We start from the raw sequence: 72089 nt of genomic DNA on the forward strand, positions 1-72089 counted from the left end.
AAAGGAGCCAATCCCTTTCCATGTTTATTACAGAGGAAATTGACATGTGAGGTCTCACGTGCAGGGGCGTCAGAAACAGGGAGAAGACCCAGGTCTGACCCCTTCCCCACTCAGTGAACAAACACGGGACTTTCAAATCTGGTCTCTCATAATTGTTCCCTGAGCCCTACATCTCCCAGACATCTCTTTACCTATTTTCCACATCAGAGATAACACATGTCTTCTTGTATCTTAAAGTCATCCACCAACAACTATTACCATAAAAAATAAGCAAAGGAACAGGAGAGGTGTTATATGAAAATCTGGTCCTCATCTCTAATCTCTTAAGTTCAGTCCTGATTTCTTTAAGACCTAGAGTCTATAGCAGGGGTGGGCAAACTTTTTGACTCAAGGGCCACAATGGGTTCTTAAACTGGACCGGAGGGCCGGAACAAAAGCATGGATGGAGTGTTTGTGTGAACTAATACATGTTAACACTGCTGCTGGTGAAGGAGCGGAGGGGAGAGCAAGAGAACCCTCCGCTCTTTCGGCTCCACGGGCCGGATAGAACAGCCGATCGGGCCGGATCCGGCCCGCGGGCCGTAGTTTGCCCACAGCTGGTCTATGGGCATGTTTGTCTCCACAGCTGCCACAGACCATGCTGTGGAGTGAGATGTGTGCTTTTAAGGTCAAAAATCCTGGATCTGAAAAGAACAGCAACACATCTTTAAGTGCGAAACATAGGCTGTCTCTGCAGAGCAATAAACAAAGTTGAGAAGCCCACTTGCAAGCAGGATCTGAGCTGGTTGGTGACTGTGCACAGCGGAGAGGAGTCATGGCCATCTTTTGGTGGATTTAATTTATGTTGGCTGCTTTGGCTTCCTCCTTTTGTACATATTAGGGTTAAAGAATGCAAGGAATTTGCTAGCTGAGCAAGTTTGTCCATTCTGTTTTCTAGCCAGGCTCTGTCCACTGAGGTCTGTTTGTAAAAAATTCCCTCCACAGACTTTGCTGCCAGTGCAGCACACAATTCGATAGTTTAAACCTGAAACTGTCCTCTCTGAAAATGCACTGTGACCTGCACAGAAATGGAATCCAGCTGACTTTGAAATAGAGTTATCTAGACTTATACCGAAACTTACAACAAAATCCAGAACTACACCATCCTTCTATGTGCACACATGCACGAGAAGAGGCGGCCAATGGGATAAAGTAGAGCGTTTGCTGAGCACCCACTGTATGCAACAGGATATATTATCCTTGTGTACAGATGAGGAAAACTGACAATTCTGGGAGTATAATAACTTGGCCAAGTTCAAACATTAAATGGCAGAGCAAGAACTTAAAACCAAGTCTCACAATACAAGGATTGTGTTAAGTTGGTGTATTTGCTTTTATCCCAACAAGTTGACCAACTATGTAACTACTAGTAAATGTCACTAAAGTATAAACTATTACATTAGATAAAAACCATTATGCATTTAGAGTTAGAATGACAGATTTAAGAAAAACACATAAATCAAGATCCAGATTAATAAATAACTTATCAAAATTAATGTAATTTTCTGATTTGTAAATAAACCTTGAACACCATATTTTAACATTCTTTGAAGAAAGTTAAATTTGTTAGTGATAACATGTAGACACTCTTGACTTTTCCCTTATTTAATTTTCTCATGTGTACTTTTATCGGAAAAAGATAACATTAGATGCAACCTATGGGTATGAAGTACAAATGATGTTGTCCCATTAAAAGTTAATCTTAGGTAAGAATGGACAAAAGTACAGACTAAGTTAATATGGGTTTTTAGGTAAGAAAGTCCAAGACAAAAAAAAAAAAAAAAAAAAGAGGGAAAGTAAAAATAGAACCACTGCACCATCTAGTGATGAAACTCCTGCTTTGCAAGAAAATCACTTGATGCAATTTTATTTTGCAAAACAGTCTAAGGCTGAATATTCATAAAATTGGGCAAAAAAAATGTATGATGACAAGAAATTCAATGGAAAATTAAGGGGAGATAAATAGGAACAGTGGAATGGGATGGATTCTTCTGTTAAAGTTCCTTTGGAAGCTGGAGGTGAATCCAAATTCTACTCCTCAGAGAATTACCAGAGGTCTGTTTACTTTTCTTTATACCCTAACCAGAGGCCCGGTGCACAAATTTGTGCACTAGTGGGGTCCCTTGGCCTGGCCTGCGGGGTTGGGCAGAAACCGGGTCTCTGACATCCCCCGAGGGGTCCTGGATTGTGAGGGAGCAGGCCAGGCCGAGGGATCCCACCAGTGCACGATTGGGGCCATGGAGGGATGAGGGAGGTTGGTCAGCTGGGGAGGGGCTGCGGGAGGGCTCCAGGGCATGTCCGGCCTGTCTCACTCAGTCACAATTGGCTGGACTCCAGCATCAAGCTAACCCACCAGTTGGAGCGACTGGTCGACTTCTGCCTCCTGGTGGTCAGTGCACATCAAAGCGAGCGGTTGAGTGGCCTTATCATATCATTAGCATATTACACTTTGATTGGTTGAATGGATGACCGGATAACTGGACATTTAGCACATTAGGCTTTTATTATATAGGACTTTAGGTACTATGTTATGAATTAACAATTTAACTTCTAAACAGAGACAAGTACATATTCAGTAAATATGACCAGGACTCATTCTGCATCATAAAGCTCAGTGTGAAACCTGAGCATCTTTCTTCTAGATTACCTTTCATACTGGTCTTGTCTACATAGGTGGCACTAAATCTGGAATCTGATGCATTTTTTCAATGCTCAGTAAATGTCAAAATACCCAGATAGATTACCTATTACAAAAATTTACAAAATATTACTTCAAGGGCCAAAGGTGGTAGAATCAAAATAGAAATTTTTTTTAATCTCAAGATTTATATTTTGTTCAAGAACTTTTTCAGACTCATAGGAAGAAAAATTGTTTAATAATTGTATAATTCTATGGCTGAAACAGTTACCTAGAAAAAAAGGAAATACACTTCAATTTAGTAATTACATAAACTGTCAATGTATATGAAGAAACATTCACTTCCATTTTGCCTGCCCAGTTTTAAAAGTTAAGCTAGTCTTTATTCCAGCAAGGCTGTACCACTTACAGTCAGCACCACCCTTTTCTCAGACAGAACAGCTAAGCTTCGTTGAGTAATTAGTACCATCCCTTAGAAATCCCTAACAAAAATTTAAACTATGCATAAATTTGACAATACAAATCCTGAGTTAATCATTTTCAATCCCCATAATTCCATCTTCTCTTCAATAATGAGACCTTATCTCATTACAGATAAGAGTTCCCAGAATACTCTGTAGAAACCCCTCACATAGCATAGTGGGGGAAAAACACAGGTAAGAGTAAGAAAACCTCAAATAAGCATTATTGCCTATGTGACCTTGAGAAGTTTTCATCTTCTCAGAACCTCAAATTCTTCACCTGTAAAGTAGGGATAAAACACTTAACCTGAAGGATTACAGTAAGTGTCTAATGTAAGCACTTGATAAACAGTAGTCATTTATTATTGAAAGTGATAGTATGCTTTTTAAGTATTTTATATTTTGTTAATCCTCACCTGAGGATATTTTTCCAGTTAATTTTGAGAGTGGGAGGGAGAGAGAGACATCGATGTGAGAGAGACACATCGACTGGTTGCCTCCTACATGCACCTTGACCAGGGCTGGGAACCTGCAACCAAGGTATGTGCCCTTGACGAGAATCAGACCCGGGAACCTTCCACCTGAGGGCTGACACTCTATCCACTGAGCCAAACCGGCTAGGGCGATAGCATGCTGTTTAAAACAGTAACTCTTAGAGGTGGACGCTTATGTGTCCTGTGACTGGTCCCAGGAAAAACTATAAACTAGGCCAAGTTGGTCTTTCAGATTTCATAATTACATTTCAGCACTACCTCCAAAAGCCCTATGCCAAACTGCCCCAGAAAAACTGACAAAAGGGTGAGAGAGAACACTGGAGTTCATAGAGAATTTATAGAGAACCTTGGAGTTCATAGAGAACATATGGAGTTCATAGAGAACCTTGGAGTTCATAGAGAACTGAAAAGATGTTATCAAGAATCACACATCCCATAAAGCTTTTAAAGACAGATTTATTTATATATAAGTGCATGAAATAGAATACAGAAACTTTATTAAAATACTGTATATTACAAATTTTTAATCCAATAAATTCTGTGTTATGACATTTAAGTGCTGGATTCACTTTTAACAGTTGTTTTGTGTGTATCAGTAGAATCACCCTGTATGTTACAAAGAGGAGAAACACACATGGACCTTAGAAATGGTCCTGTGATTAGACAGTGGATGATATTAATTGTGCATCTTTTTTTTAAAGCCATGAATTGGAACCTAGGTCTCGTCTTTGTAGACCAACTGTCTATAATCAAAAAGAACTTGCATATGTTTATTGCTGCCCTTTGAAGAAAATGAGCGGTAAAAATAATTTAAAACAAAAATCAAGATCGCTAAGGCTAACCTGATGCTTACCAGTTAAAATAATACAATTCACCGCAAAATTTGTGTTCTCCAGGAAATTATGCTATATATACAATGAGATTTGTACATGAATTGGGAAATTAAAAAATTGCTTATATAAAATTAAAAATCAATAGTATACAATATTTACAGACTGTTAGGTATTATACATAAACATAGTTTTTTTAAAATAATCCTTCAAAATTAAGCTGTATTATGTAAACATGCAGTACACATACTCATACAGTGTAGTTTATAGTCTTAACAGAAGGGGAAATTGTGTTCACATAACGTAGGGTACTTCATCAGATAGGCCTTTGTTTTTGTGCATTACCCCTCTAGCGCTTATTCCTCCTGTCCTTAAGCTTCACAGTACATTAAGTATTTGGATAGCAAAAATAAATCCCTGATGGTAAACATATTTCTAAAGGTTACATAAAATGTCCGCCCTTGTACTACAATATAAAACTAACACTGTTTATACTAGAATCTCTAGTTTACAACAAAATTAAATTTTAAAATCCCACTTTTGTCTTGACTACATTTTTCCCATTTCAAACTTACTTTTTAAAAAAGAGAGACAAATACCACATCATGAAAATGTAATGAAAGTCGTCATCTGTCATCGTCAATAGCAAAATAACTGATTTTTATTAAACCACAGGTGATTCTATTACACTCTCCTTAATGCTGAATCCCCATTAACAGGTGTACCAATCCTGAATCTCACTAGATTCACTTTGAAAAAGTATCTTAACTTCCAAGGTACTGAGACATCATTTAGCTTTAAAAATGGTACTGTGGTTTACTAAACGATTCATCAGTAGTCTGAGAGTTACAATTTGAAAGAGAGTCTTTTAATACCTATCAGGTAAACTATGTTTTTGATCTTTAAATAAAAACATTTTAGTTGGTTAACTTCAAGATAAAATCGATTCTCTCATCATAAAATGACTAGAGTCAGGAGTTAATACTTTATGGTAGAATCATATGAATTTTACCAAGTTATACGACTAAAATGAAATACTGTGGAACTTCATATTGTTCATCTCAATGTGTAGAGCTTGTGTGTGCGTGTGTGTGTGCAGAACGCCAAAATATACAAAAATTCCTCCATCGTAAATGCATCCAATATCACAAATACTAAGAAAGTGTCAACAATTACACTATCAACTCATTCATTATTCAAAGTAAATCATTTTTATTACTATTCAATCAAGTGCCTCTATTTTGCTTTCTATGGAGAAAACTTTAAAATGTTCCTTCCCAAAGATACTTAGTGATGCTGTGCAAATACACTAATTTAAACACAAAGAAAACTTTTCATCATCAGTAACACTATCAACTTAACATTCATTTATACAAGGCTCTAAAAAATGATGCTTTTTAGAATTTCCCAATATATAACAATTTTGGAGCAAAGGTGTTCCTGTTATGGTAATTATGAGTTAATAGCTCCTCTTTCTATATATTTATATTATACTGCTTTCCAGTTTCAGTTACATTTCTAAATGCATTCCCAAAAAGGGGGCAGTCATGCTACCTCTGAAGGAAAATGCATATAGGTGCACTAAAGAATCTAAAACAATATGTTAAAGGTTCATGCTCTCTTGACTCTCCTTAGTATTTGTCTCATTAGTGTCTAGCACATTCTCTTCAAAACCAGCACTTCTCATTCTATTAACAAACTGTACATATGTTTAAACCCTAACATATGACAGTTATGTGGAGGGAGGAGATTTTTAAGAAATTGCTAAATTGGTTCTCAAATCAAGAAAGGATTATAATAAATAGCTTCAACATATAGGCAATGAATGTAAAGAATGTGAAGATGAGTCCTCTAAATGCAGGAGAGGAGGTGGTTACAGTTCACAGTTCAGTTCACTCAGAAATTTGGGTGTTTCCACTAATTTAATAAAGTATTAACTGATACATCTCCACATTATTGAAAATACTTTATATATTAAGCACTACTTCCTCTAAAACAAATTCAGATACATTTTTAGATAATTTATTCAGCAACCTCAAAAGCACTGTATTCTTACACTGAACAGAGATCCTTAAGTTAGAAGGGCAAACCTACCAGCAAAACACACACAACACACACACACACACACACACACACACACACACCACGCGCGCGCGCGCGCATAATGATTTCAAAGCTTTGTGGAAGTTGTCTCACAGGTAAAGAAACCCCACATTCTGTAAACATGCAGGACACATATGCACACAGTGTAGTTTATATTCTTAACACAAGGGGGAATTGTTCACAGAATACTGAGTATTCATGATATGCCTTTGTTCTGTGTGTCACCCCTCCAATGTGTCTTCCTATCTTTAAACTTCCCTCTGCTACAAAAATGCTACTACATGTTTGAAATTTTTCATCATTTTTAACTAAATAATGTCCCTCTTATCCTGGAGAGTCTACCGCTAAGATGTTACAAAAAGGAATGACCCTTGAGGGAAATTAAAATTGACAAGTAGTCAATTTTAACCACTGAGAGTCTCACTTTGTTTAGGAAAAGAAACAGCAATTTACCCAGTTACCCAAGTATTGCCAAACTTCTCTGCAATCTAGGCCTACTTGGATTTCTTAAATAACTTTCTGCATTCTTCATATCTTAAAAACAAATAACAACTCTTTGAAGAGATTCCAATTAAGATTTTCTGAGAGAGAAAAATTGTAATAGCAAAAGTGAAGTAGTTTGAGAAAATATTCTTAGCATTTTGTTACTTCTTGAATTATAAAATGGACATAAATGTAAAATAACAGTATTTCTTTTTAAGTAAAAGCAAATGAACAGTAGCTGAAGCACCTTGGTCCATGAAGGAAGGACTTGGTAGACACTCTTTTGTTTCTCTATAGAATTTGCACTGTGCTGTGAAGCCAACACCCATGGGGCAGAAGAGGAGACACTTCATCCTTAAACACATGGTAAGTTGCATGTAGTAGAGATTCAATGAATGTTGGTTGAATGAATCCAAGGAAAGTAGCAGGATAAGGTAAAGGAGTAAATATTGGCTACCTCTACCTTTTTCTATCTTAACCAGTGGTAAACACAACCTGTAATTAATCCTGCTTGCTTTGGCCATTTTTACTACCACCAACCCCTAAAAATGCTCCTAGATGAGTATCTGCTGATTTTAAAAAAATAAAGAGGTAAAGAGGAGGTAAAGGAAGCAAGATTATAAGGGTTATGTTAATTTTCCTTCTTAAAATAAATGTAGAGAAAATGTGGAAATGAAAGAAGACAAATGTATTTTACAAAACAACATATTAAATAGCACTGCAAAATATACTTTAAAAAATTCTATGGACTATCATTTATTGTTGAACATTTACTGCTTTGCCATCCATGAACAAAAAGTTGACAAGCAACAGGGCCTGGGTTCACATTTATGTCTCTGGCTTACAGCCTAGTATTCTTATCTCTCTGTCACAGTGATGGTAACTCAGTTACCGAAACTCCATTTTGTAGATAAACTGGGAAAATCAGAATTTGAGGTTGGGGCAGGGGGGGGAGACTTGAACTCTCAACTAGAATCAGGAAGCAAAATGTTGTTCTGGTATTTTTAGGATTTAAAACCATCTTGCTAGCTTTTGGTGAACTCAAGGGCAGGAATCCTATCTTAGTCATCCTTGTACTTCCTATAGAAAATACTCCATACAGCTCTGTACATACATAGTAGGTCCATCAAAAATATTTAAACAATTGAATTAGTTGGTGTAAGTGTCTGCTTGGGCATGTTAACATGTCAGCCCCACTCTCCTCACCTTAATTAAAGTTCTCTAAAGACTTTTCCCAACAATATTCTTTGATTTTAAATTACCCTTGTTCCTTACATCACAAATACATGATATACAGGGCAGCTCATTTCTTTACTTCTCATTTAAAGTACAAATAAGACCCTTACAATTTTTAGGGGAATGGAAATACTAAATGCTGCAAACACTTAGTACATTGGGTTACAAACTATAACACTGTTTGGTAAACACTGAGGTCTACAGTAAGAATAATTAAGCTGCAAGCACTGAATATAGCCATCATTTAGGACTTTCCTTATTCTAGACAACCCATGGAATCATCCCATGGGCAGATTATTTGCACCTCCTTCATTTAAAGGTTTTCAGCGTTATTTATAGTTTAGATGAGGTCCCCTGACTCAACTCTGGCCTATGGGCATTTCTAACCAGGATGTTAAATAATAACTAGTTTGGGCATATAGGAGTCTCTTCTTTGGGGAACTGATTTCATTGTCAGCAATACTTTACTACACATGAAAAAAAATAAAGATGTGTAAACTGCAGATGATTTCCTCTATCCTTCCTGCTTTAATCAAAGAGAATTTACCGCTAAATCACATACACATTTTAAAGAAGTGTAACGCAAATACATCAATAAGAGCTTTTGTCATATCAAAACAAGGGTCTCCAGCACTATTAAACCAAGAAAAATCTCCCCAAATTAAAAAATCTCAAACCCATTTAAAAGATCATTCAGCTGAACAAATTCTCCACTAGAGCATGGATGTGTTCCTGGAACAGCAGCTGTCCAGCTAGACTGCGTTCATACATGGCAGCTTTGTGCGGACATATATAATGATATATAGGTGTATGTGGATATATATCATTACATGTTTCTTGTATCTGTAGGAAAACCACTAACTTTAAAAAAAATCTCAACATAGAAATATCTATTAAGACAATTTCATCAATGCACACCATTCAACTATATTTCAAAACATCAAAAGAGTGACAGTTGCACAAAATCCCAATGGAAAGAGCTGAAAACAGCAAAAACAAAACAAGAATTCCCCTACAAATTAAAAGTACACACACACACACACACACACACACACACACACACACACTTCATAATATAAAGCAACTTGATAATAAGATTAGGACACTCTACAAACTAATTATTATATATCAAATTATACTTCCATTCTAAGAGTAAAAATGGGAGTTTGAATCTCTTTGGTCCATGCATTCACATATTTATGTACCAAGTTATTTCCGGTTAATTTTTGATTCTGAACCATATGTTCCATATTACCTTACCAGGATAACTTTCTTAAATCACAACATAACTATATGTTAAAATTTTTCATTTTGTACATCTTCAATATGTTATTGGTAATTCCTCTCAAAGAATACAAACACTTTAAATTATTGACAGAATAGCCAACATAAAGAAAGAACACTGAATTCAAGACTAACAGAAAAGGATAAATCAAATTGATTTGGAAAACTTATGCCTAAATTTAATTTGGAAAACATCAAAAATATAAAGAACACATGAAATTAATTTCAGGGTTATACATATTTAAAATCAATTTTAAGATTTACTTCAAAGATCTCTAAGTGCATAGATCTAATTGTTATTTTTTTAAAAATTTCCAAGCCACAGAATTAGAAAATTCCCCAAATTGGCTTTCCTACTGGTAAAAGTAGCTTCTCCTCTCCCACCAAATCCTCACTATTTTTTTGGTGAAAGAAAAGTGACCTGTGTAGCAAAGGCCTTAAATTTGAATGGGACCTAATAGGAACCTACTTGTTACCCAACAGTTTCTAAAGCAGCAAGGCTGAAGCACGCCAATGTTTTTCTGGATTGTCCTTCACTTAGCATTCTCTGCAATAGCTCTCCTTTGAGTAAGAACATTTATAATTGTACCTGGTTTTAAAAAATGTCAGGAGGGGATAAGTTCAAGCAGGTTCTGTTTCCCTTACTTCCTGTAGTCTTAAAAACAAGTATATGTTGCCAAAATCTCTTAAAATATTTTATACTAAAGACTTTTTCATTTCTAATAAATGCCATCACATTCTAATAAACTTAGCATAAATCAAGAACTGAACTAAAATGAATCACTCAAATATATTTCAGTACTGTTTTAAACACTGAGATGGACTGCCAGATTTACTAAATTCCTCAATTCTTACTAAGTAAAATTTTGTTACCACATACCCAAAGTAAGATAGTTTATTAATCTCCCTAGATAACTTACTGTTACTTATCTACAAATGAGGCTTTTTGTTTTCACAGCCTAATTTAGGCCACTCTTTAAATATAGTTAATACTCCAGAATTAAAGACTGCTTACACTTTGTCAAAAATCAAGACATAGGCAACAAGTCATAGAACCCCACTGGGGAACAGCTGTGAAGATGTTTTCTCCATGAGACACAGGGCAAAACTTTCTTTAGAGGGTCAAAGAATGCAACATGCATTTCAGACTTGTTTTCTAACAGAATTTATAAGAAAAATTTCAAATAATATTTTTATGACACACAAACTACAATCAATGTGTGTTACCGATAAAGTTTTTTAATTCATATCAATAGAACATTTATGTATGAGGGAAACTATTAAAAGTATTATTTATGTTCATGAAAAGGATGCACCCTATAGATCTACTTTGAGTCCTTAAAAGAGTTTAGCTAGTTTTCCATTAATATTATTTTCCACATAAATTAAATAACAATAATGCCTAACCATATTAAAGCCCTAAATCCCAGAAAAGTTCAACATTAAAAATAAAATAAATTATCTCCTAGTAAACAATTCGGTATTCGGCACTCACACAGGATTTAGTTACAAAGTCTCACTACGTGACCTGAATTCATGTCAAACACTTTCACAGCACTTGTCTCATCTACATTTACACTTGCAAACTGTCACATGACCAATTTATAAAAAAAAAGAAGAGAGTTTGGCACATATATCAATTCTTCAAAATGTCCCTGTAACTTGAACACAACACTGTTAAAAACGATGATTCAACACCAATGTTAACCTGATTGGCAGCTAAACAAGGTGCGTTTTCTTGTAGCTTCTCAGAGTGTAATTCGCCTTGCCTGGGATGGAGGCACGTAAGGTGCAGTGCGGTAGTGCAATCACTTGAACACCAGAGGGCAATCTTTCCACACAGCTCAAGGCCTTATGCTCCGACCTGCTCCTTCCAGGATTCCTGTATAATTTAATTCCCACTTGCTAACAATGCCATTTTCAGAGAATCTGTACATCTGTTTCCTTATGTAAGGTCAGACATTTCCACAGAAACCTCAAAGTGTGGCGAGGATCCTTGAAAAGGAGATGATCAATGTCAGTACAGTCTGTCCAACGCCCCACACCAGGGCTTCCAAAGGGGCCATGTTCTTCCCTGCTACTCGGTAAATGCCTGCTACTGCTGCACCTGGATGAGATAGGAGGGAGAAACAAAAGGGCACAGTCATTCATTTTAGAGAGACTGCATGGCTTTAACTTAAGATCTCTTCATTTCATCAAAACTGAGTTAGTCATAGATCATTCTCTTTTTATAAATTTTTTATAAAGGAATTTCCATGTGATTGGTAAAAGTTACAGTTGATCATACTACATTTACCCACTTAACTTAAAATAGGCTTCTCTATTCAACACAAAATACATATTTATGCTACATGTTGCTTGACACAAAAAAATATGTTCATAAAAATAAATAATTCATTATTGTACATAATCTCTCATCTGGGCATTGACCTGGCCATAATTCATCAGCATTTTATAAACATACATAACAAAACATTGATAATTATAAATGATAATACAAAAACTACACAATTTAATGTAACTTCTAAATTATTCATTTTAATATTAATCATTTTATTTCTTTCAGTAAAATAAATTCTTAAATGTCATATAAAATATCAGGATATTTGACGATTCCATTTTACAATCTAGCATATAAAATTGCTTATTAAGGTTATTTGGAGACCACTATGGTGATATCTAACAAAAACAGAAGATGAACTTGATGTTTGTTTCAGAAAAGATTTTTAGATAATGTGCACTTCCAAGAATGAGAGAATCACCATTACAAGAAGCCTCAGACCCATCTGATTCAACACTTGACCTTATTAACACAGCATATATAATAATGTATCTAAGTGGATGATTTGAAAAGCACATTTGGAAATCATAAAGTAAGAAATATTTACATTATAGAATGCCATCTAATAGATTGAAAGGCCTTAAAACTATTTTTCTAGAAAAAGCTGTCTACATACCCTAGAATGGTCAAATATATAGAAATAAGAACAGAGATAAATTATTTGAGGACACCAAATTTATAATTACTTGACAGAGAAATCTATTCAGAAGAAAAATATAAATCTATATGAATTGACAAAGAAAAAACGTAAAACATACAATTTATACAATAAAGAAAGATAAAACATAAAACGATATATATTCTTTTAATAGTACATATATACATACTAGAGGCCCAATGCACGAAATTCGTGCACGAGTAGGCCTTCCTTCCCCCACCGGCACCGGCTTCCCTCTGGCTGCCTGCAGGCACTAGGGACCTGGGCTGGCTTCCCTCCGGCCACCGGCACGCACCCAGAACCCAAGCTTCCCTCCGGCCCCAGCTTCGTCTGGAAGGATGTCTGGTTTAATTAGCATATTACCCTTATATTTTTATAGATGTATGCATATACATGTAGGCACACATGCACATGTATGTATGTATGTATGCATGCATGTAATGTAGAAGCAAAAATCTGGGGGATATATAACCAAAATAGGATTACATTTGAAAAGAGCACTGGTTTAGGAATACTACTCAAAAGAGACCCCTGACTCATCCATAACGTTTTAAGTTTAATATGATGAAAACAGTTATATGCTATCTATACTAATTAAAGGGTAATATGCTAATTAGACCAGGAGACCTTCCAGAGACCTTCCAGAGGTCCTTCGGGACAAAGCCGGGGACTTGGCCAGCCTGTAAACTGTCCCTAAAGAGCCCTCAGCCCCTCGTCCAGGCCGGCCATGCCCCCCAGCAGGGACCCTCACCCCGATGGGGGCATGGCCAGCCTGCAAACAGCCATCAGCCCCTCACCCAGGCCGGCCCCACCCCCCAAGGCGACCCCCACCCTGATCCAGAACCCTCTTCAAGGCAGACCAGCCGGACCCCACCCATGCACCAGGCCTCTATATATATTAATAAAAGGGTAATATGCTAATTAGACCGGGAGACCTTCCAGACGTCCTTCCGGACAAAGACATGATGGCGGGGCCGGGGCAGAGGCGGTTAGGGGCGATCAAGCCAGGAGGGGAGGGCAGTTGCGGGCAATCAGGCCAGCAGTGAGGGGGCAGTTGGGGGCGATCAGGCCAGCAAGTTGGGGGAGTTGGGGGAAAGCAGGCTGGTGGGGGAGGCAGTTGGGGACAAGCAGGCCGACAGGGGGGTAGTTGGAGGCAAGCAGGCCAGCTGGGGGGGCAGTTGGGGGCGATAAGGCCAGCAAAGGGGGGCAGTTGGGGGAGAGAAGGCCAGCATCCAGAATGGTTAGGGGTGATCAGGCAGGCAGGCAGGTGAGTGGTTAGGAGCTAGTGGTCCCGGTCCTATGGGATCGGGACTAAACCAGCAGTCGGACATCCCCCAAGGGGTCACAGATTGGAGAGGGTGCAGGCCGGGCTGAGGGACACCCCCCCACCACCTGTACAAATTTCATGCACCGGGCCACTAGTATATACATAAGTTCCCTTTATCTACAGTTTCACTTGCTGTGGTTTCAACTACTGCATACACATACATCTGTATGTATGTACAAGTAAAAAATATATATTGTTTTATGTTTTCTCTTTCTTTATTGTGGTCAACTGTGGTCTGAAAATATTAAATGGAAAATTCCAGAAATAAACAATTCATAGGTTTTAAACTGCATGCCCATTTGAGCAGTGTGATGAGATCTCCGTGGAAATCTCCCTTGTCTAGCATCTCTACACTGCAGGTGCTCTCTGGGCATCAGCTACTTAGTGGCCTTCTCAGTTATCAGATCCGCTGTCGTAGTATCATGATGCTTGTGTCCAAGTCACCTTTATTTTACTTAATTATGGCCCCAAAGCACAATGACGAACACTGCTTCTGTGAATATCCTTGCATGTAATACCTGGCACACACATGTAATCACTAGTTTCTCTAGAAAATGCCAAATTATTTTCCAAAGTAGTTGTACCAATTTATATTCCAGTTACAAATCCATACACTTATCTTCTGTTTTTTTAAATTTTGTCAATCTGGTGGGTGGGAAGTGTTATCTCTGTGATTAATTTGCATTTTCCTGATGTGACTGATATTGTTTTCACATTACTGGCGATTAAAGTTTCTACATCTATAAAATGTTGTCAAATCTTCTGTCTATTTTGCTATTGGGTCGTCTTTTTCTTATTTAATTAATAGAGTTTAAAAATATATAGTTTGGATATTAATCTTACATATTTATATATGATCACAAATGCTTTTCCCCAATGTGTGCTTTTGTTTTTATTCACTTTAAGATGTATTTTGTTGAATAATAGTCAGCTGAAAAATTACGAACATTCTGAACATTATTTTCTTGGTAAAATATGAGGCTAAGCTATGTGAGAATGAAGAAGACAGAAGTGGAATAGGGTGCTTGGAATAAATGATACGTGTTAGGCACTTCCAATATGATCAATGGCAAAAGGAATGAATTATGAATAAGAAAAGATCCCAAAAGTATTAAGGGGCTAGCGAAGACTGGTGGGGAAAGCAATATGGCTGAGTTGGTGTCAATATACAGCAACACAAAGTGCCTGCAGGGGTGTACCAAGGAAAGGGATTTGATTTCCCCCTCATTTCCTAAGAGGAAGCAAATATGAAGTTTAAGGCAAATTTAGTTTTACTAGTGTGTTGATTCTATCACTGAGTGTAGTTAGATCAGGGATTTGGCAAATTATATTCTGCAGGTCAAATCTGGCCCACCACTGTATTTGTACAGCATGAAAGCTAAGGACAATTTCTATACTTTTAAACAGTTGAAAAAAATCAAAGAAAGAATACTATTTCATGATCAATGAAAATTGTATAAAATTCAAATTTTAGGCATCCATAAATAATGTTTTATTGGCACACAGCCATACTTCCTTCTGATACTGAGCTATCTTTGCATACCTAGGATAACATGTGTAAGGTAACGAGCCTGCACTTTTCTGTTCTTGTGTCGTATTTACCTTGCTTAGCAGCAAGATTACTTTGGCCTTGGTAAATAAGCTGTGGCCCCAGCTTTTACTCTTTGCATTTCCTACAATAATTTAAATAAAATAGGAACTAACTGTTTCTTGGAAATTTGGGAGATATCTGTAAACCCATTTGGGCCTGGAGTTATTTGGGGAGGAATATTTAATATTTCAATTGTTTAAAAATACTTATTGTCCAATTCTTATTTTCTCTTTCTTCTTATGATAATTTTGATATTTATATTTAGAAATATATACCTGTTACAAAACTATGTTATTTTAATAATTCTTTACCCCATCTGTGTTCTTGGATCTGTGGTTCTTTTTTCTTTTAAAAAAAATGTTTTTATTGATTTTAGAGAGAGAAGGGACTGAGATAGAGATAGAAACATTGATGATAGAGAAACATTATTGACTGGCTGCCTCCTACATGCCCCCACTGGGAATCAAGCTCAAACCTGGGCATGTGCCCTGGCTGGGAATTGAACTTTGACCTCTTGGTTCCTGGGTCAAAATTCAACCACTGACCCACACCAGCTAGGCTATTTTTTCTAGATTGTTTTATATTTTATTTTTCTGCCTTAACTCATTTTTTATTAGATTGCTAGTAATCTATTTATCTTATTAACTTTGCAAAGAACCAGTGTTTTTGTTTTGTAATCTTTTATAAATTCAACATACAAAACTTAGCAGCATTTCTCTACACCAATAAAAATAAACAATGTAGTCAAAAGAGATACCATGCAGATAACCACAACATAATGAGATTAGGAAGTAACTTAAAATATATAACCTTCCTATGGAGAAAAGCATTTTAAACCTCTAATAAAAGGCAGAAGTTGATCTGAATAAATAAAGGTATATTAATGTTCTTAGGTGGATTAATTTAATATGTCAATTCCTTTCATATTAACATCTACATTCAATTAAATCCCAATTAAAATCATAGTTATACTTTTTTTAGGAACTCAGTAGATATTTTTAAAAATTTACACGAAAGAATCAATATACATGAATAGTTATGTTAACCCTGAGTTTAAAAAAAAAAAAAAAAACAGAAAGGAGAGGAACCTAGCCCTATCAGACATTGAGAAATACAGGCATACCTCAGAGATATTGTGGGTTTGGTTCCAGACCACTGCAATAGAGTGCGTATTGCAATAAAGCAGGTCATAACCTTTTTGCTGGTGGAGGGTTTGCCTTCAGTTGGTAAAATAATGCAACATCTGTGAAGCACAATAAAGTGAGGTTTGCCTGCACCACAGAATCATAGGGATATAAAATGTGGCCTTGCTTCAAGAACAGATAAAAAGACTAACAAATCAGAACAGAGGTTGAGAGACATATCCATGTACCTGAGGGCATAATACACACAAAAAAAGAAATACTACAAATCAATGAGGAGCTGTATACTTTAGTGGCTGGTGTAAAAACTGCCTTCCTCTCTGGGAGGAAGAAAAGGCACCTAGAATCCTATCTAACACCAAATACAAAGGTAGACTTTAGACCAAGGGGCAAATTATGACCTGAATGCCAGATACCTGAAATGAAGAGATATTCTAATTCATTTAATAATCAGAGAAATGCAAATTAACCAACAATGAGATGTCACTTAATACCTTGCTAAAATTAGACAGATATGTGTATATTGCCAAAAGATGGTATTACATAGTAACTCAGTTTCTTTCAATATTGGTATTAACTATCTATACTAACTAAAATGAAAAAAAAAAAATTACTCTATTCTGGGAATAAAATCTAAGAAGTAGCAAAATATGAGAGATATGTATCAACTAGTGGCCTGGAGCATGGATTCGTGTACATTGAAAGGAAATTAATGAGAAGATTTGTGCGGTAATTAGAAGATTTTTACATTACTGCAAAAAATTACATGTCAATAAAGTATATATAATATAGTACTATATAATTAAAATACAAAATATTTTAATATGTATTGCACATGCACAAGTCAACGTTTGTTTTTAAATTGCCAGTGTGCGTCATATGTACCAGCATTGGATGAACGTGTGCTCAGTCACTTAGCTCTTTATATATATAGATATTCAGTATCTTGTTCAATATAGATATCCAAGAATCGTTTGCTGCACTGAATATAAAGCTGTGAGTGCTCCGACACTCACAAATCACATTAGGAAAATTTAGTTAAATATTCACATTGACTAGTTTTCTTAATTCAAGTGTTTGCAGGTCAGAAAATCAGCCAGAATAAATTTAAATGTTTTCTTACTAACATTTGTTTACTTGAAATTGTTTCAGACTTATATTTTCAAAGATTTTAACATATAACATTGCAGTTTCTAAAATCATTGGCTTATTTTTATTCTTGACTGAAGTGAAAGTAGGCAATAAATGTATATATACCACTGAGATAAATGAAAGTAGAATGACATTTCTTTAAACATTTATGCCAATAAGCACACACACACATTCTATGACACCTGAACAAGCTGTTCCTTCTCTCTCCTCATTCGCTGTTTCACGATTCCCACAGAGGCCACATCAGAAACACTGGAATTCCTTTCATGCCTCTTTGCATGCCATCAAAGTAAATAGTAATTAATTGGGGGTTTTCCCTCTGCCATAGTCCTAACATTAACTCCTTCTTTTCCAACCCACTGCCACTCTAGCTAAGATCAACCCTCAAGTTCAAATTATACTTATTGCCTCTTAATTCCTCTCCCTTCCCTTTCTTTCTTGCCCATCCTTTCTTTCTTCCTTTCCTCTGCTCTTTCTCACTCACTACATCCATTCATCCATCCATCCAACCAAACAGCATCGTTTTAGTATCTATTATGTTCCAGGTAGTGTTATTGGGATACAACAGTGAGGAAGACAGACAAGGTCCCCGCTCTTTCAGAGTTTTCTCTTGGTTCCTCACATATGCTATCTAATAAAAGAGAAACATGGTAATTAGCCATACCTCCGCTACCCTTCCCATTGGCTAATCAGGGCGATATGCAAATTAACTGCCAGCCAAGATGGCGGCCGGCAGCCAGGCAGCTTGAAGCTAACATGAGGCTTGCTTGCTTCAGTGACGGAGGACCCCAGCATTCCCTGCCTGCCTTGCCGGCCTCTGAGCTTGCAGTTTTAGAAACATTGTTACAAATATAGAAGCTAAACAAAACCCCAGAAACCTGCTTTCAGCCAGCCGGGATCTCAGAGCTGGAGTTGATGCAGTGTTTCGATTATAGAACCGAAACAAACCAGATACCTGCTTTCAGCAGCAGAGGCCTCAGAGCTGGAGCCAGAGCTAAAGCTGGCCCAGATAAAAAAAGAAAAAAGAAAAAAAGGAGCAGTTGGGAGCTTCAGTCACCAGCCAGCCTGAAAACAGCCCTCAGCCCCTCACCCAGACTGGCCAGGCACCCAGTGGGGACCCCCACCCTGAAGGGTGTGTGACCAGCTGCAAACAGCCATCATCCCCTCATCCAGGCTGGCCAGGCACCCCAGTGGGGACCCCCACCCTGATCCAGGACACCCTTCAGGGCAAACCAGCCGGCTCCCACCCATGCACCAGGCCTCTATCCTATATAGTAAAAGGGTAATATGCCTCCCAGCACTGGGATCAGCGGAGCCGAGAGGCCTCCCGGCACCGGGATCAGCATGACAGGGGGCAGCGCCCAAACCCCCTGATCGCCCTGTGGCTCTGTATGTGACAGGGGTCGGGGCCACAACCTCCCTATCCACCTTGCTCTGTTCGTGACAGGGGAAGGCGCACCAACCCCCTGATCAGCCCTGCTCTGTGCCTGATAGCGGGGAGCTCCCCAACCCCCTGATCGCCCTGCGGCTCTGTGTGTGACAGTGTGCGGCGCCCCAACCCCCGATCGGCCCTGCTCTGTGCGTGACAAGGTGCGGCGCCCAAACCCCCCATCCCCCACGTCCCTGCTCTGTGTGTGATGGGGTAGAGCCATAACCTCCCCATCGGCCCTTCCCTGAGTGTGAGAGTGGTGGCGCCCCAACCCCCTGATCGGCCCTGCTCTGTGGGTGATAGAGGGCGGCGCCCCAACCCCCTGATCCGCCCTGCTCTGTGTGACAGGGGGTGGTGCCCCAACTCCCCTATCAGCCCTACTCTGTGCGTGACAGGGGGGAGCTCCCCAATCCCCTATGGGCCCTGCTCTGTGTGTGACAGGGTACGGAGCCCCAACCCCCCTGATGGGCCCTGCTCTGTGAGTGACAGGGGGCAGCGCCCCAACCCCCTGATTGGCCCTGCTCTGTGTGTGACAGGGGGTGGCTCCGCAACCTCCCCATTGACCCTGCCTTGAGTGTGACAGGGGGCGGTGCCCCAACCCCCCATCGACCCTACCCTGATCGTGACTGAGGGTGGCATCGCAACCTCCCAATCCGCCCTGCTCTGTGCATGACAGGGGGAGGAGCCCCAACTCCCCAATCGGCCCTGCTCTGAGCCCGACCAGGGGCTGCACCTAGGGATTGGGCCTGCCCTCTGCTACCCGGGAGCAGGCCTAAGCCAGCAGGTCGTTATCTCCTGAGGGGTCCCAGACTGAGGAGGGCACAGGCCGGGCTGAGGGACCCCCCTCCTCCCCCCCGAGTACACAAATTTTTGTGCACCGGGCCTCTAGTCTATATATATAAAAAGCTAAGTGTCCATCCACCCAACCAGTAACTATGATGCACACTGACCACCAGTGGGCAGATGCTCAACACAGGAGCTGTCATGATGCGCACTGGCTATTTAAAAATAAACAGCACCACAGACCTGGTGCTAACAAACCAACACTTGGCTTCCCCCAAGTGAGACACAGGCCCCGCCACCACCCCAGAGCACCACCCCACCAAATCGCAACCAATGCTGCCAAGAACCCATGGTGCAAATGTGACCCAAAGCCCAGCCCAGCCCAGACACGGTCACTGTGGGCGCCGGGTAATGACATCACATAGCAATGCCCGACTTCCTCTCCCTAGCAACTAGCATCATTGGAGTTTCTTCAGCCCAGGAATACAACTTGCTTTACAGTCAGGCACAAACATTTTTACACTTTAACTGAATGTTTGTGGAGCGTTTTCACATGCCTCATCTCATTTCACCCTCACAGAAGTCCTAGAGTAGGTAGATAGGAAACTCAGTAGAATTTATTTTCTTTTCATTAGCAAGAAGTGAATAGCGATATTAAAATATTTATTCTAATTAATTTCCTTTCAATGTGCATGAATCCATGCACCAGGACACTAGTATTCTATATTTAGCTATAAGGCACATTTTCCCATTGAACTGTTTTGCCCCTTGCCAACTCCACTCAAAAATATCTGTTTGCTTTCCCCAGACTGAAGCACTTTATGGCTGGCTTTCCAAGATCCTCTGGGATTTGGCTCCATTCTATCTTTCCAGCTGAATCTCCTATTTTTTCACTATGCACATCCTATACTTCAGCTAAACCTGAGCATGTGCTTTAAACCTTGTCTATGGCAAAATGGATGAGGCACCTTATGATAAAGTTACTGGTTGAATGCAGTAACAACAAAAACCTAATACAAGATAATAACATAAAAAATAAATAGTAAATGAAGGAAGGAAAACATAGGCTACTCACCACTTCTCACAACTATTTTATGATTGTTTTATTAGTGCCATAGGACATACCCAGAGACATAGCATAGGGCTTTTCTCTTGAGGCAGCATATGCCAATCACTCTGGGAAAAGGTGAGTGTGGGACATAAAAGGAGAGGCCTTAGAGCTATAGAAGAAAAGGACCTCCTCTTATTTCTGGGGTTAAGAACCAACCAGAAAGGAAAAAGTCCTTTGTGGAGAGTCTCAAAACAGAGAGCAGTGAGCTGCCCCAGGCATTTGGAAGTTTTGGTAGACCAGAAGCAAAGGGCAATGTAAGCCTCTATTAATCAGTGGCACTGACAACCAACAACAGCATAGAAAAGCAGCTGGTTTCTGGAAGGACCACATTAAGGAAGCTACTGTGGCATCCTCCAATCTGAACAAGATGCATCGAAGTTCTGGCTCAACTAGCACAACAGAAACCAGTACTAATGCTTTGAACCCAAGGCTAGAGTTGGAGCCTAAGGACAGTGTTGAGAAGAGGGCCAGCCCTGGCCAGGTGGTTCAGCTGGTTATGGTTAGAGAGTCGTCCTATACACTAAAAGGTCTTGGGTTCCATTCCCGGTCAGGGTACATACCCAGGTTTCAGGTTCGATCTCCTGGTCAGGGTGTGTATAGGAGGCAATCAATCAATGTTTCTCTGTTACACTGATATTTCTCTCTCTCTCTCTCCCTCTTCCTCTCCCTCCCTCCCTTTCCCTCTCTCTCTCCCTCTCCCTTCCTTCTCCCTTCCCTCCCTCTCCTTCTCCCTCTCTTTTCCTCCTCTAAAAATAATAGTAAGAGCATATTCTCAGATGAGAATTAAAACAAAAAAGAGGAGTGGGCAGAGGGAATGAACCTGAGACCATGCATGAAATACACAAGGCAGCACAGAAGAAAACTTGCAAATAGCTAGAGGACACTCTAAAGTGGCCAATTTCTAATAGGCCGAGGAGATTTGCGACGTAATTTGTATATAAGAAGGAAGTACAATTTTATTTTGTAGTTACGGGCAGATGACATTAAGGACCTAAAGGCTATATTTTCACTCTTTTTTAAGGACAACCATCACTATCATATTTGTGTGCCTACCTTTCCCCCTGATGAGATAGTGAGATCCTTTAAAGCAGAAATTACATCCACTGTAAGACACAACTTCCCATGAGTTGCTTTGCCCTTTGCCAAATTTTACAAGTTGTTGCATTTCCCACAAAACATAATGAGTCTTCACATAGTAGTAAAAAACTATTTTAATGAATAAGTGAACTGATCTTTATCCTAGGTGAAGTGCAATTAGTGCTGAAAAAATATTCTACATGAAAGAATACATGTTGCAGGTACAATAAGAATAATGTTACCAAAACCGTAAGTGCATATAAAATTCTGTCCTTAAACAAAACAAAATCAACTTACTAGTGATCATTGCTCCAGTTACAGAAGCCAGAAATCCAATGCTGACTGCAATGACGGAGATCACTCTCCCCTGCCTATGCCTCTGCAGCATGACAAACATCAGCACTCCCGCAGCACCATGGACAAACAGAGAGGAGAAGAGAGCCCAGAGAAAGATCCAATACCACATCTCTGAAAGGAAAAGCAAAGTGTTAATAATTCTGTAGAAAAATATCTTAGAAAATTCAATTTAACAAATTGTGAGCACTCCTGGTTTGGGGAAGGTTAAATGAGATAATAGATACAAAAATGCCTACTACAGTACCTGACACATAGCAGTACTAAATAAATTTTAACAATTACCATCCTTGCTAATGCTTGATGGGAAAATAATTCTCTCCATGACTTCAGAAGGTAAGGCTACACACTAATTTCCTCTAAATATTTCCATTATGTAGCCATAGTGCATCAATTTGTCTAAGACACCCCTCATATATTTTCAAATCTCCTTAAGTTAATTGTACAACTTATTACTGTTTGATATGTAATTTTCTATTTTCTACACTAAATAGCGGTGCTAAGACATTTAAAAATCTATTCCTCAATTCAAATCATTCCAGAAATTAGTCAGTAAATTTATCTTTTATAATTTTAAGAATTTCATGTGATTCCCACCTTGGCTCTCAACTTTATATACATTATTAAAGAGTCAGAATTTTTTATTTTATTTTATTAAGAATTCTTTACCTTATATAATTTTAATAGTCTTTACCCAAAACTTTCAACTCCATTATTCTTCAATATATCCTCAATTACTGTTCACAGTTGAGTTTATAGAGTTAATGAGCATACCTTTCATTTGGTCTCTCTAGCCTTCATTCCCTTTCTCTCTGACAATCGCAGCCTCCCAGTTGATGCACACAGCTCCCATAGATATTGCTTAGCCCTCGCATCAGCTCCAGTTTCCTGACCATGCTTGTGGTCAGGCATATTAGGGCAGGCCATTGAGGCCAGCCATGCCAGTCATTCCCTTCCCCTGGGAGTCCTGTACTGGGACCAATTGAGCAAGTAGGTCTTTGGGAGGCTGAACCCAAAGGGTCCATGATTTGTAAAGAGCCATTTCATCATCTCTGTATATAAAAGCCTAAGTGACCATTCAACTGGTAGCTATGATGCACACTGACCACCAGGGGGCAGACGCTCAATGCACAGGCATGGAAACATGGAACAGACTGAGGAATCTCAGAGAGAAGGGGGGAAGGGGGAGGGCAGGAAGAGACTAATCAAAGATCTTATATGCATACTAGAGGCCCGGTGCACAGATTTGTGCACTGGTGGGGTCCCTCAGTCTGGCCTGTGGGGATCAGGCTGAAACCAGCCCGGTGTACAGATTCTTGCACCAGTTGGGTCCCTCGGCCTGGCCTGTGGGGAATGGGCCGAAACCGGCAGTCCGACATCCCTGAGGGGTCCCAGATTGCGATAGGGCACTGGCCAGGCCGAGGGACCCCACCAGTACACAAATCCATGTACCAGGCCTCTAATCATGTGATAAAAGCCACCATAAACAGTGAAAAAACAACAACAGGTCCATCAAAGACTAGAGACAACCAAGTTCCATTTCTAAGGCCCTGCCACATTCCATCCTCAGATTCCATCTCAGTTTCCTTGTAATAAAATCCCTCTTTTTATTTAAATTAGTTCAGATAAGGTTTCTGTTACCTATAGCTAAAAGAGCTAACTCTAGAATGTTTAGATGTCACCTTGATATTTATCCTTGTTATACAAATGTTCTATATGCAAAATATTTCGCCTGCTATTTGTGCTAGTATTCACTCTATGGAATATAAAAGTCAATAAAAGTCAGAAAATAAAAATGGATAAATTAAAGCTTATTTATTCCATACAATGGAATAATATTACTCAGCTTTAAAAAGGCAGCAATCCTGTCATCTGCTCTAACATGGATGAATCCTGAGGATTTTATGCTAAATAAAATAAGCCAGTTACAAGGACAAGTACTGTTTAATTCCACTTATATGATGTATCTAAAGTAGTCAAGTTCACAGAAACAGAAAACAGAATGGTGACTGCCAGGGGAATGGGGAAGAGGGAAAAGGAGAGCTGTTGCTTAATGGGTGCAGGGACAAAAACGATGTGATCTAGGGTACAACAATATGAATGTGCTTACTACTGAACTGCATGAATAAGATAACTTTTATATTATATACTAGAGGCCTGGTGCACGAATTTGTGCATGGGCGGGGTCCTTCAGCCTGGCTGGCGAGCGGGGCCAATTGGTTGGGGCCAGCCGCCAGGGGGAGGGACTGCGGGAGGTTGGCTGGCCACAGGAAGTTGGCTGTGGGAGTGCACTGACCACCAGGGAGCAGCTCCTATGTTGAGCATCTGCCCCCTGGTCAGTGCGCATTATAGCAACTGGCCGACCGGTCATTCGGTCGCTTAGGCTTTTACACATATAAATTTTTTAACCACATAAACAAATAAGTAAAAATTTTAAAACTTTTAGGTGGAAATTTAAAAGATAATTATTTTAAGTCAAGACCATAAATGAATAGGCACTTAACAAAACAAACAAAAATCTCTCTGGAGAAAGGAAGCAGGTTATAAAGAGGTAACACTAGGGGTTTTTGTGGCAATAAAACTGTTTTGTATTTTGACTGTGATGATGAGTATATATAAAAGTGATAAACTGTATACGACTAAATACACACACACACACACACACACACACACAAATGAGTACAAGTATACAATACCAGTGAAGTTTGAAGGTTTGTGGATTGCATCAATATTAATATCCTGGTTTGGATATTATACTGTGCTTTTCCAAGAGGTTCCCATTGGGTAAAGTGGGTAAAGAGGACAGGGGCTCACCCTATTTTATTCCTTACAACTGAATGTAAATCTATAATTATCTCAAAATAAAAAGTTAAATTTAAAAAGTAAAAAGAAGGGAGACTCCAAATTCTAAAGAACTGAACCTTAAAATGGACTTGAATCATTCGAAATCATTTTACTGGAGACATCTGATATATAATCCAGTGTACTTTAAAATACCATGCATGCTTCTCAATGGCATGGAGATAGGTACTGGTGATTAAGGAAAACTAGACACAGCTTTCCTTTTAAAAGGTTTTCTCTCTTCCAATTTTCAGGGAAATAGTGCTTTCATGCTATCACTCCCAAACCAATAGCTTCAACTTATAATAAATGAATTAAAGACAAAAAGGCTTAACCTGCTCAGAAGATAAAATCTATATTTAAAAAGACATAATTTTCCAAAGTGAACTCAATGAAGTAAAAATATAAAGGAGTACTAATGCACTGTAGGGAGTGCTCTAAGACAAGAAAGGGCTCTGCAACAGAAAACATAATCCTAATAAGTCAACAATGTGCCTAGTATCCTAAGACCACTTCTGATAGCTTATCAGATGTATTCCTCCTAAAGCACTTTTCTTTGTTGTCCTTATAATACAAGTAGATTAAAATTTTCTTGACTGCATTTAACACTATGAATGCGGGATTATTTGACACTGTAAGTACTAGTAATATTCTTTGCCTGACTATATAGATATTGACATCAATAATACATGTACCTAATAATTAGGAAAAGTAAATTTTAAAATTAATGTTTTAACAAACCTCACGATATCAAAGAATTATACAACTAAGAAGGAATCTTAAATGGTCCTCTAATGACCAGTCCAGGATTATCCCTTAAACTGACTGAGAATGAAGTACCTAAACTCAAATTTACTTTTGTTGCTCTCGCTTTAAAAAAAAAAATAATATATCATGGAAAAAATTAAACTCCACTGAAAATATCTATAACTAACTTAGGTATCATGTTACTACTATTATTTTGAATTACCTGATAGATTAACACAACCCTGTCACTGAGCAGGGCCTCTAAAGATCTTGATCTGTTCTGGGTAAACAAGCCTGTCTCTAAGGTTCTACTCACCATTGGCAAACCCAGGAAACCTACTGGGTTAGTTCAGATGAAGAGAAGTGTAGGATCCTAAGAGTAGAGCAAGAAGAGATGTCCAAAAGCCCTAGAGGAACTTTTACTAAGAGGACAGGAGTAGAATATCTCAATTTTTTTCTTCAACTGTCTAGGTCCTACAGCTAACTTGAACACTCAGAATCCCAGTTTTTCCTTTCCATCTATAACTCATCTGATCCAACTTTCTAGAAATTAAGCAACAGTGAAGGGAGGAAGCCAGAGGCAGCCTTTGCTAGTGCTAAACAAATACAAAAAAATTTAAAGTACAATGCACAACACAGAAACTTTGGAGCATGCCATCCGTACAATCGCTTTAATTCCATGGAAGAAGTATCCCTTCTTCCTGGGCACATCTTGGAAGTCCTTTGGATTATTTCTCCCTATTGAAGGCTGTCCGTACTCTTCATCTTAAAGTAGTTTTGCCTAGATTTTTGCAGTGTTTGTTTACTTTTTAGTGGGACAAGAGGAAGGAGAGCTGTGATTTGTTCCAGCCTCCAAACAATACTAGAAATAGTCCTGCTTGAAATCTGCAGCTCATCAGCTCTGGTTGCCAAGTCACTCAGAAATTATATTCTGTGCTTTTGATTTTAATCCTTGGGAAAATTATTTATGAAAACTGAACTTCTCTCAATGTTTGGAATATATTAACTGAGTAAAGACAAGTCAAAGAATAGTACATATTGTTTGATCCTATTTGTTTAAAAAATTACATGTTTACATATGTACATAAAATGTGTAAGCAAACAAAATACTTGACAATGGCTATCTTTTAAAGATAAGATAGGAGATGAATGGCATTTTATGTATTCTTTATTATTTGCTTATTTTTTTAACAAACCGCTGGAAACACTTTTAAAAAATTTTTACTGCAAACATACTGTCTTTAAAATATAGTTTATTGCCCTGGCCGGTTGCTAAGTGGTTAGCACCAAAGGGTCTCAGGTTCAATTTCTGGTCAAGGGCATAAACCTGGGTTGCAGGTTTGCTCCCTGAGCCTGGGGCACGTGCAGGAGGCAACCAATCCCTGTGTCTCTCACACATAGATGTTTTTTTTCTCTCTCTCCCCCAACCCCCCATCTCCCTTCCTCCCTTCTACTCTCTCTAAAAAAATTCAATGGGAAAAATATCCTCAGTGAGGATTAACAAAAAAAATAGGTTTTCATTCTATAGTTCATCAAAGCCAAAGGTTCTCAACCCAGGCAGCTCATGATAATTACCCATAGAGCAACTAATATTCTCTGGAGGTAGGACCTAAACTACCATGTTTTTATCAAATAATCAGGGCATGCAATAGAGACAGAAATCACTACTCTAAGCTAAAGGTTCATAGAGGTATTTGTTTAAAAAAATCCCAAAGTCACAAAACAAGAAAACCTATCTCATTAAACAACACTAAATATATTTTTAATCCTCTGTAGAGTATCTAACCCTTTAATATCATGTAAACCCTTTAGTAGCAAGTAGATACTAAAAATGTACTATGTATTCAACATATTCTGAGCCTCAAGCTGAAGATACCATGCCAGTAAGACTATATTTGGGGACTGTTCATAATTGTCCACCTTCTCTATAGAAATGGTGCACACGATAAGCTTAAGTAATTTGTGTTCAAATTAGGCTATCTCAGTATCTCAAACTTTTTTTCATTCTAGCAAATCTAAGGTGTGGAACTTGGTCTCTTTAGTTTCAAACAGCAGTAACTTCTAAATTTGGGGATATATCCAACAGAGGCAGGTTCTCAGGAAAATGATGCATTTGTATCTGAAAAAGTCCCCAGATCAGAGGTCAGCCTCAGATATGGCCCATGACCCATAACTGTCTGATTCACCACGTTTCTGTGCAGCAAGCATGTCAAACTCGCAGCCCACAATGAATATTTTTGCAATCCAGTCAACATAATGGTATGTAAGAAATGTTTTAATACAAATTTCGTAACTTACTCTTTACAATATCCTGTTATACATAATCTATATTTATAAAAGGCTAATATGCAAAGTGTCCCCTCAGGAGTTTGACCGGGAGACCAGGAGTTTGATTGCTCACTATGATGTGCACTGACCACCAGGGGGTGGCGTGGAACATGGTGGGTGACCAGCGGCAGTGGCAGGGCACTGAGGGAGCAAGGGAAGGAGGAAGCAGGGAACTGCAAGGTGGGGGCGCATGGGTGGTGAGGGAAGGAGGAGGCAGGGAGGCAGGGAACCTGATCGGCCCTGATCACCAGCAAGGCCTAGGGACCCTACCTGTGCATGAAGTTCATGCACTAGGCCTCTAGTTATTGATAACTACAACATTCGTAATAACTGATTACTATAATCGTGTTGCATTCATTTCCCTTAAGCGCCTAACATGCAGACACACCATTTCTCTCCACTAATTCTAGCAGCGAATATTTTAGCAACCTATTGCCACATTATTAGTCTTGTACTGTTTGGTGTATGCAACAGAAAATATTTTGCTGCTGGAGAACAAGAAAAATGGGTTTAATTTCGTTACACTTATTAATTTGTGCAGTTATTCAGTGTCTGGTAAGCTAATGTTCAAGAAAAAATATTAATTTTTATTAAAATGTTCTATTATTTTATGTAAACATTTATTTCAGCCCTTTGTATTCAGCATGTTTCTATCAAAATAAACCTATGTTTCTATGAAAACTGAAGCTTTTGTTTTTTTGTGGCCCACATAAACTTAAACCTTGTTTATTTGGCTCATGTTAGCCTTTGAGTTTGTGAGCTAAAAATTGTTTTTACATTTTGAAATGGCTGAAAAAATTCAAAACACAATATTTCAAGGCACACGAAAATTACAAAAAATTCAAATTTAATTGTTCATAAAGTTTTATTCGAACGTAGACATGCTCATTCACATTGTCTATGGCTATGTTCATGCTACAATGGCAGAGTCGAGTAGTTGGGATAGAGACCATATGGTCAGCAAAGCCAAAAATATTTATTGCAGTTACTATATGTTGAGTGTGTTGAGTACTAGCCCTTTACAGAAAAAGCTACTGATTCCTGGTCTAGAGGACTTGACATATGTCCTGGGTGCTGCATTGTCCCATACCCCATTGAAAATTAGTCACAGTATTTTCATATATTATCAAGAACTGACACATTTGGTATTTAATTAATGATACTTCAATGGCATATATTCTAATACCTTAGGTTCTTCAGAGCACAGTGTGCAGCTAATACTATGGGATATAGAGTCCTCAGCAAAAGAAAAGAATGTCAAAGAAGATTGCAAGAGAACACATTGCTACGTCTGAGTTTTCAAAAATAAACAGGATTAACCAAACTATAAACATATTGGAGATGGAATGAGGGTGAGGAATGGGGACAGCAGATGGTTCTCGGGACCGCCCCCCCCCCCCCCCCCGCCGATATGTTGGAGTGACTTGGGAAACCCCTAAAAGAAATACCACCCCAGAAATTCTGATTTAATTGGGCATCAGAAATTTTTAAAGTTCCCAGGTGACTCTCATGCACAACCATGAATGAGAAAAGAACTGCTCTAAGATATAATGATCAAGTCATGGAATTACATGCAATGAAGAATATGAAACTGCAAAAACTCTGGTCTTGAGGTTGCTCTCCCCCAATGGCTTAAGTCTTTTGCTTTGAATAATAGAAGGTGCCAAGAAGCAGGCAAGGTTACCAGATACAAGGAACAGTGTGGCTACCATGAGTTCTCAAAGGCAAAAATACAGTCCAATTCTCAAGATCCTAATACAGAGTTTGCCAAAGACTACAAATGGACCAGGCCAGCAAAGAAATCTTCCTGCCCCCACCATGAGCCAAACACTAAGTAACAAGCAACAGAAGTCTGCCACTGGGGGAAGAGAAGTGCGTGGACTGACAAACCCTTCTGTGGTGTAGGCATGCAGAGATGGCTAAAACCTAACATACAGCACCAGCACTGAGAATAACCCTGCAGCACAGGGACATGGCAACAGCAGCAATTTCTGTAGACTTTGAAGCCTGTGGCACACTCAAGGTAGCCATAACAACACAACTCAAACTCAGCTTACTCCTGAGATTAAATCAACTCTTCACACTCTAGTCTAACAAGCAGCAGCCCATTTGCTGGCATAAATACTACATACTTCAGTCTGTGCTAATATGCATATAAAGTCCTGCATTTAGTAAAAAATTTTGAGACAGTCCTGGCCAGGCGGCTTAGTTGGTTGGAGCTTCATCCCACACACCAAAAGGGTTGTGGGCTCGATTCCCAGTCAGGGCACATATCTAGGTTAAGGGTTCAGTCCCCAGGCTGGGCATGTAATGGAGCCAACCAATTGATATTTCTCTCACCTCTCTCTCTCTCCCTTTCTTTCTAAAATCAACAAACATATCCTCAGGTGGGAATTTAAAAAAATAAATTATGAGGCCCACTCAAAAACAGGAAAAACAAACCACTGCTAAGAAATAAAGTGATCAACAAAACCAGGCCCAGAGATGATCCAGATTTTAGAATAACCAAACAAGGACTTTAACTATAATTAACACGTTAAAGACTCTCATGAGAAAGGTGGACAACTCTCATGAACAGATGAGAAATTTCAGCAAAGAGACAGAAACTCTAAGAAAAAGTCAAATGAAAATCCTAGAAATTGTTTTAAAATACAGGAACAACAGAAAATATTATCTCAGAGGAAGAACCAAGATGGCGGCATAGGTTCACGCCGGAGTTTGCTGCCTTGAACAACTACTTCAAAAGTGAAACTAAAAAACGGAAGGGACATCACCCAGAACCACTGGAACGCTGGCTGAGTGGAAGTCCTACAACTAGGAGGAAAGAGAAACGCATACGGACACTCAGAGGAGGCGCAGTGCTGAAGTCAAATTCTGAGGTGCAGAGTGCGTGGATCGGGCTGGCGGCGGAGGGCGCGGGCTGGCGGCGGAGGGCGCGGTTGGCGTTTTCAATCGGGAGGGAGTCGCAGACTCTGAGCTCCAGATCCGGGCGAGTCTTTAGGGACCCAGACTCAAACGGGAGAAGCGGGACTGTCTGGCTTCGGTCAAAGCGAATGCAGCTTTCTCTCCGAGCTTTGCATCGGGTGCTGGGACTCAGAGAGGCAGAGCCCCTGGGGACAGGACTGAGAGCCGCCATAACTGCTCTCTCCGGCCCACCCTGTTGATCCTGTGCGACCCGCCCCGCCCAAGCCCTGCACACAGGCATTTGCCGGATAGCCTCAGGCAAAGGCTAGATTAGCACCTCCCTAGAGGACAGAAGTTCCCTGGTATTAGCTACAACAATCAAGGTTTAACTATAAGACTGCGAACAAAGACCACTAGGGGGTGCACCAAGGAAGCATAACAAAATGCGGAGACAAAGAAACAGGACAGAATTGTCAATGGAAGATATAGAGTTCAGAACCACACTTTTAAGGTCTCTCAAGAACTGTTTAGAAGCCGCCGATAAACTTAATGAGATCTACAAGAAAACTAATGAGACCCTCGATGTTATATTGGGGAACCAACTAGAAATTAAGCACACACAGACTGAAATAACGAATATTATACAGACTCCCGACAGCAGACCAGAGGAGCGCAAGAATCAAGTCAATGATTTGAAATGCGAGGAAGCAAAAAACACCCAACTGGAAAAGCAAAATGAAAAAAGAATCCAAAAATGCGAGGATAGTGTAAGGAGCCTCTGGGACAGCTTCAAGCGTACCAACATCAGAATTATAGGGGTGCCAGAAGATGAGAGAGAGCAAGATATTGAAAACCTATTTGAAGAAATAATGACAGAAAACTTCCCCCACCTGGTGAAAGAAATGGACTTACAGGTCCAAGAAGCATGGAGAACCCCAAACAAAAGGAATCCAAAGAGGACCACACCAAGACACATCATAATTAAAATGCCAAGAGCAAAAGATAAAGAGAGAATCTTAAAAACAGCAAGAGAAAGAAACTCAGTTACCTACAAGGGAATACCCATACGACTGTCAGCTGATTTCTCAACAGAAACTTTGCAGGCCAGAAGGGAGTGGCAAGAAATATTCAAAGTGATGAATACCAAGAACCTACAACCAAGATTACTTTATCCAGCAAAGCTATCATTCAGAATTGAAGGTCAGATAAAGAGCTTCACAGATAAGGAAAAGCTAAAGGAGTTCATCACCACCAAACCAGGATTATATGAAATGCTGAAAGGTATCCTTTAAGAAGAGGAAGAGGAAGAAAAAGGTAAAGATACAAATTATGAACAACAAATATGCATCTATCAACAAGTGAATCTAAGAATCAAGTGAATAAATAATCTGATGAACAGAATGAACTGGTGATTATAATAGAATCAGGGACATAGAAAGGGAATGGACTGATTATTCTTGGGGGGGAAAGGGGTGTGGGAGATGCGGGAAGAGACTGGACAAAAATCGTGCACCTATGGATGAGGACAGTGGGTGGGGAGTGAAGGCGGAGGGTGGGGCGGGAACTGGGAGGAGGGGAGTTATGGGGGGGAAAAAAGAGGAACAAATGTAATAATCTGAACAATAAAGATTTAATTTAAAAAAAAAATATTATCTCAGAAATAATTCTTTTAATAGGCTCACCAGCAGACTGGACACAGCTAAGCAAAGAATCAGTGAACTTAAAGATAAAACAATAGAAATTATTCAAACTGAAATATAATAGGAGAAGGAAAAATAGAGACCATCCAAGAGCTATGGAATAATTTCAAATGGTTCAAATGGTCTCTCTTCAAATATTTTTCTTCTCCATTCTTTCTTCTCCTTCTAGGACTCCAGTTATATTAGACACAGAGGAACAAAGATAAAAAGTAGAGTTCACTTCTCATCAGGAACTATCAAACCAGAAGACAACAGAATGACATTTTAAAAAAAGACTGAAAGGGAAAAAATCTGTAAGAACTGAAGGTGAAATGAAGACTTTTTCCAGAAAGAAAAATGCTGGGAGAATTAACTGCCGACAGACCTGTGCTACAAGACATATTAAAGGAAGTTCTTCAGACAGAAGTATACTACTACATGGAATCCCAACTCTACACAAAGAAATGAATAACAGTGAAGATAAACGTAAGATATATTTTCTTATTTTTAATCACACTAACATTTTAGTCAGATTTAAAATAAGTTACTGTTTTTGCACTTGAAACCTCATTTAACATAGAAGTTAAAGCTGTGTTGGATATTTAATTCTGCTTCTTAAAAAAGAGCAAAAACACTAGATTTAAAATTTAATTCTGACACCTTCAAGAGCTACTTTAATATACTGCCTCTCTTAAAGCTAATGGCAATACAGTTTATTACCCACTTAAACTAAATTACCCTTTCACTAGATAATTATGTAATTTTAAACTGTAAATTACAGTACTCATCATTGAATAGTAAAATTCTTAGAAAAACAGGTTTTTAATTTAAAACAATCTGAATATCAATTGCTTTAAAGAAATCAGGTTAAGCTATTTAAAATAGTTCAAAAAAATTGCTCTATATTTAAGCTACAGCATTATCTTCCTAAGGATGTCATTCAGTTTGTTCTTCCTCATAAATGACTAGTTATCACTCAGTTAAAAAATATAGGGTTTATAAGTCAGAATCTGAATCTAATTATAAAATTATAACAGATTATGCAATAGTTTCTTTTGTTATTACTTGTCTGCCCTCAAGCATCTTAAATTACATGTTTGATTTAGTCACTGTCCTTAACTCAGCAAATGATCTCATGATATAACATTACAAAAAGATATTTACACTGAATATTGAAAAATGAACTTTTTACATCAATAAACGAACTTACAATGAAATACCTAATAACAAATTCTTAACATGAATGGCAGATCAGAAAATAAAAGCACCACCAGAAAAACAAAGCAAGCAATGCACAAGCATGTCAAGACAGTCACACCTCAGGTATGATTATTTTTTTTAATATATTTTATTGATTTTTTACAGAGAGGAAGGGAGAGGGATAGAGAGTTAGAAATATTGATGGGAGAGAAACATCGATCAGCTGCCTCCTGCACACCTACTGGGGATGTGCCTGCAACCAAGGTACATGCCCTTGACCGGAATTGAACCTGGGACCTTTCAGTCTGCAGGCTGATGCTCTATCCACTGAGCCAAACTGGTTAGGGCACACCGCAGGTATTATTGACAGTAATCCTGAGGGATCGGTTTATACCGAATGGGGATTAAAAAAACAAAAACAACATAATTTCAGAACTTGAAGGGATCTTCAGATACTGAATTCAATTTCCTAAACCAAATTTTAAGAAGGCCTGCCCTAACTAGTTTGGCTCAGTGGAGAGCGTCGGCCTGCAGACTGAAAAGGTCCCAGGTTCAATTCCGGTCAAGGGCATGTACCTTGGTTGCAGGCACATCCCCAGCAGGAGGTGGGCAGGAGGCAGCTGATCGATGTTTCTCTCTCATCAATGTTTCTAACTCTCTATCCTTTTCCCTTCCTCTCTGTAAAAAATCAATAAAATATATTTTAAAAAAAGAAGAAGGCCTAATTATAAGAGCTATTAAATGGTATTCAAACACCAAAGATTTTCTAGGTCCTAAACCAAAACCTAACTAATTAGCATATTAAAACCTAACTAATTAGCATATTAGCATATCAATTCTTTAAAAAGAATTTTCTTAGTTTTAAAGAGTAAAGAAACAAGTTTCTATGAAAATATAAATGTTTTTCTTAACTCAGTAAAATCTCTAAACTTTTTCTCAACTCATTAAAACTTCTAAATCAGCTTTTAAGACATTGTATGCGGGAAACGTATTTATAGAGCGCGGGACACGTATTAATACGTTTTTTATAGACTAGCGGTAGAATGCGGGTAACATATAAATACGTAAACTAAAGTTATCGTAATTTTACTAAACGTTGCCATTTGCGCAAAAAATTAGCAAAAATGGCCCGCGCCACCTGTTAGCACGCGATAAAAACTACCCGCAAACAATGTGTTAATATGAAAGCTGTGGGCATTAGGTTGTATTATGAATGAGAAAACCCAGGCCTCGGGAATAGGTGGGTTGTCTTGAGTACAAAGGCTAATTAGTAGCATTCAAGGATAAAACTCAGGTTCTTCACTTATAAACTCAAGGATCCTAGTGCTTATTTAAACACTCTATTTGCATACAGAAATCTAGCAGAACCCAAATTATACTGGGGGGAGGGGAAATTACAATAACTGCTCATTATGTATGTATTTACATAAACAGTGTTAATGTTTAATTCTCCCATATACTTCAGATTTAATATAAACAGCCTAGAGTTTTAAAAATACTATTATTTCGTAAGCATTATCCTCTATAGCTAATTTACACTAATAAAAGAGAAACATGCAAATTGGTGTCACTCTGCTACACCCACAAGCCAAGCCCACCAGCCAATCAGGAGCGAGTATGTAAATTAACCCAACCAAGATGGCTGTGCCACGGACCTGGAGCGAGCAGGAGGCTTGGGTTTGCCCCCAGCAATGGAGGAAGCCAAGCTTCCCACCTGCCCTGGCCAGCCCTGACCTCCGCTCAAAGATACAAAGTTTCAATTATAAAAGATAAATAAATCCCAGATACCTGCTTCCCTCCACTCAAGGAGGCGCTGAAAAAAAAAAAGGAGGGGCTGGGAGCTTGGTTCGCCGGGGGCTGTGGCCAGCCTGCAAACATCCATCAGCCCCTCACCCAGGCTGGCCAGGCAGCCCACTGGGGACCCCCACCCTGAAGGGGCTGTGGCCAGCCTACAGCCATCAGCCCCTCACCCAGGCTGGCCAGGCACCCCAGCGGGGACCCTCACCCCATGGGGGCATGGCTGGCCTGCAAACAACCACAGGCCCCTTACCCAGGCCACCCCATGCCCCAAGGGAACTCCCCCACTGATCCAGGACACCCTTCAGGGCAAACCAGCTGGCCCCCACCTGTGCACCAGGCCTCTATCTATACTAATAAAAGGGTAATATGCTAATTAGACTGGGAGACCTTCCAGGAGACCTTCCGGATGTTCTTCTGGACAAAGCCATGGTGGCAGGGCTGAGGTAGAGATGGTTAGAGGTCAAGAGGGGAAGGCAGTTGTGGGTGATCATGCTGGTGGGGGGCGGGGCTGTTGAGTGTAAACAGACCAGCAGGGGGACCAGTTGGGGGCAAGCAGGCCGTCAGTGGGGGTCAGTTGGAGGTGATCAGGACGGGGGGGGGGCAGTTTGGAGTGAGCAGGCCAGCAGGGGGGCAGTTGGGGGCGAGCAGGCCAGTAGGGAGGGAAGGTGGGGGTGAGCAGGCCAGCAGGGGGGTCAGTTGGGGGTGAGCAGGCTGGCAGGGGAGGCAGTTGGGGATGAGCACACTGGCATGGGGAGCAGTTGGGGGTGACCAGGCTGGCGGGGGGGGTGGGCCATTTGGGGGCAAGCAGGCCGGCGGCAGGGTGAAGCAGGCAGGCAGGCAGGCAGGCAGGTGAGCGGTTAGGAGCCAGCAGTCCCGGATTTCAAGAGGGATGTCTGACTGCCAGTTTAGGCCCAATCCCTGTAAACTGGCAGTAGGACATCCTTCAAGGGGTCCCAGATTGGAGAAGGTGCAGGCTGGGCTGAGGAACACCCCCTCCCCTGTGCACGAATTTTGTGCATCGGGCCACTAGTCTATATAATAAAGAGCCAGGATCATAATGACTGATTATGACCAAAGGCTCAACCAGACCAGAAGTCAGTGCTGGGTTGCCATGGCGACCCAGCACTGACTGGGGCTGCTGCAGGTGCCCTGACCCAGACTGACTGCCTAGAGGGCTGTGGATCAGGCCCGGAGAGAGGCCTGCAGAGAGAGGGGCAGAGTCTGATCCATAGCCTCTGTGGCAGCCATTGATCAGAACTTGCCTTTCTTTCTCTCCTGGTCTGGCTAACAGCCGCACCTCCATTTCTCTCCAGGCCTCCACCAGGGCTGTTGATCAGTCCCACCTTTCTGACCAGGCCCAGCTGATAGGCCCAGAGATGCTGACTAGCATAGAAACTGACCAATCAGAACAAAATCTGGGTCAACTGTGAGGAGCCAATGGCTGCCTAGGAGGTGGAGCTTTTGATGCTGACTGGCATAGAAACTGACCAATCAGAACCAAATTGGCCATGAGAGGGCAGTTAGGGGTGATCAGGCAGGCAGAGGCAGTTGGGGGTGAGATCAGGCTGGCAGGGAAGGGCAGTTGGGGGCGAGATTATACTGGCAGGCAGAGGCAGTTAGGGGCAATCAGGCAGCCAGGCAGGTGAGTGGTTAGGAGCCAGCAGTCCCAGATTGTGAGAGGGGTGTCCAACCCCCAAGAGGTACCCAATTGGATTGGGTGCAGGCTGGGCTGAGGGAACCCACCCCCTCTGTGCACCAAGTTTGTGCACCAGGCCTCTAGTAGTTCATATAAATAAAGAAAACATTTTTAAAAGATGTATGATTTTAATGCTAAAAGTCACTTAATAAAAACTGGTTATAGCATCCTCTTGGAAATAACTGGATCATTAATATTGATATTTTAATAAATTTTAGCTATACTAAATACTCCATATTAAAGCGCATTATATATCTTACATACTTACAAATGGATTACTAAAAAACCTAATTTTTTAAAATCAGTTGTTCCCAAGCCTTGAACCCTCAATAACAAAATTACCTGAAGAGCTAGTTTAAAAGGTGGTTTCCTAGCCTCTGTTCTCAAAGACCCTAATTCCATAGACAGGGCTGAGGCCCTGGATCTGTACCCTTAACCAGCCCCAGGTGATTCTAATATGTAGAAAGGTTAAGAAATCCTGTGGATTAAAGTGATTCATGGGAGGGAATGAAAGGAGAATTTGATAATGAAAATCCAGTTTCACATTACTAATGAAAACATCTTAGTTGGACAGATATTCAAGTAATACTTTTAAACTTAATCAAGTCCTGATAGTATTCCTGGTCCATCCTACAGGCAGTTCATCTTTCCTTTCTCTCCATCATTCTTTCTCCACGCTCTACCTCTTCTGTTGCCTTCAAAACCCACTACCTGGTTCTCCCTGAACTCAACAAGCCACAAAAGAATTACTTAACCTCATGGTTAGTCGGTGTCTTTAGCCCATGAGCTCTTTAGGGACAATGATTGATATTATCATCTTTATCAGTATTTACCAGAGACTGACATGACTAATGATCAAGAAATATCCAATAAGATTAACCCTTAAAAATGCTAGACACTGCATTTTAGTATAATTCTTCAATGTATCAAGATGGGTTTTGCTTTTTCTAGGCACCTGTTTCTCTTAGATCAGTGGTTGGCAAACTGCAGCTCATGAGCCACATGCGGCTCTTTGGCCCCCTTGAGTATGGCTCTTCCACAAAATACCAACTTTTGCGCATGGGCCATGAAGTTTCGATCGCACTGTGCATGCGTGCCCGCATGTGGTATTTTGTGGAAGAGCCACACTCAAGGGGCCAAAGAGCCGCATGTGGCTCACGAGCCGCAGTTTGCCGACCACTGTTTAGATACTTCATCCCCTTCACCCACTATGTTACCTCTAGTCTTCCCATTCAGGGCCTCATTCCCTCTCCCCATACCAGCCATGGGCAAACTACGGCCCGCGGGCCGAATCCGGCCCGCTTGGCTGTTCTATCTGGCCCGCGGAGCCGAAAGAGCGGAGGGTTCTCTTGCTCTCCCCTCCGCTCCTTCACCAGCAGCAGTGTTAACATGTATTAGTTCACACAAACACTCCATCCATGCTTTTGTTCCGGCCCTCCGGTCCAGTTTAAGAACGCATTGTGGCCCTCGAGTCAAAAAGTTTGCCCACCCCTGCCCCATACCTACCTCCAGGACTGGGGCAGCCAGGCTCTGGGAGGCCCCCAATGATCCTGATCTGGTACAGTCCCCTGGACAACATACCAGAGTTGTGTGACCAATAGAGTACACCAGAAGTGATGGGATACCACTTCCAAGATTAGATCATAAGAGACCCTATGAATTCTGTTTTGGTTTCTCTCCCTCTGACCACTCACTACCACGAAAGCCATATTACAAGCAGCCCCTGGATGCTTCCTACCAGCAGTCACATGAAAGTGCCTGGAAGTGAGCCAACCCTCCAGCACAATCAGGTCTGTAGAGATTGCAGTCCAAGCTGACAGCTTGACTGTTACCTCTGTAAGACGATGAGCCACAACCAGCAAACCATTCCCAGATTCCTGAGTATTAGAAACTGTACAAGAAAATGAATGTGTTTGTTTTTAAACTGGTAAATTCTAGGGTAATTTATTACTCAGCAACAAATAACAAATACAAAGATTTGTAAATTCATACTCACTACAACATAAACTTCTTAAAAACAGTCATGATGTGGTATGGTATCTCTGACAGTTATTACAATGTTTGCTGAATTGGATTGACTGATAATTTTCCAAGTCCTGGATTACGTATTTTGTAAGCAGGAACAAGATATTGTCTAAAACAGTTTCTCTACTTTTAAAAGTGGAATCAATAATGGTTCCTTACCTCACAAGGTTATTATAAGGATCCAATAAAATAATATTCATAACTGCCTCAGAACAATGCCCACCACACTAAAAAGTGTTAAGTGTTGTTAACTACTAAAAGTAAAATGTCTTAAAAGGAAATGCATCACTCTCTTTCCTTAGTATTGAAACCCTAAAAATGAATTTTTTAATGTAAGAATTATTTACAAGCCATGTCAGGATTATGAAATAAACTTAGAAAACTGATTTACCTTCAAATATTAAGATAGAATATCAAATAAAAGAAGATACTGGATATGTTAAAAAGGTAACACCAATTAATCTAGCAATCTATATTCCCCAAAACTGTTTTCATTTGTCATAGTCATACTGCAATAAGTTTATAACATGCTCCAAGACTCCATTACAAGATTATATTATAAGAACACAAGTAACTGGATCCAGGTAAAAATATGGTTTTTTGTTTTTGTTTTTTTTTTGTATGAAATTTGGTGGAAAACCTTTTTCTATTTCCAAGTTTCATCTACTTAGCTAAGGTCACTGGAATTTAATAGTCTAATGAGAACTCTCTCAAATGTGTTGCTACTGCCACTGTTCACTCTTTGATTTTTGTTAAAATACTTAGTCATTAAAAATACATAATTAGCTCAGCCAGCATGGCTCAGTTGTTGAGCATTGACCTATGGACCAGGAGGTCACAGTTCGATTCCCGGTTAGGACATGCCTGGGTTGTTGGCCCTATCCCCAGTAAGGGATGTGCAGGAGGCAGCTGATCAATGATTCTCTCCCATCGTTGAGGTTTCTATCTCTCTCTCCTTCTCCCTTCCTCTCTGAAATCAATAAAAATCTATTTTAAAAAATACATAATTAGCCTATCACAACTGAACTAAGCCAAGATAAATTTATACCTGATACTTAACTACTAGTTAACTATTAAATTGTCAAAATCATAGCTTACATAGTCCCAAGACTTATCCAGAAATTGCTTTAGATTTAAAACATGCCATCTGGACCTTAGACTTGGTATTGCCAGAGGATATGGTTCAAAGATAATGAAATGGGAATTTTTAAAACCTGAAGATAAAAATTCTAATTTTTGAAAAATTACAGTAGCTTCCCTCACAATAAGATATACAACCTTCCAAAAAGCAAACTCCTATAAAGTACAAATCATACCATCACTTATTAATTGGCTCTGTACCACAAAATACAGAATTTTTTTCACATCTATTTCAGAAACAGCTAATTTTGGAGTCCAGCACAATACTGAAAAGAAGTACTTGTCTTTAAGGCTACATTTACAAAACAGAAATACCTATGAGTGGACATTTGAAATAATTTTATCCACATAAACTCACCTCCAATAACAGAGCAGTTAGGAAGAGGAATTAAACTTAATCGTAACCTAGGATACAAAATAACACTGAGAGAAGCAAACCGACTTGGGAGCACGGCTAACGGAAGGTGCCGGCTTTACTAGCATGTGGTATAAGCAATTCCAGATACCTATGGTAGATAACAATTATTTTCCCTCTTTCTCTTTTTTTGCTGATAATATTAACACTAAAGTGGCTTAGTAAGTGTAAAGTCTAAAAGGGAACTACAATAGTGTGTGTGTACATACTGCAAAAATAAGCACATACATTTAATATAGACACACACATATATGCACACACAGAGACGGTTGACTTTCCTTCCAGTTTGAATTCCCAGCCTCCCAATGCTTATTACCAATAGAAAAAGGGGAGCACCTGCCCCCACATTTGCTGCTGTCACTGAGAGAAGAGACAGCTAAAGGCCAGCCTTTGCCTTTTTCCCAGGGGCCAATTATCCCTTTCCCAACACCAGCCTGGATCTGTGTTAATCCAAGGGTTTAGGCATCTTGCCTATTTCTAAGTAAAAAATTCTTCTCTAAACCAAATTTAGGTCAGAACACAAAGTTGAGAAAATAAAGGTAAAGCAAAGAAAGACAGTTTATTGTAGATCATTTTTTAAAGTCAAGTAACCCATGAAACTGAAAGAGTATATATATATACTGACTCTAATTTTAGATTGGGGCTAGGGTATTAGGAACAATTTAGAGAAAGAAAAAAAATTTGAGAAAGAAAGCCATTTATCTCTCTACTTTAGCAAGCTAAAGACCCATCTAACCTATACACAGTTAACACTTCAGGAATCTTATGAATCATACACTTTGGTTACTAAGTGACAGACATGGGGGTCTCCAGATATTAATCTGCTCTATATGAAGTCCTCAATCCTAGTGTCTTCCATGAAGGAGGAAAAATAAATAGCAGCCTGAACTTCATAGGATTTCTAAAAGTGGATATATATAAATATGAATCACTAACTTTTACACAGGCAAAAGCAACTTGAAATTTTACAAAGCACTATTATTCAATAATTCTTGCATTTCCTAATATATTTTATTAGATGGATAGAAATAAATTCCGGTCATACATTCTTGGGTTCACTGGGACAAATACTTACCAGGCTATTCTTAAGTACATTAAGATTAATCGTTCAACACACTTGCCTGAAAAAAGCCATGTGGAGTAAAAGGAAAAGGCACAGAACTAAGGGTCAGGGAAGGTTAGTTCCAGCCCTGCCTCCATCATTAAGCAACTGTTTGATCCCGCCATGCCCGTCACCTCGACAATGTGACATTTGATATTTCCAAAGTGAAGTCGCTGAACAACATAACTTCTAGCTCTAAAATATTAAGTTAGTTCTCATGATCACTTTTTAAACATTTATTTCTATCAAAGTGATACATACTCAAGACTGCCTTCTAAAGGTCAGTCTCTAAGATAAAAAGGTCAATAAAAAATGCAGGAGCTTCACTTATGGGATAAGATATAAAGAAAAGAAGAAAAAGAAACTTTTGGTTTGTATAAAGAAAAAAATAGAGCCAGTCTGGTGTGGCTCAGTAGTTGAGCATCGACCTGGGAACCTGAAGGTCACAGTTTGATTCCCAGTCAAGGTATAGGCACAGGTATCAGACTCGGTCCCCAGTAGGTATGCAGGAGGCAGCCGATCATGATTCCCTCTCATCACTGATGTTTCTATCTCTCTCCCCCTCTCCCTTTCTCTCTGAAATCAATAAAAATAATATTTTTCAAAAAAACAGAAATGAGAGTGTGTTCCCCCTTTAATTGGCTTTTAATAACCAGAATTCCTATTAATCAGAATTCTACAAATCCTTTACACAGTCATATCTTAAATCCAAATCAGTCTGGCTCCTTTCTTTTACCTGCTTCTCTTCCAAGTTTATTATGATGACAAAATGCTTTCTGACTTAATGTTATCATACTTTGAAAAAAGGTAATGATATTTAACTTATTAGCTATCAGATGTAAGCAAGTTACTCTTCACTTCAATGTCTAAATGTGTAAAATAAGGGTAAACAATCTCTCTCAAGATTGTTGGCAACATTAAATAAAATACATGGAAGTATGGTTAACTAGCACAAAAGCACTTTCAATAAGCATTTGTGTTTTAAAGCTTTGACAATTATCTGCAAAAGTTATGGAAACACCTCATTCCCTAGTTAACAGCATATTTACTTCAAACAATGTAGTCAAAAAATAACACAAACAGAATGTTTAAATCATGGAACTGTTAGTACTATTTTTAAAATTCTGTAAATATGTATTGAGCATTTACTATGTGCCAGATACTATAATGCTAGCAAACATCCTGGAAAAGGGGAAAGAGTAGTTCTGCAGGCAAAGCCTGGGTTTTTAAAGCCTAGCTCAGCCATTTACTAGCTCTGTGATTTGGGGCAACCGAATTTACCTCTCTGAGCTTCTTTGTAAATCTACTTTGGAGAGCTATTCTGAAGATTAGAAATAATGTATGTGAAGTACCTGATACATAGCAGAAATTATTTTTTGTTGTTTTAGGATTTGTTTTTAATAGACCAAATTTAAAAGGTGGGTAGCATATCTTGACTAATGATTAAGCTACATATGTCACCAGAACAGAGAAGGCCATAAAGAACCACATCAGAATGTTACCACTTCCAAAGTCCAAAGTGATGTGGTTCCTAACATGTGGTATACTCAACTGCTGGTGAAACATATTTCTAATCTATTTCCTTCTCCATTTTTACCTTGACAAACCATTTTGCAAACTCACACTCTACTTTTTTCCATTTATTCCCCAGGCCCACTTCAGTCCTAGTTTGGGACATTCTGCATATCCTCCATGAAATGGCAAAGTCCTGTGAGCAACTGATGATTATTAAGATTGCATTAGGAGATAATTAGAGCTAACGCTGGGCTCAAACTACTATTACTAACGTAATGGTTGACTTGCAGAACTGGAAGCTGCTAAATAATGATTAGAATCTTAAAGTAAAATATTTTAAAATATTGTAAAATCCAGCCAAGAGGTAAGTTACATTTACATTTTCTCTGTTCCCCAAAGCTATTTCTTCTAAATACTCTAACTGATAAAACATTTGAAATATACACAATGAGGCAAAACCATAGTAAAAAGGTAAAGCAGTCTATCCCTAAATTCCATCGAATCATACAATGGTCTTTACGTCAACACAGTTTTTCAGAACTAAGAACATGTTCCTATCTTTAAACCATCATGTAAGGTCAGTTTGCTCCAAGTTAAATAACCACGTATTAAAACTGAGGACATCATGAGTCAATCCAGAATTTAATTTTATAGCTTCCACATTCAAGAAAACCAGTGTCTCTAAGTCATTCTTGTGGTATATAATTCATATGTAATGAATATCCATAGCATAACAGTTATATTTGCAGTATACTCTTCCTACTCTTAGCCAGTTTGACATAATGCATTTTGAAATACTAATGTTCTATCAAAATTAGCTGTCTTATACATTTTCAAGAATCAAATCCTGGGCATGTTTTAAAGTTTTTTCTCTGAGGATAAGGCACCGAGGAGTCACCAAAATGCAAAAGAATCTCTTTCTTGTAAATACTAATCTAGAAGGTCTTTTTAAAATTCAGAACTCGGAGTATGATAATACAAGCATTTCCACATTAACAAACCCAGAAGTTTCTTCACAAAGCAAGCCCAGACATCCTATAAAAATATGAGTATTACTGCTCATTTTTACCACTATAAATTGATGTTAATTATAATGTAGTTCAGTCCAATTCCCTCCTAATAGCCTTGAGAATGAAGGGAAATGCACAAAATTATCAAATGTCACAAGCAGCAGCTTGAGACCGGCGGAGGAGAGAGAAAGCCAGACAGACAAAAGGAAATAGGAGAGAGAGGAGATATATGGTTGAAACTAAAATGCTTGCAACCACTAGACCTTGGCCCAGCCCCTGACCCACTGAAATCTACTTCATGTCATCTATCTTCCCAAAAAACAAAACGATAACAATGGAAGCAAATTGATCTTGAGCAGGAAATTTAAGTCCTGCGTTCAGTTTGAGATTTGCCAGAAAGAAGAAGAGCTAAACAGAAAAAGATCTAAACAGTAAAAAGCGGTGCGCGTGTACGCATGTGTGCGCTAGTGGGGAAGAGGGGGTACATAAAAGCCAACTGTGCCCAAGTCTCAGCAGCGATGCTACCCCGCGAGTACTAGGAAGGCAGGGCCCTGGGCCCTCCCTCTGCCCGGAGGGAGGCGGGGGTCGTGGGTTCTCCCCCGCATACCCTCGAGACTGGGAAGCCTCTGAGTGAGGGGCGAACGGGTGGCGGCCGTCGGCGCCCCGGGAACCCGCGCGGAGTGGCTCCAATAAGACCTTCCCGGCCAGCACCTGGGACCGCGGTCTCCCAAGGAGGCGCACACGGGTGGGGCGGGAAGGCAAGAAGCTCTTCCTCCGCTCGGGAGGAAGGAGGCAAGGGGTGGCCCCGCATCCCGTCCCCACCCCGGCGCATCAATTACCCGTGAGGTTCCTCAGCACCGTCCCGTGGGCCCAGAGGCTCAGGACCTGCTGCACCGACAGGTTGATCATGGAGTGGTCACCCCCCTCCGCCTTCATCTTCCCTGGGGGGCGCCCGCCGCCTTCTCCTCCGGCGCCGGGGGGCGGCAGCGGGTGTGACGCTCCGGGGGCGGCGGCGGGTGCGCGGCTCCTCCAGGCCGCCGCCGCCGGGCAAGGCTGCGGGGCGCCGGGCTGGGCGCTGCTGCTGCGGCCGACGGACCTCCGAGGGGGGCCGCTCAGCGCGTCTCCCAGGCAGCCCCCTCCCCGCCGTGGAGACATTGAGGACGGCGGACGGGGGAGGGGAGGGGGCCCGGCGCTGTCCCCGCGCGGCCCCCCAGCGAGGACGCGGTGCGGAGGAGGCCGCCGCCGCTCCCGCTCAGGGGCAGCACCGCGCCGCGGGGATCGGGCGCGCTGGGAGGCCGAGGTCACGCCGGGAGGCGCGGAGTGATGGGCAGCCGGCAGGTGCAGCCTCCGACGGAGTCCAGCTCATCGCCTCCGGAGGCTCGGGAGCTCCGGGACCCGGAGGAGGCTGCGGCGGTGGCCCAGGCGGCACCTGCCACCAGCCTGCCCACCCTCCGGCCGCCGACACTCGAGGAACCGCCCCCTCCACCCGCGGCCGCCGGCGGGCCGCTCGTGCGCGCGCGCACGGGTCCCCTCCTCCCTGCCTTCGCCGGAGCGGCTGCGCATGCTCAGTCTCCCCCTTCCCGCGACCCGCCGCCCTCGGACACCCGGCCGGCCCGGAGTCCTCCTCCTTCCCCTCCCCGCGCGGAGCTCGCGAGGCCGACAGCGCCGGGAGCGGCCCGCAGAGGGGCGGAGGGAAGCGCAGCTGCGTCACTAGCGCCACCGCCGGCTCCGCTGCTGATTGGGTGCTGCCAGGACCCGCCCCGCACTCCCCGCCCCAGGCCCAGGCGCGCGCCCTGGGAGCCGCAGCCCTTGACCCAAGGCGCACTGGGCGCGCTGGGCGCCGGCTGGTGCTGAAGACCAGCCCTGACCTACGACGGGGGCAGCAAATGGTACTGAACTTCCTGAGATCGAGTCTGTGATAGTTCAGATCTTTGGCTCCTAATGAAATACTTTTGATAACAAATGTTTGCATCCTTTTTTGAAAGGCGTCAATATCTCAACATTTTACATTTATTAATTGAGTTGTTTTGTGTGTGTTTTTTCTGAGTCAGGGGAGTTGGATATATTTTAAAGAATATATTTTAAAGCTACTAAAGCGGAAATAGACTCCCTTTCTCATTCATCCAGTCCTTCTGGCAGCAAGAACTTGGGCCTCCTGCGGTTCCAGGTTCCCAAATACTTACTGACATAGGGCTCCAAGGTGTCCTATTCAGCGCCATTCCCTGATCTAGCTCTTTCTGCATTGCAGTATTCTTTTTATTTGAATTGTAAAAAACAAACAATTTTTTTAAAAAGCTTTCGTTATTTTTCTCCCCTAGGGCTTAAACGTCCTTCCCCTTTTTTGCTACCTTTTTTCATGCCCAATGTTAGCCGGAGGAGCTATCTAAATTCCAACTATGACAAACTAAACTCCTTGAAGTTTGAAACCTTTTAACTTGAAAAATAAAAATTAAGTTTTGGCCATAACATAAATATGCACTAGCCACTGCCATTTCCAACTCCATCCTTTTCAATGGCTCTGCCGTCTGTAAAGAAAATGTACAAAGGGAAGGGAAGTTCATGCTGTAGCAAAAGCAAGTATACTCGGCAAAACCTGTAGGGTTGAGTCACCTGTACGATGGTACTTTGGTGACCACTTTTAAAGTAATAATTATACATACAGATTTATGTATATGTATATAGTAGATGTATTGGTGTCACAATACAAAAAAAAGGGGGGGGGGGGCGGGAATTGTTGTATCACTAATAGGAATTGGACCCAAACAAATAATGTAGAGTTTATCTTCCTCCCAGTATTTAGAATTATCTGGATCTTAATTAATTAAAGATTATAGAATATCAGACTTAAAATTGGCCTTAGCATTTTTCTAATTCATTTTATTTAATAACTAAGGAAACTGATTCTGCAGAATTCAGTTTCTTGACAGAGGTAACACCACTTCAGAGGCTAATTTGTGAATTCCCAGTCTATTAATTCTTTCTACCAACCACACTGTGTTTCTTAACTCACTATTACTCCATAGCTTTAAGATTCTGGATGGGGAGGTGCAGGTTTTGTAATGGTGGTATTAAGAGAGTCGACATTATATGATTAGTGGTATTTAAAAAAATCAGGCAACCACATTCAGTGAAGTGTTCATAGCAAACTCTGAGCAACAGCTCATTAAACTCTCACATCAGGAACTTTTAGTTGTTTTAGAATCAATTGGGATTCTCAGTATTATACACTATTGTTTAAAACATAGCATTCATGCTCATTGCAGTGGTATTTACAATAGCCGAGATCTGGAACTAGCCCAAGTGCCCTTCAGTAGATGAGAGGATAAGAAAACTGTGGTACATTTACACAATGGAATCCTACTTGGCCATATAGAAGAAGGAAATCTTACCCTTTGTGACAGCATGGATGGGTCTAGAGATTATTATGCTATGTGAAATAAGCCAGTCAGCAAAAGACAAATACCATATGATCTCACTCAGATGTTAAATCTAATGAACAAAATAAACTGATGACCAAAATAGAAACAGAGGCATGGATACAGACTGACAGATGTCAGAGGGGAAGCAGGATGGGGGGACTGGATGAAAGAAGGTGAAGGCATTAGAAAAACACGTGTATACATAACACATAGACACAGAAAACTGTGGTGATAGCCAGAGGGAAAGGAGCGTGGGGTGTGTGGAGGTGGGCAAAGGGGAAAATGAGGACTGAAAGAGACTTTGCTTGGGGCAATGGGGACACGATGCAGTGTGCAGATGATGTTTCATTGAGTTGTGCACTTGAAACCGGTATGGTTTTGTGAACCAATGTCACCTGAATAAATTCAATTAAAAAATAAAAATAAAATATTCAGAACCTGGGACAGTGCCTAGCACATGATGTTCAATAAATACTTGCTGAATGAATAATTGAATGAACGTCAGAGAAAGTCAGCATTTTTCTTGTTTCACATAATTTTTTAAATGTAATTTAAGTGTTGATTTCAGAAATGAGAAAGTAGGACACAGCAATGAAGCCTCTGGTCCAGCAGCTATCAACCTTTTTCACCTCATGGCACCATAAACTAATTACTAAAATTCTGCGGCACACCCAAAAATATATTTGTTACCAGTCTGACAAAAAACAACAACACACTAGGTATTATTTTGATTCATTCACACCAGATGGCCACTGTTGTGTTGGCTGTTGTCATTTTTTTTTTTTTTTGACAATTTAAGGGGAGGAGGTCAGTGCCCCTGACTAAAATAGCCTGGGATTGCATGTTTTAAAAATTCTGGCAGCACAACAGTTGAAAAGCACTGCCATAATGCACTTTGATAACCCAACAACCTTCCCCCTGCTTTTCAGTTTCATTCAATTTAATACATATTTATTTGGCATCTATTACTTATAATGTTCTATGCTAGGCATTATCTATAGGATTTGAATATTAATAAGTTCTCTACTCTCTAGGCTAATTCATTGAATTTAATTTATATTTGCCTTAATAAGGCTAATGATATCCACTGCGTTGGAAGCCTGTGCTCTTAAGGGAATTGAACATTTTCCAACAGCCAGAGTTATAAAACACAAAAGTGAGTTAGTGCAAATGAACATTGTATAATTTCTTTCCTTGCAGATTTTAGATATTGAGTTAATACAACAATCAAGTCACATTCCATCCAGAAATCAGGGAATACCCCAAATGAATCCTAAAGGTCTCTTTCGACCCTGTACCCTTCAGTATAAAATAAACAATTTATGAACAGTTCCTGGTTTATTTTTTACACACAAGTGAGGGAACACTCATAAGTCTTATCCATCCTATTAAATGTCCAGATAGAGCCCAGAATAAAGCTTTTAAAATCAGTTAGACTACACAATGTTATTGATCCTTAGAGAAAATGTTATTAAAGACATTTTTTCTCCACTTTATTATCTTTCTTGCTGTACGGTACTATATAAGAATTGTTAGAGGCACCTCTCAACATCACCAGAGAGGTGTTAGTGGACAGCCCCCTCAGTCAGTGGGAGAGGGCTGTTCCCAACCTCAATCCTTGTCTCTGCATATAGATGAATTTATATGAGAGACCTTGACTGCATTGTGAAAAGTCAATTAATTAAAGAATGCACCTTTATTGCAAAAGCAAAGCAAGCAGGCAAACCTATACATCTGGCTTACGAAGCCCAAACAGGCTCTTAGATAATCTGAAAAGCAGGTTGGGTGGGGGTCCGAGGTGTTATATACCCCTGGTCCATAGGTTTCAAAATTCATTTGCTGACTATTTTGGTACAGATTAATTCTCAAGGTCCCATCCCCCTCCTTTTTTTAATTTTTATTTTATTTTTATTTTTATTTTTTTACTTTGTTGTGGCCGTCCCAGAATTGATGAGAAGCACCTGGCAACTTTATCATGCCAAGTCTTAAGACTGCTGGCTTCTGTGCTTAGGAAGTAAAACTGCCCTTTCTTCCTTTCCCCTTTCCCCCTTCCCTTTCTGCATTCTCACACAGAGAGGTTTTTTAACCATTTGTTCTCATGTCCTTGGCTGGGGAAAATAATGGCTTGCTAGTTACAAGCTGGCCTCAAATTGCCCACACTGTTTGGCCTTGTTTTAACTTTCCTGTCTCAGTTTCTCTTTTCCTCCTGCCCTGGAATCCTGTAACAAAATGACAGAAGTAAGAGGAAGAAAGCCATGCATACCATTCCAAACTGTGTACTGCGCTGAAACTTACATGTTGAAATGTTTCTCAGAACACCTATTAGTGTCAAGAGACATTTCCACCACAGTAAATCAGAGGAACAAGGTAAAGAGGATTTTCCTGCTGTGAAAGCTCTCACTCTAAAAACGATTTTGCAAAATGACATCAGAATTAGAAGCATTCCAAATTGCCCACCTAGACTATTTGAAAAACTTAAATTTCTGGGACTAGGAAATATAAAAATATGTCCTGTTTAGTCTCCTCAGTAACATATGGTACACCTAGGGTACCAGGCTAACGATATGAGGCTTCGGAGGGATCCAGCCCTGCCCAGACAAGGAAGGGGAGCTGCTTTGTAATGGCAGTGGGATAGCACCTCCACCCACAGTCATCCAGAGTCAGGACATGTGCCTCTAGCTCCATTTCCCACTTCATTCTTGTTCGCTCCCTCCATCGATGCATTCAAACCACCTACCTACCAAGTTCTCCCAGCTATCACCCCCTTACAATGTAGCTCCTGGTTTGTTACCCCAAGTCTAAAAACAAATATATTATGACCCACCTAGAACCCAGTCCTGGCAGGAAGAAGAGAGGCAGGTACAGAGGCAGGTGCATTTTAAGTTTATGCTCCAGTATGGTCCATGTCACATATACTCACATTTATTTGGTCAAAGCAGAAAGGTCAAACACAAACTGAATAAAATAAGAAAGTATATTTGGTTTACTGGGGAAAATGGCAAAAGTGAGTAGGTGGAGGCAACAAATAATTTGAACAAATAATTCAGTCTGACACAAACTGAGTAAGATCAGTCTACAGATAATATATTTCTGCTTCTTTCTCTTTTTTTATAGTTTGGGCTTTATTAATTTTGACTCCATATTTTTTAGTGGCTAGATAATCAAATATGTTAGATTTTAATTATGATTTTACTTTTCAAATTAAAAATGTCAATTTGTATTATAGAATTCTTTTAAAATTTAATTTAATCGTGCCTAATTTTAAGGTGATGACTTTAGAAGATATATTAACTTTATTTTTGCTTGCATTTGCTGAGTATATCTTTGTCAACTTTTCTGAATCATTTTGTTTTAGGGAATTCTTATGTTGAATTTTACTTTGTAATATAATTTTCAATTCCTATTTTAATTTAAACTATTTCTATTTATTGATATAATAAGCATGTAGTATTGGCTATATTATTCTATTTTTGTTGCTTCTTCTAAAATAGTTGGTATGGTTTGTGTTGCCTTTTCTTTGTTTATGTTCATTATAATTTGAAAGGTCTGGTTCTGCTTTCATTTTTATGGTAATCTCCATTATCCCAATCTCCCCTAAACAGAATGTAGCTATTGACACACTCTAAGCAATTCAAAAGTATATACTACCTCTCTGTTAACTCTAATCAGATTTCAGTAGGTTATATATTTTCTACTCTTTACCTCTGCTACGCAACTACCTGGTCTAATCCAAGTCTGGCTGTTTTACCAGATAAGAACATTAGGCAAGTTATTTAACCTCACTGATCTTCAGTTTCCTCATCTATAAAATGGGAAATATCTGTATTTCATATATGCTATTAATTTCAATATTATATACTTAGAGTGGAATCTGGAGCTATAAATACTCAATAAATGCTAGCTTTTATCATTGTTTTATTTAAATAGTAATAGATTTTAAAAACTATATGGGACTGCCAACTTCTAAATAATATGTCTCCTAAAGAAAAAGCAAAGAGAACTTGTGAAGAATTCTATTGATGGACAAGCATCTACCTCTATTTCCCCCTGTTTTGCTTTTAACATAATACATTCAGATGGCTGCAGTGTGTTCAGTAAAAAGTCACCTTTCACCCCTGTTTCCCAGCCACTTAGTGCTCCTCGGGCAGCCATGATTATTAGCTTCTCTGTGAATTCTTTCTGGACTTTAGCTACTTCAAATATATTTTTAACTATGAAAAATGAGGAAATCAGCATATTTAAACTTCCTCCACTTCCCCCTTTCCCCCCCAACTGCTGCCAGTTACACAATTATTATTTCATCTTGACATTAAGAATACTTAAGGAAACTACAATATATTCCTTGACTTTTTTGTTGTTGCTTTTGTTTTATACTTAAATGAGAATTTAAGCAAGTATAAAATTAATAAGGCAGGGTCCAGTTCCTGGTAAGATGGAATGAACATTCTTCATCCAGTGTCTCCTATGGCACATGCTACTGAATTTAGCATTCAGGGAGGAATTTGGAGAGGAAAGAGGAGCTGGTGGGTTGGGGAGGAAGATGAGAATTTGAAGTGCCATCAAACAGGCCATTAATGTCCCATGCCTTTTTCTCTGTGTCCCCTGGGCTGGGCTCAGGACAGTAGGGACCATGGACATGGACATAGCTGCCAACAGAGAGCTCCAGGAAAAGTACTCTTGCTTGGGCTTGAAGAGAAGGAAAAAGGTCTCCCAACAACCAGAGAGAGTGGGGAGAAATCACTGTTTTCTGTGGGGGTTTTTTTTTTCGTTGTGCTCAGTCCCAGCCCCTAATGTGCTATCGCTGAGGCAGCTGCAATGACAGTCTATAGGGAACAGCAGGAGGCTAAAACTCTGAGAGAATTCTTCTCTGGTTGAAAGAGCTGAGGCCCCAAAAGGATGGGGCAAACCCTGCCAAGGTCACCTAGCCTGATGCCATCTGATCCCAAAACCTAACTGCTACTCCTCCAAACTGCCCTCTTGTTTTCATAAGACTTTTGAGGCTCAAAATTACAGAGGCTACAGGAGACCTGCTTGTTGAATGACTTTCGTGACAGAGACATTAGCTGGCCACCTGAATCTCTTCTTCCCTTCCTCCTGGGCACCCAACTAGATACATTTCCCAGCCTCCTCTGTAGTTAGGTATGGCCATGGACTGGCCATATGTGCTGTGTGCCGCTTCCAAGCCTGATGTATAACCATCCCCACCCAACTGTTCCTTCATACTCTTTCACTTTACTGATGAAAAGTGGGAGGGTGATACCAAACTACCCTCGAAAGCCATATGTTGAAGATGTCAAAGCTGCCATCAGCCCCGGTTCTTGCAAAGGTGCATGGAACCGAGCACAGAGCACCCCTGGTGAACTGGAACCAACTTGAACTTTCTCAGTGTTGAGTTGTTGCATTTTGGAACTTTGGTTTCAGCGGTTTAACTAACCTAAGAAATATTTTAATACGGCTCCATAGGAATAGATTATTTTGTATTTGATGTTTCTAGTGATCCTATTTCCTGGAAGTCTGTTGGTGAATTCAATTTAGTAATCAAATCTAGGTGATTCTATCAGACCCAAACAATTCGAGTAGATCTTGTTTACCCACAAAATCCTGCTACCCAGGCAAAAATTTTGCAGCTAACAAAGGCCATTTTCTAGATAACTCATCCAGACCACCTTCTTTCTGAGTGTCTAATTTTCTTTGCCACATACAGAAAGAGTGTTGCTCCATAACTCTATTCCATCTTAAATTTCTGTTTAATTAAGTTATATAACCAATCTATCATAGATTGAATTCAACTGGAAATATTTTGTTGCATTAAAAAAATAAAATTCTGGGCCCTGTCTGGGCTCATTTGGTTAGAGCATCATCTCAATATGCCAAGGTTGTGGGTTTGATCCCTAATCAGGGCACATACAAGAATCAACCAATGAATGCATAAATAAGTGGAACAACAAATCCATGTTTTTTTCTCTCTCTCTCTTCCTCTTTCTCTCTCTCTAAAAAAAATCAATAAAAAAAAAAAATTCTGAACATAAGTTTTCCATTTTTTATGACATCTTAGATAATAAAACTTTTTTAAGTTCATAGAGTACCTATCTGGGGTAACTGGAAATATAATGAGAACATCTGGCCCATTATAAAAGTATGAAATTGAAGCCAACTTTATAATTTTTATTGTTTTTTTTTTCATTATATTAATTATATGTATTAAGAAATAGAAGACCAAACTTAACATGGGTTTAAGTGAGAACAAAACATACATTAAGGAAACAAGAAGGAAAAAAAACAACAACCTGGGACTGAGTACATTATATAATATATATAATATATACTATCCTATCTAATAAAAGAGAAACATGGTAATTGGCCTACGACCGCTACCTTTCCCATTGGCTAATCAGTGAGATATGCAAATTAACTGTCAGCAAAGATGGCGGCCGGCAGCCAGGCAGCTTGAAACTAACATGAGGCTTGCTTGCTTCAGTGACGGAGGACTCCAACGTTCCCCGCCTGCCGCTGCAGGCCTCTGAGCCTGCAGTTTCAAACATTGTAACAAATATAGACGCTAAACAAAACCCCAGAAACCAGCTTTCAGCCGGCTGGGATGGGATCTCAGAGCTGGAGTTGATACAGAGTTTTGAAACAAACCAGATACCTGCTTTCAGGAGTGGAGGCCTAAGAGCTGGAGCCTCAGAGCTAAAGCTGGACCAGAATTAAAAAAAGAAAGAAAAAAAGGAGCAGTTGGGAGCTTCAGTCCCAGCCTGAAAACAGCCCTCAGCCCCTCACCCAAACTGGCCAGGCAACCCAGTGGGGACCCCGACCCTGATCCAGGACACCCTTCAGGGCAAACCAGCCAGCCCCAACCATGCACCAGGCCTCTATTCTATATAGTAAAAGGGTAATATGCCTCCAAGCACTGGGATCAGCGGAGCTGAGAGGCCTCCCGGCACCGGGATCAGTGTGACAGGGGGCAGCGCCCAAACCCCCTGATCGCCCTGTGGCTCTGTGTGTGACAGGGGGCAGGGCCACAACCTCCCTATCGGCCCTTCTCTGTTCATGACAGGTGAAGGCGCCCCAACCCCCTGATCGGCCCTGCTCTGTGCCTGATAGGGGGGAGCTCCCCAACCTCCTGATCGCCCTGCGGCTCTGTGTGTGACAGGGTGCGGCGCCCCAACCCCCTTACCCCATGAGCCCTGCTCTGTGTGTGACGGGTTAGAGCCATAACCTCCCCATGGGCCCTGCCCTGAGTGTGAGAGTGGCGGCGCCCCAACCCCCTGATCGGCCCTGCTCTGTGGGTGATAGAGGGCGGCGCCCCAACCCCCTGATCCGCCCTGCTCTGTGTGTAACAGGGGGCGGTGCATGAACTCCCCTATCGGCCCTACTCTGTGCGTGACAGGGGGGAGCTCCCCAACCCCCGATCGACCATGCTCTGTGCATGACAGGAAGGAGCTCCACAACCCCCTGATGGGCCCTGCTCTGTGCGTGACAGGGGGGAGCTCCTCAACCCCCGATCGACTGTGCTCTGTGCATGACAGGAAGGAGCTCCCCAACCCCCTGATCGGCCCTGCTCTGTGTGTGACGGGGAGCAGCGCCCCAACCCCCTGATTGGCCCTGCTCTGGCGTGACAGGGGGTGGCGCCACAACCTCCCCATCGACTCTGCCTTGAGTGTGACAGGGGGCAGTGCCCCACCCCCCAATCGGCCCTACCCTGAGAATGACTGAGGGTGGCAACACAACCTCCCAATCGACCCTGCTCTGAGCCCGACCAGGGGCTGCACCTAGGGATTGGGCCTGCCCTCCGCCACCCGGGAGCAGGCCTAAGCCAGCAGGTCGTTATCTCCCAAGGGGTCCCAGACTGAGAGAGGGCACTGGCCGGGCTGAGGGATCCCCCTCCCCCCCGAGTGCACAAATTTTTGTACACCGGGCCTCTAGTATATATTATATACATATGTCATATATGTATATATTATCCTATCTAATAAAAGAGAAACAGGGTAATTGGCGTACAACTGCTACCCTTCCCATTGGCTAATCAGCAAGATATGCAAATTAACTGTCAGCCAAGATGGCGGCCGGCAGCCAGGCAGCTTGAAACTAACATGAGGTTTGCTTGCTTCAGTGACAGAGGAAACCAACGTTCCCACCTGCTTTACCAGCCTCTGAGCCTGCAGTTTAAGAAACATTGTAACGAATATAGAAGCTAAACAAAACCCCAGAAACCTGCTTTCAGCTAGCCGGGATCTCAGAGCTGGAGTTATACAGTGTTTTGATTATAGAAACCAAACAAACCAGATACCTTCTTTCAGCAGCAGAAGCCTCAGAGCTGGAGCCAGAGCTAAAGCTGACCCAGAATAAAAAAAAAGAAAAAAAGAAAAAAAGGAGCAGTTGGGAGCTTCAGTCGGCCTGAAAACAGCCCTCAGCCCCTCACCCAGACTGGCCAGGCACCCAGTGGGGACCCCCACCCTGAAGGGTGTGTGACCAGCTGCAAAGAGCCATCATTCCCTCACCCACGCTGGCCAGGCACCCCAGTGGGGACCCCCACCCTGAAGGGTGTGTGGCCAGCTGCAAACAGCCATCATCCCCTCACCCAGGCTGGCCAGGCACCCAAGCAGGACCCCCACCCTGATCCAGGACACCCTTCAGGGCAAACCAGCCAGCCCCAACCATGCACCAGGCCTCTATTCTATATAGTAAAAGGGTAATATGCCTCCCAGCACCAGGATCAGCGGAGCCGCGAGGCCTCCTGGCACCGGGATCAGCGTGACAGGGGGCAGCGCCCAAACCCCCTGATCGCCCTGTGGCTCTGTGTGTGACAGGGGGCGGGGCCACAACCTCCCTATCCGCCCTGCTCTGTTCATGACAGGGGAAGGCGCCCCAACCTCCTGATCAGCCCTGCTCTGTGCCTGATAGGGGTAGATCCCCAACCTCCTGATTGCCCTGCGGCTCTGTGTGTGACAGGGTGTGGCGCCTCAACCCCCTGATCAGCCCTGCTCTGTGTGTGACAGGGTGCGGCGCCCCAACACCCTTCCCCCCCCTCCGCCAGGGGCCCTGCTCTGTGTGTGAAAGGGTAGAGCCATAACCTCCCCATTGCCCTGCCCTGAGTGTGACAGTTGCGGCGCCCCAACCCCCTGATTAGCCCTGCTCTGTGGGTGATAGAGGGCGGCATCCCAATCCTCTGATCCACCCTGCCCTGAGTGTGACAGGGGGTGGTGCCCCAACTCCCCTATCGGCCCTACTCTGTGAGTGACAGGGGGAGTTCCTCAACCCCCTGATCGGCCCTGCTCTGTGCATGACAGGGGGAGCTCCCCAATCCCTTGACTGACCCTGCTCTGTGCGTGACAGGGTATGGAGCCCCAACCCCCTTGATGGGCCCTGCTCTGTGCATGACAGGGGGCAGTGCCCCAACCCCCTGATTGGCCCTGCTCTGTGCATGACAGGGTACGGAGCCCCAACCCCCCTGATGGGCCCTGCTCTGTGCGTGACAGGGGGTGGCACCGCAACCTCCCCATCAACCCTGCCTTGAGTGTGACGGGGCGGTGCCCTAACCCCCCAATCCGCCCTACCCTGAGCGTGACTGAGGGTGGCATCACAACCTCCCAATCTGCCCTGCTCTGTGCATGACAGGGGAAGGCGCCCCAACTCCCCAATCGGCCCTGCTCTGAGCCCGACCAGGGGCTGCACCTAGGGATTGGGCCTGCCCTCTGCCACCTGGGAGCAGGCCTAAGCCAAGAGGTCATTATCTCCCAAGGGGTCCCAGACTGCGAGGGGGCACAGGCCGGGCTGAGGGATCCCCCTCCCCTATATTTATTACTATATATAATTATACACATACTAGAGGCCCGGTGCACAAAAATTTGTGCACTCGGGGGGGAGGGGGATCCCTCAGCCCGGCCTGTGTCCTCTCACAGTCTGGGACCCCTCGGGGGATGACCACTTGCTGGCTTAGGCCTGCTCTCTAGGGGATTGGGCCTAAGATGGCAATCAGACATCCCTCTGGCAGCCCGGCAGCCCTCAGGGGATGTCCACTTGCCAGCGGGGAGCAGACCTAAGCTGCAGTCAGACATCCTTAGTGCTGCTGAGGAGGCAGGAGAGACTCCTACCACCACTGCTGTACTGGCAGCCATCAGCCTTGCTCTGGCTGAGCAGAGCTCCCCCGTGTGAGAACGCACTGACCACCAGAGGGCAGCTCCTGCATTGAGCATCTGCCCCCTGGTGGTCAGTGTGTGTCATAGTGACCAGTCATTTCCAGTCTTTATGCTGTTAGGGTCAGTTTGCATATTACCCTTTTACTATATAGGATAGAGGACTGGTGCACGGGTGGGGGCCGGCTGGTTTGCCTTGAAGGGGGTCCCGGATCAGGGTGGGGGTCCCGCTTGGGTGCCTGGCCATCCTGGGTGAGGGGCTGATAGCTGTTTGCAGTTGGCCACACCCCCTTTAGGGTGGAGATCCCCACTGGGGTGCCTGGACAGTCTGAGTGAGGAGCTGAGGGCCGTTTTCAGGCTGGCGGGCGACTGAAGCTCCCAGCCTCTCCTTTTTTTCTTTTTGTTTATTCTGGGATTTATTTACCTTCTATAATTGAAACATTGTTGCCGTCACTGGTGCTCCCAGCTCTGAGGCCGTGGTCAGCTGAAAGCAGGTATCTGGGGTTTGTTTAGCTTCTATAATTGAATCTTTGTTGCTTCCGGAGCTCAGAGCCAGGCCACAGCAGGTGGAGAACCTTGGCTTCCTCCATCACTGGAGCAAGCAAACCTCATGGTCGCTTCAGCTGCATGGCTGCTGGCCGCCATCTTTGTTGGCAGTTAATTTGTATATCTCGCTGATTAGCCAATGGGAAGCATAGCGGAGGTATGGTTTATTACCTTTTTTGTCTTTTATTAGATAGGATATATTATATATATTATATACATTATATATTATTACATGTAAGAATATGTATTATATATATTATATACATATGCCATATATGTATATATTATATGTGTATAATTTATGTATTATTAGAGTTGTATACATAATATACAAATATTATTATTGTATGTATTATACTGTAAAATGTATAACAATATATTACATATTTTATTATATTACATAGTATATGTGTGTGCTCAGTAAATATGTTACATATGTATAACATGTATTCTCAGTTACTGTATGTGTGTGGGGGTGTGTGTGTATATATATTCCATTAATGCCAAGAGAATTGTAAGAACAGGGTAGGTTGAGTCAGCTTTTCTCATAGCCAAGGTCATGCGGCCCAATTCCAAGTTGGAAAAAGGTTGTATCAACTAGGGCACTCAGCTCCCTCTCTTAGTTTCTTCATCTTTCCTGATGACCAAAAGAATGGAAGACAGGGTTTTAAAATCAAACCAACACATATTGATTGAGTAAGGCACCAAGTTGGGCAATAGTTAAATTGATGTCATGTCGTAGAATTAGGCCAAGGGTTCTGTGTAGTAACCAAGTTGCATAATAAAATGCAACTTCCTCTCTGCTTTTCAAAATTTGGCTTCCAAGGAGGCTCCTCTTTTATTTCAACCTCCTTATATAGGGTGTCCCAAAATATGTATACACAGTTTTTTTTCTGATAGCTCAATTGATATCCTTTTCTTTTCAGATTTAACCCATTGGAATTAGTAACTATTCAAAGTGTGTATACATATTTTGTGACACCCTGCCTTTGTCCTGGATTTCTAAGCTCAAATAAATTACAGTTTAGTATTTTACTGTGAAATATGATGCAAAAAGTCCAGTAGAAAGATGAATAAAGAATTTAATTGACTCAAAGTAAAGATTAGGCAATGAATAAGTCTTGGTTCATGTGTTCTAAGAGGCCCATTTTTAACAAAGTTAATTTTTTTCATTGATCATTTTTCATCTGTCTGGGATCTCTGGGAACATTACTTAAAGTCAGCACAGATTAAAAGAAGACCTTTTGCCTTTTGCTTGTCCTCCTTCCTTTCTGAAATTCTGAACATAACATAGATTATCAAGCATTTGAAATCATTGTTTATTCCTTTCTATTCTTTGTAAGCCTTTGAAAGATAAAGCCCCTCCTCATGCATTGTAAGGTTTAATATGTAAAAAGGAAAATATAAATCTATGTATTTCAATTTATTTACTTTGAAATTGCTGAGTGGGCATCAATTAGAAATACACCACTGAACATTTCATTACTTCAGTGAGTAGCCAGTTAGGGTTACCCATTTAGGTATCTGAGAAAAGACTGACATATAATACATACTTTTTAAAAGTTACCTAAAAAAGCTTGCTTTTTTTGAAGTCATCCATTATTTATGCCAACAAGATTGATATTCTATTTGAATTCAGAATGTTTTCTCTCACATTTAGGTATTTAAGCCTAACTTTGATAACTATTTGGTACACTTTAAAAATGTCTTCAGTAGTGTTATTTGTAATTTAAGAGTGGATTTGGTGTTTGGAAATGGAAGTTTCTTGGTGTTATGTCAGTTGAGTGACGAGGATGGGAAAATATTTCTTTTGATAAGAAATGAGGTGAGTCGCCTTGGCTGGTGAGCTCAGTGGTTAGAGTGTTGGCTGGCACATGAAAGTGTCTTAAGTTTGATTCCTGGTCAAGAGCAGGTTCAATCCTGACCCCAGTGAGGTTGTATGCAGGAGGCAACTAATTGATGTGTCTCTTTCACATCAATGTTTTCCTCTCTCTCCCCCTCCAACCTTTCCTTCCACTATCTCTAAAAACCAATGGAAAAAATATCCTTGGGTGAGGATTAACTAATAATAATAATAATAATAATAATGATAATAATAATAATAAAGTTTGTATTTTATTTAGATTAAAGCACATTGTATAAAATTTATTTCTCCCACCCAAAATGAAGGCAATAATTTCTATATAAATAACAAAATTCCTATCTTTTCCAGGTAGTTCTTATAAAGCAAAACAAGGCAGTGGATATAGTCATGGAAAAATAGTCAAATAGATAGTCAGTATCCTTGTCCTCTGACTCTGTTTTGAACACAAAACAGAAGTATTCAGTGTACACCTGCTAGAAAGCTTATGACTCAGGTAAGGTGAAAATTCAACAAATGAATGTAAGTAACAACCAGAATATAGAGCAACAATAGATTGCTTTCTATTCAAACTTCAATTTTCTCTTTACACTCACTTAATGGAGACAATATTACACTGAAATCTCTGTTTGGGGAGTTCACAGTTTCTTCTACATTTAGGTAACTTCTTTAACTGTCCATTAGAGATTTTTTTACAAATATGTTTTTTATTGATTTCAGAGAGAGGAATGGAGATGGAGAGAAAGAGAGATAGAAACATCGATGAGAGAGAAACATCAATCAGCCTCCTTCTGCACATTCCCTACTGGCGATAAAACCCGTGTCCTCTTGGTGCATGGGTTGATGCTCAACCACTGAGCCACACCAGCTGTACTGCCCATTAGAGAATTAACAACACAATAAAGTGACTACTAGTCAATGGTTAGTCCTGAACTTTATTGTAATATTTTATAAAGTATACTAGAGGCCTGGTGCACAAAATTTGTGCATTCAAGGGGGCAGGGGGACTCAGCTTGGCCTGCACCCTCTAGCAATCTGAGAGCCCTCAAGGGATATCTGACTGCTGCGGAGGCGGGAACGGTTCCTGCCACCACTGCTGTGCTTGTCAGCCGTGATCCACCTTCTGGCTGAGCGCCACTCCCCCTGTGGGAGCGCACTGACCACCAGGGGGCAGCTCCTGCATTGAGTGTCTGCCCCCTGGTGGTCAGTGTATGTCATAGCGACTGGTCATTCCACTGTTCAGTCGATTTGCATATTAGCCTTTTATTATATAGGATTTCTTTTTCACACCTCCCCAGCATTTATTTCTTCAAAGAACTGGTAAGTAATCTATATATATAAAAGGCTACTATGCAAAGTGTCCCCTCTCGAGTTCTACCGGGAGACTGGGAGTTCAATCACTTGCTATGACATGTGCTCCACCAGGGAGTGGTACGAACTGAAGGAAGGCCCTGGCCAGCAGCTGGCAGCTGGGGAAGGAAGGCCCCAGCCAGCAGCCGGAAGGCCCCAATTGGCCCTGGCCTAGGGACCCAACCCGTGTGTGAATTTTGTGCACCAGGCCTCTAGTACCTAATAATTAGACTCATCCATATATATAAAAGCCTAAGCAACTGTTACTATCAGAGTGACCAGAATGACCTGTCAACTGGTCGCTATGATGCACATCAACCACCAGGAGGCAGATGCTCGATGCAGGAGCTGCCCCCTGGTGGTCAGTGCACTCCCACAGCAGGAGTGCTGCTCAGCCAGAAGCTGGGCTCATGGCTGGCAAGGGTAGCTGCGGGCTCCTGCCTCTGCGGCAGTGTTACCAAGCGGCAGCAGCACCAGGTGCAGCGGGGCCAGGATGAGTGGTGGCATGGTGCCCAGCCCCAGCTCAGTCTTCTCCCTGGCTGCCTGCGCTTCGGCACTGCTATATCCCTCAGGGGGTGTCGGACTGCCTGTTTTGGCCTCATCCCACCAGGCTGAAACTGGTAGTCCAATATCCCCTGAGGGGTCCCAGATTGCAAGAGGGTTCAGGCCAGGCTGAGGGACCCCACCTGTGCACAAATCCATGCACCAGGCCTCTAGTGGTAATAATAATGTTATATTCAAAATGACTTAACTAAAATACCCCCAGAGTGCTACCAACAATGTTGTCTTCTGAAAAGAGAGGTCATTAAAGAATGCAAGTTCAAGCAGTGGCCACTTAACAAGCAGATCATCAATGTTTAATGCATTCAGTGGATGGTCCACAGGAAATACTCAGTAATTAAGTGCTTTATATATCATATAGCTTTTCCTCCATATATAATATATAAGGTTAAAACCCATTTTCAAACTTTCTCTTAGATATTTTCAGTGGTTTCTGAAATACTTTTAGAAAGCTCTGGCTTATATGTATAGTTTGATACATGTACCTACCATTATATTAAGATCATATTTTCTACCAGTATTTATATTAAGCAAAGTTATTTAACCTCTGGTCTTTTAAAGTATTTCTTGGTTAGCTTTGAGGTGTTTTCATCCAATTTCATATCTCTCATTCTCAGACTTCATCAAGGAAGGACATACAGGGCCTGCAACAATGTGAAGTGAGACAGATGGGGAGCTTTGTATATATGGATGGAAGATCGAGTTCTTTTCTTGTGTTCTGGCTTGATCTGACAGTGAGAGACTGAATAAGTCCCTGTGGTACCTGTTGGCATGATGTTGAGTATAAGCTGTTCTAGGACTGAGTCTGCCAGAAATAAGCATTTAAGAACTATGAAGTACTAGTCTAAGAAAATATCTTTAAGGTACTAAATAGTGTGCTTCACTGTTGGAACATTAAGTATTTCTTTAGAGCAGTGGTCAGCAAACTCATTAGTCAACAGAGCCAAATATCAACAGTACAACAATTGAAATTTCTTTTGAGAGCCAAATTTTTTAAACTTAAACTATATAGGTAGGTACATTGTTATTAACTTAATTAGGGTACTCCTAAGGCTTAGGAAGAGCCACACTCTAGGGGCCAAAGAGCCGCATGTGGCTCACGAGCCACAGTTTGCCGACCACCGCTTTAGAGTACTTCTCAACAGATCCTAGATTATCTTGTTGAGCCCTGAGGAATTTCCCAGGAAATTTTATTTAAATATCAAGTTTTATGCCAAATCCATGGATTTTCTTAAATCAAAGCATATGCTAAACATAATCTCAAAGATCTGTCTTATAAGTACTAGTTCTACACATCATAGATGCACAAAGTCTTTGGCAATAATGTTTACTTAGCTAATCAGGCTACTCTACATTTCTTCCCTAAGGCAGCTATGTCAGCTTCCCTACATTTCTTCAACCATTTCTGGCTTCTGTCCAGATCTTGCAAGAACCTGAAGACAGTCAGTTTGGATTGCACTGTCTGGATTGTAGCCCACCAGCCAGCCAGGCCACTTTTCCCTCTGCTCCCCCAAATTCAGGGCAACCTGCCTTGCCTGCCTGTTAGTAGTGGGGAAAGAAAACCAAATTAAGTGGCCAACTTGACATAACTAATGGTTTAATTTTCTTCCCTTGAAATATCCTTGTTAGATTTAGTATCAGGTCATACTGGTCTCATAAAACATGTTGGGAAGTGTTTCCTCCTCTTTTATTTATGTAAGTATTTGTGTAAATTAATATCTTTTTTTTTTTAACCTGTGAAACCATCTGACCCTGATGATTGTACCTGAGCAAACAAATCCAATTTCTTTAATAGATATAGGGCTAATAAATTTTCTATTTTATTTTATGTCCATTTTGGTAAGCTGCATTGTTCAGGAAATGTGTCTACTCATGTAAGTTGTTGAATTTATTGTCAGAAAGTTGTTCATAATAACTATAGGATCTATGGTATATTTGAACTTTTTTCTGATATTTATACTTTCATCTTTTTTCTTGATCAGTCTAACTAAAGATTGTAAATTTTGTTATCCTTTACAAAAAAACCCACACCTTTATATATGTCAATATTTTCTATCATTTATCTGCTTTCTATTTCATGGATTTCTACTCTTTATTATTTTCTTCCTATTGTTACTTTGGATTTATTTTACTCTTCTTTCTGTAGTAGAGACTTACATGATTGCTTTTATTCCTTCATTATTTCCTTATCTAGGCATTTAAAAGCTATGCATTTTCCTCTAAGCACTGTTAGCTATATCTCGCAAATTTTGATATGCTGTATTTTCATTATAATTCAGTTTGAAATATTTCCTAATGTGTCTTGTGATATTTTTCTTTGGCCCATGAATTATTGTGTTTCTTTCATTTCTAAATATTTGGCGTTTATTACCCTACATATCTTACTGTTATTGGTTTCTAATTTATTTCCATGTTCAGGAAAACATAGTTTATTATTTCTATTATTTTAAGTGTACTAATAAGACTTGTTTTATGGTCTGGCAAATGGCTTATCTTAGTGAACATGCTGTATGCACTTGTAAAGAATGTTGATTCTGCAATCTTTGGGTGTAATGTTCTATAAATATCAATTAGATAAAGGAGGTTGATAGTGTTATTTAGATCTTTTGTCTATTTTTTCTATTAATTGCTTTGAGAAAAATCCAATTATCATTGTGGATTTCTTTCTTTCTCTTTTTAATTTTATGTTACTTTTTCATCTGTGTATTTTGAATGTCTTTTATTAGGCATATACCTTATGTGCCTATGTATGATTCTTAGGTCCTTTTGTGTATTTATCCTTTTATTGTTTTCATACAGCTCAGCTTATCTCTAGCAATCCTCTTTGTCTTGGCATCTATTATATTTCCTGTTACTATAGCCACTCCAACCTTCTTAGGTTTCTTGTTTGCATGATATATATTTTACTATTATTTACTTTCAACCTATTTGTATTTTTATAATTAAAGTTCATCTCTTGTGGAGAGACTATGTTGGGTCTTGCTCCTTTATCAATTCTGAGAATTTCGAACTTCTAATTGGAGTGTTTAATCTATTTATATTTCATCCAATTATTGATATAAATGAATTTAGACCAAGTATTTTACTAGTTGTTTTCAATTGGTCCTATCTGTTTTTTTGTGTTTTTTTCTTTGATTTTCTGTTCCTACTTTCTTACTTTTTTAAATGTAATTTAATCTTTTTGAGAATTACCTTTTAATGGGTTTTGGCTTTTTAGTTAAATCCTTTTGCATTGTTTCAAGTGGTTGCTCTAGGGATCACAATATGCATCCTTAATCTTTCACAGTCTATTTAAATTGAATATTGGATCATTTCACATAAAGTATAGTAGTCTTTCAAAAATACATATATTTAAAACTCTTCCTTTTGTTTCTTAGTTATCATATATTTTATATAAAATATTTTAAATCCCATAAAGATGTTACCATTTTTGCTTTAAACAGCCTTCTCCATATTTCTAAAATAATTAGGAGGAAGACAATGATCTTTTATACTTAGCCACACATTTATCATTTTTGGTATTTCATTCTCTTCTGAAGATTTAAGTGTCCTCACTATCATCATTTCTCCACCTAAAGAATTTATTTTGCATTTCTTTTGTACTGAAAGTCTGATGATAAAAATCCTCTTAGTTTTTATCTATCTGAAAATGTCTTAATTTGTCTTCATTCTTGAATGTTATTTTCACTGCATTGTAGAAATATCATTCCATTGACTTCTGGTTTCCATTGTTTCTGACAAGAAATCATTGTTAATCTATATCATTCCACTGCATGTAATAAATTAATATGTGGTTAATCTGTGGTTGCTTTCAAGAGTTTCTTTTAAACTGTGGTTTCCGGAAGATGGACTGTGATATGCCCAGATATAGTTTTGTTTTTGTTTGTTTGTTTGTTCGTTTGTTTGTTTTCTTCTTAGAGTTCAACTGAACTTGCTAGATGAATAAATTCATGCCTTTCACCAAATTTGGGGATATTATCATTTTTTTCCTCAAATATTTTTTCTCTCTTATCTTATTCTGAGACTACATGTACACATATATTAGACTTTTCCTTGGTGACCTCGTAGCTCACTGAGATTCTTCACTTTTCCCAATCTTTAGTGTTTTCAACTTAGATACATTCTATTGGTTTATCTTCAAACTTCAAAACAGAATCATAGCTGGCAACCTTAATATTCCACTGACAGCTCTAGGCAAAACAACCAAACAGAAAATCAATAAGGAAATATTAAAACACTAGACCACATGAACATAATTGACATTTACAGAACCTTTCATCTCAGAACATCAGATTATACATTCTTCTCCAGTGCACATATGTTGGGTCATAGAACTAGCGACAAATTCAAGAAGATTGAAATTATACCAAGCATATTCTCTAACTATGACACCTTGAAATTAGATACCAACTGCAAATACGAGGAGATTAAACAACATACCACTAAAAATGACTGGGTCGAAGAAGAAATAAAAGATGAAATAAAAAATATATAGAGAGAGACAGCCCAGCTGTGGTGGCTCAGTGGTTGAGCATTGACCTATGAACCAGGAGGTCACAGTTGATTCCTGGTTCAGGTACATGCCTGGGTTGCAGGCTCAATCCCCGGTGTGGGGCATGCAGAAGGCAGCTAATCAAGATTCTCTCCCATCAGTAATGTTTCTATCTCTCCCTCCCTCTCCCTTTCTCTCTAAAATCAATAAAAATATATTTTAAAAAAAGATAATATAGAGACAAATTAGAATGACAATACAACATTATCAAAACTTCTGGGATGCAGTGAAAGCAGTAATAAGAGGGAAATTTATATCATTACAGGCCTATCTTAAACAACAAGAGAAATACCAAGTAAACAACCTAACATCACATCTTAAAGAACTAGAAAAAGAAGAACAAAAGCAATAGCATCAGAAGAAAGGAGATAATAAAAATTAGAGGAGAATTGAATGAAATTGAGAACAAAAATTCTACACAAAAATTAATAAAACAAAAAGCTGATTCTTTGAAAAAATTAATAAAATAGACAAATCCTTGGCTAGACTCACTAAGGAAAAAAGGGAACAGACCCATATAAACAAAATCAGAAATGAGAGAGAAGTCAACACCGACATCACAGTTGTACAAAGGATCGTACTAGAATATTATAAAAATATAATACTATATGCCACCAAATTCAATAACTTAGAAGAAATGGGTAAGTTCCTAGAAATATATAACCTTCCTAGACTAAATCATGAAGAATTGGAAAATCTAAATAGACTGATCAGCAGTGAGGAAATTGAAACAATTATTAAAAAAAACTCCCCAAAAATAAAAGTCCAGGATCAGTTGGTTTCACCAGTGAATTCTACCAAACATTCAAAGAAGATTTAAAACTTATCCTTCTCAAACTCTTCCAAAAAATTGAAGAAGAGGCAAGACTCCCTAACAGATTTTATGAGGACAATATAACCCTGATACCAAAACCTAGCGAAGATAACATACACCACACAAAAAAATCTATAGACCAATATCTCTGATGTATACAGATACAAAATCCTGAACAAAATACTAGCAGATTGAGTACAATAGTACATAAAAAAAAATTAATACATCACGACCAAGTGGGGTTCATTCCAGGGACACAAGGATGGTTCAACATGCAAATCAATCAATGTTATACACCACATTAACAATAGAAAGGATAAAAATCATATGATCTTCAATAGATGCAGGAAAAGCACTTGATAAGATACAACATCCATTTATAATTAAAACACTCAATAAAATAAGAATAGAAGGTAAGTACCTCAACATAATAAAGGCCACCTATGATAAATCCTCAGCTAATATCATACTCAATGGTGAAAAATTGAAAGCTTTTCCTCTAAAATCAGGAATAAGACAAGGATGTCCACTCTTACCACTATTATTCAACATAGTTCTGGAAGTCCTAGCTAGAGCAATAAGGCAAGAGAAAGAAATAAAAGGCATCCAAATAAGGGAGGAAGAAGTCAAACTGTTACTTTTTGTGGATGATATGATTCTGTACATAGAAAACCCTAAAAACTCCACCAAAAAACTATTAGAAACAATAAACAAATACAGTCAAGTTTCAGGATACAAGATCAATGTGCAAAAGCCCATTGCCTTCCTGTATACTAGCAAAAAAACTTCAGAAAAAGAAATTTTAAAAACCCATAATTCCTTTTGCAATTGTAACCAAAAGAATAAAATACATAGGAATAAATTTAATAAAGAATGTGAAAGATCCATATACTGAAAATTACAAAGCATTATTAAAAGAGATTGAAAAAGACACAACAAAATGGAAAAAGATCCTGTATTCATGGGTTGGAAGAATCAACATAGTTAAAATGACCATATTACCCAAGGCAATATACAAATTTAATGCAATCCTCATTCGAATCCCAATGTCATTAAAAAAAAAATAGAACAAGAAATCATCAGATTTATATGGAACCATAAGATCCCCAATAGCCTAAGCAATCCTGAGAAAAAAGAACGAAGCTGAAGGTATCATGCTATGCTACTTGACTTTCAAATTATTCTACAGAGCTATGATAATCAAAACAACATGGTATTAGCAGAGAAACAGACACACAGATCAATGGAGCAGAATAGAGAGCCCAGCTATAAAACCACATGTATATGGAAAGAAATTTTTCAACAAAGGATCCAGAAACACTCTATGCAGTAAAGATAGTCTCTTCAATAAATAGTGCTGGGAAAACTGAAAAGCCACATGTAAATGAATGAAACTGGATTACAGTTTGTCCCCATGTACAAAAACTAATTCAAAATGGATCAAAGACCTAAATTTAAGACGTGAAAGTTGCATAGAAGAAAATATAGGTACCAAACTTACAGACTTCGGTTGTAGAGAACATTTTATGAACTTGACCCCAAAGGCAAGGGAAATAAAGGCAAAAATAAGTGAATGGGACTATATCAAACTAAAAAGCTTCTGCCGAGCAGAAGAAACTGACAACAAAACAAAGAGGCAGCCAACCAGATGGGAGATGATATTTGCAAACAGTAGCTCTGACAAAGGTTTAATTCCTAAAATATATAAAGAACTCATAAAACTTAACAACAAACAATCCATTCAAAAAGTGGGCAGAGGACCTGAAAATACACCTCTCCCAAGAAGACATATGAACAGCCAATAGATATATGAAAAGATGTTCAACCTCACTAGCAATTAGGGAAATGCAAATCAAAACTACAAGGAGATGCCACCTCACCCCTGTTAGAGTGGCCATTATCAACAAGACAAGCAATATTAAGTGTTGGAGAGGTTGTGGAAAAAAGGGACCCTCATTCACTGCTGGTGGGAATGTAGACGGATACAAACACTATGGAAAGTAGTCTGGCGATTTCTCAAAAAATTAAGAATAGAGCTAGCATATCACCCAGCAACACCTCTCCTGGCTATATCCCTGAAAACCTCAAAATCATGTATTCACAAAGATATATGCACCTCTACGTTCATTGCAGCATTATTCACGGTGGCCAGGACATGGAAACAACCAAAGTGTCCTGTGATAGAGAACTGGATAAAGAAGATGTGGTACACATACACAATGGATACTACTCAGCCATAAGAAAGGATGAAATAGCGCCATTTGCAACAACATGGATGGACCTTGAGAATATTATGCTAAGTGAAATAAGTCAGTCAGAAAAAGCTAAGAACTATATGATTTCACTCATATGTGGGATATAAAACTGAAACTTGTGAACACAGACAGCAGTGTGGTGGTTGCCCGGGGAAAGGGGATGGGGGAGAAGGAGGTCCTAATATATGGTGACAGGAAAAGATGACCTTAGGTGGTGGGCACAGGTGCAATATACATATCTTGTAACATAGAAACCCACACCTAAAACCAATACGTTCATGTTGACCAATGTTACCCCCCAAAATTTAATAAAAAACAAAGGTAGTTTCAATGATGGATTTAGAAAATCATCAACTGATGCTGAAAGTGTAAGAAATAAAATTGACAAGAAATAAAATATTTGCATACCCTCAATATCCACCCACCAATAAATTTTGAATTATGAAGTAGATCCTAATGATTCTATTTTCCTGAAGGAAATACAGAAAATAAATATGAAAGACATTTTGTTCCTTTTTACCTTCTTCACTCAATTTGCAACCTTCAGTGTGTTCTCTGTATCTATGAGCTGTTTTTTTTTTTTTCCACATACAAGTGAGATCACATGGCATTTGTCTTTGTCTCACTTATTTTACTTAGCATAAGGCCCTCAACTCTATTGCAGATGGCAAGATTTCCTTCTTTTTTATGGCTATACATATTTATTGCATTGTATATATTACTACATTTTCTTTATCCATTTATTCATCAGTGGATACTGTCTTGGCTATCTACATTGAGTGGCCAGATTATTATGACCACCTGATGTTTGTAGGCAAATTAGCTATAATTTCACTCTGAAGTTGCTAGAGGGCCAGGCCATTATAAATAGGGAAGCAGGTTGTTTACCACGATAGTAGAAGTGATTTTTTTCTGAAGATATGGGTAAACAACGCGATTTAACAGCCTTTGAACATGGGATATTTTTTAATGTGAGTGGCCAGATTATTATGACCACCCATCAGTACCTCGTTGGGCCACCTTTTGCCTTCAGTACTGTGGGATTCTTCTTGGCATTGACTCCATGAGATGTTGAAAGCTGATGTGAGGAATCTGACACCATGCCTGATGAATAGCACTGTCCAGTTCTGTGAGATTTGATGGTTGTGGAACCAGCTGCCTGATGGCTGTTTTAACTTTCTCCAACAAATGCTCAATTGGATTGAGATCTGGTGATTGTGGGGGCCACCTAAGCAAAGTAAAGTCTCCCTCATGTTCTTGAAATCACTCCTGCACAATACAAGCACCATGGCATGGCTCATTGTCTTGTTGGAAGAAGCCATCTCCATTGGGATACACCATCAACATGATAGGATGAATTTGATCAGCAACAATACTTAGGTATGTGGTGCTATTCAGACATTGTTCCACATGAATTAAAGGGCCCAAAGCATGCCAGGAAAACATGCCCCAAACCATAACACTGCCCCCACCAGCTTGAAGGGTTGTACTCATCATGTGGGATGCATGCTTTCACGCTGTTTCCGCTAAATTCTCACTCTGCCATCTGCATGATGCAACTGGAAACGTGATTCATCGAATGACTTTTTTCCAGTGTTCGACTGTCCAACCTTGTGTTCCTGTCCGAATTGGAGATGTTTTTATCTTGGTAACTGCAGAT

At 40.3% G+C, this 72089-nt stretch overlaps 1 protein-coding gene across 1 annotated transcript; it reads right to left on the reverse strand.

Annotated features, from left to right (window-relative positions):
• Nucleotides 1–4068: 4068 nt before the first annotated feature.
• Nucleotides 4069–46590, reverse strand: TMEM170B (transmembrane protein 170B). Its single transcript, XM_036350479.1, has 3 exons — nucleotides 45775–46590; nucleotides 22477–22647; nucleotides 4069–11675 (listed from the first exon to the last, which is right to left on the reverse strand). Exons 1-3 carry the CDS (start codon nucleotides 46088–46090, stop codon nucleotides 11545–11547), a joined length of 618 nt encoding a protein of 205 aa, XP_036206372.1. The 5' UTR covers nucleotides 46091–46590; the 3' UTR covers nucleotides 4069–11544.
• Nucleotides 46591–72089: the final 25499 nt, after the last annotated feature.

Source organism: Myotis myotis, unplaced genomic scaffold (assembly GCF_014108235.1).
Source record: "Myotis myotis isolate mMyoMyo1 unplaced genomic scaffold, mMyoMyo1.p scaffold_m19_p_2, whole genome shotgun sequence".
Classification (NCBI taxonomy): domain Eukaryota; kingdom Metazoa; phylum Chordata; class Mammalia; order Chiroptera; family Vespertilionidae; genus Myotis; species Myotis myotis.

Bases quoted from the DNA above. Each gene is read 5' to 3' on its own strand.
- TMEM170B (XM_036350479.1), bottom strand. From the start codon at position 46,090: ATGTCTCCACGGCGGGGAGGGGGCTGCCTGGGAGACGCGCTGAGCGGC. The intron at 22,648-45,774 runs GTAATTGATGCG...TTTTCCTTTCAG, and splicing joins GGTGCTGAGGAACCTCACGG to AGATGTGGTATTGGATCTTT. The intron at 11,676-22,476 runs GTAAGTTGATTT...TATCTCATCCAG, and splicing joins AACTGGAGCAATGATCACTA to GTGCAGCAGTAGCAGGCATT.